General features: G+C 31.7%; 2 protein-coding genes and 2 pseudogenes across 2 annotated transcripts in view; 3 read left to right on the top strand and 1 right to left on the bottom strand.

Annotated features, from left to right (window-relative positions):
- LOC132933245 (uncharacterized) overlaps window positions 1-2,081 on the top strand; it is a 2,545-nt gene extending 464 nt beyond the window's left edge. Inside the window, exons 2-3 of the mRNA XM_060999558.1 lie at window positions 707-882; window positions 994-2,081. Of these exons, the coding sequence (XP_060855541.1) occupies window positions 707-882; window positions 994-2,081 (1,264 nt within the window). The remainder of the gene's footprint in view (window positions 1-706; window positions 883-993) is intronic.
- A 28,307-nt stretch (window positions 2,082-30,388) lies between these two features.
- LOC132938775 (uncharacterized) lies at window positions 30,389-37,774 on the bottom strand (annotated as a pseudogene).
- Window positions 37,775-61,899: 24,125 nt separating this feature from the next.
- LOC132933549 (uncharacterized) lies at window positions 61,900-62,635 on the top strand (annotated as a pseudogene).
- Window positions 62,636-62,899: 264 nt separating this feature from the next.
- Window positions 62,900-63,493, top strand: LOC132933244 (uncharacterized). The gene has a single exon (XM_060999556.1). The coding sequence runs from the start codon at window positions 62,900-62,902 to the stop codon at window positions 63,491-63,493; it is 594 nt and encodes a 197-aa protein (XP_060855539.1).
- Window positions 63,494-72,089: the final 8,596 nt, after the last annotated feature.

Below are 72,089 nucleotides of genomic sequence, written 5' to 3'. Positions count from 1 at the left end.
AGTTGATATTTTCAATTCATACTAACACTTTAACAAGGATATACAGAACGCTTATATTTAGTGTTAGTTGTATAATATGGTAACAGTAATGTGGTAATAGTAACAATATATGACAACTAATGTTGACAATAAACAAAACAAAAATGTAATTCGGACGTATAGCCGACTCACGTAACCAGGTATGGGAGATAACCTGGCAGAGTTGTTGTATGAATCGGCGGACGGGTGCATCAATCAAACATCCAAATGATGATTATGTGGAGATGACGGCACAAAACTGATCGCTCATAGGCGTATGATGGCGCAAGCGTATATTTGAGAACGGCTGATGCGTTCAATGGGTGATGGCAGTACACCAGAGCACTTTATCGCGTAAGGTGACGCAAGCAACTGGTCTACAGTTTATGAGTACGGCCGCCGACTTCGTACCATGATGACAACTGGGGACGTGTTATCACGGCTTTTACGATAAGTCGTGGATGCTATCAAGCGATGCACATATCATGCATCGACGGCCAAACATACGTAATAATAAATATTAAAAAAAGTCATGTTGGGGTACAATGTAACAAACTGTTTGGGGCTAGTTGTAACACATTTTTTATCATAGTATTTATTTTAAACAAATTCAACATGTAATTATGTCACACATGAATAGTATTTAATTAACATATTAATTTGTTATTATACATTTATACTTTTATAGAACATTCAATATGCCTAGACACTATATAAGGAAAACTAATAGAGGATTCACATCAGAGTTGATTAAAGCTGCTGCAGATGAAGTCATCATTGAGAATAAATCAGTTAGAAGTACTGCAAAAAAATTTAATTTGTGTCATGTCAGTCTGTCGCGGTATGTGGCAAAATTTAAAACAAGTAAGAATAATGGTGACGATAGTACACTAAATGTAGGATATAAGGGGCCTAAATAAGTATTCAGTGTAGACCAAGAACAAATACTATCTCAATGTATTAAAAATTCGGCAGATATGTATTTTGGACTCACCCCCCGTGACATTAAACAACTAGCATACCAATTTGCACACAAACTGGGCCTGAAGTATCCTGAGGTATGGGGAAAAAACCTTATGGCTGGGCCTGATTGGTTTACAAAATGTTTAAAAAGAAATTCTAGTCTTTCTCTCAGGCAACCAGAAACAACCAGTTTATCCAGGGCCATGAATAAAGCTAATGTAAATTTATTTATGGATAAGTTTCAACAAGTGTTATTAAAATATAAATTTGAAGCTCAACACATATACAATATTGATGAAACAGGTGTAACAACAGTTCAAACACCATCCAAAATTGTTGCTACTAAGGGGAAAAAGCAAATAAGTGCTATAACATCAGCTGAACGGGGTGTTTTAGTTACTATGTGTATAGCAGTTAATGGAACTGGTTGTGCTATACCACCAATGTTTGTTTTTCCAAGATTCAAATTTCATCAACATTTTTTAAGGGGAGGACCTGCTGGATGTGTTGGTACAGCCAACAAATCTGGGTGGATGAAAGGTCCAGAGTTCTTAACATTTATGGAGCATTTTGTAAATCATGTTCGACCAAGCCTTGAAAAAAAAGTGTTGGTGCTTTTAGATAATCATGAGTCGCACTTATATCTGCCTGTGATTGATTTTTGCAAATATAATGGCATTGTTTTATTATCATTTCCACCACACTGCTCACATAAGCTCCAACCACTAGACCGTAGTGTGTATGGTCCTTTTAAAAAAATTGTTAATAGGGAAATGGATCAGTGGATGACCATGCACCCAGGGTCTAGAATGACAATCGATGATATTCCTCAAATTGTGGCTGGTGCATTGCCTGATGCAGTATCACCTCGAAATATAATGAGTGGTTTTAAAGTTTCTGGTATTTGGCCATTTGATAGAAATATTTTTCGAGAAGACGAATTTGCACCATCCACAGTGACTGATATAGATGAATTGGAATCAAATCAAATAAATCAAGATACTCATCCTGAACAAGAATTATTCAACAGTCTTGAACAAGTCCTGAACATAGCAATCTTGAACCAGAATTACACATCAGTCCTGATCAAATTAATGTAAGTTCAAATGTTGCTATTCAAGTGTCAAATGGTAATCCAATACCTTCAACTTCAATATCAGCTTTAATGGCTGTGTTTACGCCCTAGAATTTGACCGTAACACCCGAAGGACCACTCGGTGATGCCCGAGAAACGATTTTGGTATGAGGTGGTTAATGAGTTTGGCCTATGTCACCCCTACCGCCTACTATTGTCATAGGTAGGCAACCATATGTGCTAATGTTTGGTGGGTAGGCAATTCTACGCACCACGACGACACCGACGACGACGGAAAGGAACTATCGAAGGAGTGAGGAAGGTGCAGGCTAGTTATGGGGAGGGGGTCTCTGTGGCCGATTCGGTTTGGTGCAATGACCACAGAGCTCACAATAATAGGGATGATTCTTAACAACTACCTTAACCCTATTGCAGTCTTGAGACGACCCACTGATTGACGCTGTTGGCATACATCGACCTGGACGACCTGGGGCGGCCTCTCACACAACGTATGTACCTACGTTGCTGGCGGACTTACGCGCGGAATCTGACGGCACCGACGTTGGCAACAACGACCTCCCAAGGATGACGACGAGAATAACAAGAAAAGTGAAGACTTACGATTTGTTGGAGAGCGTATCTTTATTCAGCAGCTCAGATATTTTATAGCACCATACAATATAATAATAAAAATAATACTAATTGGGCAACCGTGTGCACTATAAAATATACAATAAATAAATGAATATTTTGTGGTACTCGCTTTAATAGCGGACCACACATAAAAATCACGGATCGCTGTATTAGCGGATCACAAAGTATAAATTTTTATAATAGCAATATTATAGATCGCTATATGAGCGGATCATAAAAAAAATATAAGTAGTATAAGTGTGCCATTCTTGGAGCAGTGTGCCTTATATAACAATAAAAGTTCAGAAAAAATCTAATTGCAATAATAATTAAAATATTTTTTCACAAATTGAAATGTAATAATAATTAAAATATTTTTTCACAAATCTAATTGCAATAATAATTAAAATATTTTTTCACAAATCGAAATGTAATAATAATTAAAATATTTTTTGCAAAAATCCCCCCAAAATATTTTTTCACAAATCTAATTGTAATTATAATTGAAATATTTTTCTAATCTTTTTGGTTTTGATCTATAATTAGTTTATTGAGGTGGTTTACAAAGTCATTTCTACATATATTTGTTTTATAATGTCCCCAAGCTAATGTGTCAATACCATTTTCTAAAATAAACCTTTTATCATCATAAACACTCAAAGCTTTTTTGTTTTGTTTTACAGTAAAGACATCATGTTTCTTAGTTCTAAACATAATTTGTTTAACATATTTTGGTTCTTTTGTTTGTAAACAATTTTCAAAATCGTTAAAACATATTTTGTTTTCCACAACATTTTTTTTAACACCTTTGGCTTTTTTAATTTCTTTTTCACTATTGAAGGTTCTATGTGAATATAATTTGGATCTTAAACCTATAAATTCAGACATAATTTTTCCATTTAACTCATCTTTAAATTTACCTAAGACTTTTTTGTTAACTAAAGGTAAACCATATTTATTCTCTTGTGAATAATCTGACGTGTCAAAATGACCTAACATAGTTTTCATATCCAGGTAGAAATCGTCAGTTTTTATTTCTAATATTAGTGAGTCTGTATCTGTATACATCAATCTAACTCTATTTCTGTATTTTTCCTTTATTGTATTATAGTAAAAATCGTACATTAACAATTTAGACAAATCTAAAACACACATTCCTATATATATTGGTTGTTTGAATTTTATTGTACATCTTTTCATATGGACTGCAACTAAATTCTCTGTAAAAATGGTTCTTTTGTCAAAATTTGGTTTTGAAATTAAAAGTTCTAATTGATTTGCATTATTACATAATCTTATGTCAACATGAGATCGAACATTCATCATGGTACGTCCATAAACACTGTTGTTCATTAATTTGAAATACTCTTTTTCAAACTCATTCTTAGCTTGTGCTCTGAGATTAGTATTAAAATCTATATACACTTTTAACTAAGGGGATTGACTAAATTCTAAAACTCTGTGAATTTTCTCTATTTTTAAACCTAATTTAATGTATAATTTTAATGTTTCATAATGTATTATGTATTTTTTCTTGTCATACAAAGTTGTTAATAATTTTGGGAGTTGTTTACCATCAAAATGTCTTTCCGGTGCTAAAGGGAAATCTGAATGTAGATCATGAAGTTCTTTAGGGTAAGTTAAATCGACTTCTAAAATATAACCTTTAGGTGATTCATCAGAAATATTCATTACATTAAAATCCTCCAGATTGTCAATCCATTTGAAATCTCCAGTAGGTAAATATTTACTCATTGCCCACCCATAAAGATTATTTGCATCCAAGTATTGTAAAAATATTGACTCATCCTCTTTTTTAAATTCATTACCCATATGTTTATTGTTTGCTTTTGAATACCTTTGACTACATTGAGACAAACCACCTCTGATTGCATTTTCAAACATCAATATTTGGTCGACATCTGTTAATAAATGTAATTTCACTTTTGTCATTCTTAACATACAATCCCATGCAAATCCCGGTGTAGTGTAATAATACATTGGATCTAATTTATAATTTTCTAAAGAAATGTCTCTAAAATTTTCCAATATGTCTGTTAACAATAAAACGTCAATCTTATTATATAAACTTGTGAATTCACGAAGATTTTGTATATTAAACACTTCCCAAATTTGTTGTGAGTTTTCATATTCCTCCAATGTTATATTTTTGTCAGTGAGAGAACTATAAAATTTTTCTATAGGAGGTAAACATGTTTCATTAAACTTTTCTTCACAATCCATATACTCATAGGGGTAAGCCAACTTTCTAGTAACTAAATCTAAATGTTCTTCAGGAACGTGTTAACTAAGTTCTTTAAATTTATTTTTTAAATTTTCATTTGGATCATTTCTCAAATTATTTGTTAACTTCTCTAAAGAACTAGGTAAAAATTTAAATGAATCTATAAATCTTAATTCTGTTTTATATATTTTTTCTTCACCATTTACAGTTACTACACGGGGTATTGTTTTTGAAAAAGAAATGTATTTTTCCTCATTATTTGGGATTAAATTTATTTTTTCATCATCGTTTCCAAATTCTTTTATAAATAAATGGGCATCATAACCTGAAAGATTGTGAAAAACAATTGGTATAAAACGTGGATTTTTGTAATTAAGATTACATAAAGAATGTGCTGCTCCTCTATATTCCCCAGTTAAATGGTCATGATCCTGAACTTTCCTCATGTTTTTATTTAGATTTTCATAATTTAATTGAACTTCAAGACTTATTTTACAACCTTTAACAACAGCTTCATCACCCTCCTGTTCATAATATGTAATTTCATCTTTAATTAAATTAATTCTTTTCTCTAACATTGGAGGTAATTCAGTTAAAAATCTTTCACAAATATGACATTTGACAGATTTATTATAATTAATTTTTTGTTCTGCATTCAATTTTTTCATACGAATTTTTTCGTCATATATTTCAGAAATACATGCTTCTTCATTTAACATACATTTATAAAATTCATGAGCTACGTTTGGACCAGAATATTCTACAGGTGGTTTATAATCTCCATTACTATATTTAACATAATAACAAAAATTATTGGGTATATGTTTCTGGTAACAATTAGTAAATGACTCTACATCACTTGGTTCACATGTGTAGATTGGTTGTAGTGTAGTTTCAAAGTCAGCATAAATTGTAAAAGGGACTCTTAACGAATTATTATATTTTTTAAATTCTAAAGTTTTATTATAAGGTTTGGGCAGAACTATTTTCGCTGCTTTATTATTAGAACAATAATGTTTATGTTCATTTAATTTTTTTTCTTCATCGAAACTACTTAAACACATTTTACATAAAAATCTATGATGCCCATTTTTTGTCATTTGTCTTCCACAAAGTGTCCATAAATCCTTAATCCAACAATAATGACCTTTATTCTCTTTATTCTCTTTATCCTCACTTAAATACAACAAATCTATATGATTTGTTTTTTCGTTTGGACTTATTTCTAATGGTACAACTTCATGGTAATCTTCACTTTTTTGTTCTAGACAGTAAATATTAACAGATAAATTGTCAATTAATTTAACAAATTTTGAAACATCTTTGGTACTTACTGGGAATTGTATTTTAGATTTTTTAAATACTTCATCATAATCATGTTCCCATTTTCTATATTTACTTACTCTTTGTCCATCTTTTTCAGCAGGATGTAAGGCAGAGAGTATTGCCCAAAGAAAACATTTGTTGTCTTGATTTTGAACATTTATAACAGCATGTTTATCTCCAATGTCTTTAGGTAATTTAATATACGAAGAACCTCTTAAAGGATTGTATTTATTTATATGTATTTCCAAACTTAAAATTTCATGAAGTCTCCATTGTGAATGTTTCATTACAAAATCTTCTATTTCGTTTACAATTTTAATTTTTGCATTTGTATAAAATTCCCTTAAGTCAGAATTTTTTGTTAAAATTTTATTTTTGGATTTAAAATTACATTCTTTATATTCCATATTTTTTTCATCATTACCTCTTTTATATTTTGCATAAAACACAATATTAACTTTTAAATTTTTATTTTCTAATGCTTCTTTAACTCGTCCTTTAACTACTTTATCTAAGCGATTTAAAAACACTTGTACATCTTTTATACCCATCTTATTTTCAACAATATAAGTTCTTAATCTACTTTGAAATGCTGTTTCTTTAGTTTTTAAAACAGGTCTAATCGTGTTGTTATTTTCAAACATTTCTGCATTAAAATTGAAAACTCTATGTGATTTAGGTATTATTTCTCTTGATATTCTTGGTCTTATACCATTATTTTGATGACGAATAGACTGTAAATGTTTAGACCAACTGTTGTATTTAACTGTTAGCTTACAAATATCACAAGTTTTATCTGTTTTTGGTATTCTCTCTTGTTTTGTTCTTACATTTTTTGTTGTTGTACCCCTAAATCGAGGTATAATTGTTTGATCTGGATCATTGTTTTGATGACGAATAGATTTCAAATGTCAAGACCAATTTTTGTAACTAACTGTTAAGTTACATTTTTCACAAGTTTTGTTAACCATTTTATTATTGTTAACATTTCTTTTAACTAAAGGTTCAATTTTATTTATATATTCCATTTATTATATAGAATATTATTTTTTTTTACATTCAATATTTTAATAAAAATAATTTTTATTAAAAATAACATTTAAATAATATTAAGATCCCATACTAAATTCACATATTTTAATATTTCCTAAATCTTGAATAAACTTAATATCATCTAGAAAAAGGTGAGTATAATCACCTGTTGTAATAATTTGCTCATTAGCTATTTTACAAAGTTCTAACCAAGTTGGTGAATGTAATAGTTTAGAAACATAAGGCTTTCCATTTCCAAAATCAACATCTCCTTGACTTATAATGAAAATATTTCCATCAATTGGAATTTTATTTAGATTATATTTAACATTCACAGAATTTTCATAGTATTCAAAAGCACAAAATTTCACATTTTTTTAACTATTAGCACAACATTTATTTTTTGTTATACTTCTTTTTATATTATTTCGCATTAATTTCAAATAATTAAAATTTTTTAGTCTATATTGATTAATTGATATACCCTTGTATGTTTTATTAAATCTAAAAGGTAAAACTGTTTGATCTATATCATTTTTTTGATGATTATAAGATTTTAAATGAGTAGACCAACTGCTGTATTTAACTGTTAAATTACATTTATCACAAGTTTTAGCAGGATATATTTTTTTATTATTGTTATCATTTTCTTTAACTAAAGATTCAATTTTATTTAATACATCCATTTTATTATTGATATCAATTTCTTTAACTAAAGGTTCAATTTTATTTAATCCATCCATTCTTTATTATATAAAATATTTTTTTTTTTTTTACATTCAATTTTTTAATAGAATAATTTCTATTATAAAATATCATTTAAAATTTTGTTTTTTGTAACTCTTGGTTATAAAAACTCCCTATAATCTCTTCATTGTTTAAATCTATAATTTTATAAGTAATAGGATTTGTGTATAAAATTTCATTAACTATAAATATTTCTTTTGTCCAATTATTACTATATTTATTACCAAATGTTTTTTTAGAAGCTGTTATTCTTACTCTATCACCTACACTAAATTTAATTTTTGGTTTAGGTTTGTTTTTTGTAGAAAATAATTTATGAAAAACATCATCTTCGTTAGATTTATTTACTTCACAAGGTCTCATATCAATAGATCGATGTATGTCTTTGAAATTATATTCATATATTAAACTTTTTAAAATTTTAATCCATTTTTTAGAATTTGTAACTTCAAAATGTAATCTCATTTTACTGTTTAATGTTCTGTTAAATCTTTCAATAATTGACGATTTTTCTTCATTTTGGGTGTGATACATTTTAATTCCATATTCTTGCAAAACTTTTTTAAAATGTTTATTTTCAAATTCCAAACCTTTATCTGCGTGGAGTAATTTTGGTGCTTGATGATTTTGTGATATAGCTTGTTTTATTATTTTTTGAAATGTTTCTGAAACATTAATTCCATCTTTCTTTTTGAGTTCTAAAGCCCAAGAAAATTTTGAAAACGTATCTATAACAGTTATTATATAAGAATAACCCTCATTTTCATCAGAATAATTTCTCATTATAACTAAATCAGCAGCCCATAAATCATCAATACCTTTAGTAATTATTCTTCGTTTAGGAAATTTTTTTCTAACTGGTTTATGAAGTTCTTTAGCTAATATCATTTTATCTGGGTCATTTAATTTTTTATTGGAAATATTATGTCCAATTGTAGGATTTTTTATAAATTTACTTTTATTTGTGTTACATTTAAAACATATTGATGAAATTCTCCATCTACCATTAACTGTTTGAATTTTATTTGCATTAATATTTTTTGTTTGAATTTTACATTTAATACAATATATAGTTTCGTTCATTTTTTATATTTATATTGAAAAAAATTTTTTAAATAGAAAATTTTTAAAAAAATTATTGAAAATAAAAAAAATTTATATTTTCTAATATAAATAAGAAATGGAAATGGAAAACTTTAAAGATGCTTTAAATAAAATGAACAATGGATATACATTTATAAAATTTAATGATTTGGAACAAGGAAAACCATACAAAGTAAATAAGTTCATAATGATTGATATAAAGTTTGGAAAAAGAATAAGTGTTGTATTAAACGATGAATATATGTTAAATTTACCAGAAAGATATACAAAAGAATTTACAGAAAACAAAATAACATGGTATAATACATGTTCGGAAACAAAATTGAATCTTATTTATAATTGTGAAAAAATTTTAAAGAATGGGAAAACAAGACATGATTTTGATTTTAAATAAAAAAATAAATTTACTTTTATAAATGGTATTTATAAAAGTTAAAAAGGGTTGTATTCATTTAAACAAACCTATTCACAATAATGATAGTGATCATTTTTTAGGTCTCTATTCATTAGTTTTGAAAGGCAACAATTTTATTAATATTGAATCAGAGTGTTGTATAACAATTAAACAGAATATAATAGATATAAAAACAGGTAGATATAGTATTGAACAATTGAACAAAGAAATAGAACCACTTATTATATCATTCTCTGATGAAACTAATAGAATTACAATTAAATCTCCTTGTTATTATAATTTAGATGAAAAATTAAAAAAATATTTAGGTTTCGAAAACAGTGAATTTGATTTTTCAATGGTTAGTAGTAAACCAATAATTTATCATCCTAATTCTAATGAAAATTATATAAATATAGAACAAGATTGTAGATTTAGATTAGGTAGAAATGGTGAAATACCAATGGACACAATTTTTAAAGGAATATACACAATAAATGAAATTGAAAATTTAATGAATTGTTACGATTTTCCTAAAATAACTCTTGAATTAATTGATGGTTTTATAAATATTTCAGCCTCAATCGGTCTATGTTTTGATGATTATTTATCAAAATGTTTAGGTATTGATTATATTGGAGATTTTATAACAAATGCAATCCCTATAAATAAAAGATGGCCTGCTTCATTCGAAGTAGCACCAGATATTTTTTATAAAATAATAGGTACAAAGAAAGTAATGATTTATACACAAGGTTTTATAAAAAATATTAAAGGTATTATTTCTACTAAAAATAGTAAAACTGAATTAAAAGGAAATTATTCAATTGAGCATTTAAATATCTTATTCAATTTGATTATGAAGTTGGAAAATAATGGTGATTACATTAAAATAACAACAAAAGATTATTTTTCATTTGATAAAGATTTAAATTTAAGTTTAGGATTGAATGATACAATACATACACATTATGGAGAAAATTCATCATTAAATAATTACAACAAAATATTAGAAGTACATTGTAATATAATTGAAGAATCTATTACACATCATATTGATGAGCTATCTCATTATGATGAAGTTTTATTTTTATTTCAATATAATTTTAATAGTGCTTTGATTAAACCTCATAAAATGATATATAGACCAGTGAGTAAAAATCGATTTCAAAAGATAAAAATTCATGTTTTAGATTTGAAAGGTAATATTGTTAATTTTGATGAAGAATTTATTGGTGTTTTTGATCTAATCAAAAAATAAATATGAAAAGTTGCCCTTGGAATTCCGAGGGCAACTTTTTTTTCAAGATAAAATATCTTGAAAAATTAAAGTATGGAACGATTTTTTTTTAAAAACTTTCATCAACTATTCCTCTTTCAATATCAAACGAATACACTGACCTAGAAATTAAACAAATATAACAAATTGTTTTATCAGGTAAATTTTGACTGAAATCTACGTTTAAAATTACTGTACAGTTGGAGATCGCAATTTGACTTTGGTGTCTACTCATGTTAACAACAAAAAATGGTCTCTTTCTAAACATTTTTTTATCTAAATACATTTTGATTTTCTTCATGTGATTTATAATAGGTTTTTTTTATAACTCATATGATCTTCATATGCTTGACAAAATTTCATATCATTAAAATCAAGATTTTGCAATTCATTAGGATATTTTTTTCCATTAACTTTAAAAGAATAATTTACAACATTACAATCATCAAAAAAAGCAGCATTACTATCTTGATTGTCTAATCTGTTTTTTTTGAAAAAAAACAACACCAAACAATGGATGTTCATTATTTCGATAATTAGGTGATAAATCGCATCTTATATTTTTTCCAGTAAGATTTCTGATTTCAATACATTGCCATTTTTTAAAATCTAAAATAAACGGTTTCTTAATTAATTCATCAACTATTTGAATTTTTGTTATTTCATCATATTCTATATTTTGCATTTGAACTTTTAATTCTAAAATATTAACTTTACTACGTTTTGCTTTAACATTTTTTGACTCTGCTGTAGCTTCAGTGTTTGTTTCTAGAATCAATGCATCATCATCAGTATTTCTTGTAAAAATTATTTCAAATCTAGCATTGTAAATTTGTTTTATATCTTTCATTGACCCTAAACCTAAGTGTGATAAAGGAATGATGAGCTCAACACTTCCTCCTCCTTCAGATGTAGATTGAAATCCTGAATTTTGTGTAGGACCATTTCCATCAACAGCATAACTCATATAACCTTTTACTGTACTTAGTCTTCCAGTATTCTCACTTTCATCTATAATTTTACTATTTAATTTAATTGTAATTTTTTGAAACGAAAATGCTCCACCATTATCAGATAACATAACATTAGATTTTGCTGGATATTTAGTACCATCTTCTTGTACATATTCAAGTAATAAATAAAGTTTTGAATTTTTAACATTCAGAAATTTATCTTTACCATCCATTATAACTATTGTATTTCGGTTTGGTTTATTTAATTCTGTTGTGATTTGAGGTATATAACTTTCATATTGGCTATTTATTATATAATTATCATATTTATTTAAAATATTTTCCATTTTCTTATTTATATTACCAAATATATATATTTTTTTAAATAAATGGATAAAGTAAAAGTAAAATTTTTTATTGAAGATGAAAATAAAAAAAAATCTTTATTTGAATTACCTTCACGTGTTTTAATTATAGGACCATCTGGTTGTGGTAAAACAAACTTGTTGTATAATCTGATTATAAATTATTGGATTCCTTATTTAAATCTATATATTTTTACTAAAAATATTGATCAACCAGTCTATAAATATATTAAAAAAATATTTGATGATATACCTTCTATAAACACACATTTTTCTAATGATGAAATAATATCTGTAGATGATTGTGAAGAAAATAGTTGAGTGATTTTTGATGATTTTCTAAAAGAAAAACAAGACATGATAATTGAATATTTTATAAGATCAAGATCAAAGAATATTAGTGTTATTTACTTAACACAAAGTTATACTTCAGTAGATATAAAAACAATAAGAAATAATTTGAATGTTTTAATTGTTTTTAATCAATCAAATTATTATATTGAAAAAATATGGTCCGATTTGATTAGTGAAGATGTAGCTTTAGAAAAATTTAAAGAAATTAATAGAACTTATTGTAAAAAATATGATAAAAAAACTAAAATAAAATCATATGGTTTCATAACAATAGACTTGATAAAAAATTTAATCTATGACAATAAATGTAATAAGATTTTATATATCGATGAATGATTATGTTTTATTTTTATTTTGTTTAATAAATGGATATTAAACAAATTCAAAAAGAATTAAAAAAAAAAATTAAAAAAAATGTTACATTTGAAGATCAAACACAAAACAATTCCAAGGTAGGAAATAGTTTAAAAAACACATCAGATGTAAAGATTCAGACAATAATTAATACTAAAAAAAAATTACAAAATAGGTTTAAAGATAAATTTTTTAAACCTAATGAAAAAGAGACTGTTATTATAAAAAAAGATGATGAAGATGAAGATAATATTAAAAAAGAAAAAAAACAACATAAATCTACAGATGTAAATAAAATAATTAATATTCAAAAAAATGTACAGGATAGATTTAGAAATACAATTGTAAAACAAAAACATGTAATTGAAGAACAACAAAAAAAGTATGGACCAATAATAAACGCATTAACAAATGTTAATACAACAATGAATGCAGTTAAAGATGTTGCTATTAAAACTGAAGGAGACATTCAAAAATTAAATAAACCCAATTATTATCAACCTAGAAATCCAGAATTAAAAAGATTAACAAGTTTAGAAGAGACTTTTGGAACTCCAAAATATTCTAGTCAAAAATCAACAAGTAATTCTCCATTACCTAAAAATGTTATAAACTTAAGTGCTATTGCGACAAGATATTTACCAACTGTAAAAGATACTAATTCTTTTGGAATATATTATAATAAAGAAGATGATATTCATATGATTGGAAAAGATAAAATAAATTTTGAAAATGATAATATAATTTTAAATGGAAAAACATATACAGGAACTCTAGGTTTGTGGAGATTATTAACTCATGTAGATACTACCAATCCGAAATTTTATACAGATGATGATTTTAATATTTATAAAAATATATTAATTGAAACTAATTCTATATATCAAAACAATGATCCTTCAACGAAAAGAGCTAAATCAAGTCGTGGTGAAAAATATAATGATATGATTAAAAACATTTGGAGAGAAATGAATGGAATTAAAACGAATGAAAATGATGAAGAAACTATGGATAATAAAAAGAAAGAAACTACTGATAATAAAAAAAATAATAAAAAAATTAATAAAAAGAAAGAAAATAATGATGATAATGAAATTATGGAAAAGAAAGAAAATAATGAAATATTAGCTGAAGATAATCAAATAGGGGAGGGTTTAAAGAAATACACAGAAAATCGTATTGAATATCGTTATATTAGTAATGTAAACCAAGTTATAGATAATTTACAGTTTATTTCTGCAGAGGAAAGAGCTGGAAATAATAATTTTAAAAACGAAAAACTTGGTATTCTTCATTTGTTTAAAATAATTATGGAAAACCATATTGATACTCCTGAAGGTATTGAATATTTACTAAAATATGTAACTTGTTTACCAAAGGAAGTTAAAATATCAAAAGAAAAAATAATTAAACGTATACATTATATATCAATTGAAGAAAGTACAGGAAATAATATTTACCGTGATGAAAAACTTGATATTCTTAATATTTGTATTAGAGAAATGGAAAAATTAATTGATATACCTATTATTGGTGCAGATTATTTATCATCATATGTTTCATGTTTACCAAAGAAAATTATTACAGGTTCAGGAATTGTTAATTTTCTTTTGAATTGTTCAAGTTTACCTCAAATACATTGGCCTGGTTATAATTATTTAGGACCGGGAACAAAGTTAGAAAAAAATAAAAAACCTATAAACAAATTAGATGAAGCTGCGAGAGAACATGATTATTTTTATAAAGATAATAAAGATACTAAAACAAGACATATTGCTGATAAAATTTTAGAACAAAAAGCAATGGAAAGATTTTATGATCCTCATAGTTCTATAGGTGAAAAAACTGCAGCCTATTTTACAGCAAATGTAATGAATGTTAAAAGACAATTTGGAATGAATGTTAAAAGACAATTTGGAATGAATTTAATTTAATTTATTTTTTTTGTATTATAAAATGAATCTAAATTTAAATAAAAAACAATTTAATAAAATATTGGAAGCTCATAAAAATAATAAAGATGTATCAATTCTAATTGAAAATAATCAAATTGATAGTGGAAAACATAAATTTATTCTTGAGCCAGAACAAATAAGAAAATTAAAAAACGCTAAAAAAAATAATACCAGATCAAGATTAGAACTTAAACATGTTCAAATTAAAAAAGGTGGATTTTTACCAATAGCTATTGCTGTGATTGAAGGCGTAAGTGCTTTGGCTGCAGGTGCAAGTGCAGTTTATACAGCAATAACTGATGCTAAACATAAAAAAAAATTGGAAGAAGAAACAATTCGACATAATAAAGAGATGGAAAAAATTAGATCACAAGGTTCTGGTTTGAAAAAAAAAAAAAAAATATTGAAAAAAAAATTAAAAAAATGAATAAATTTGAAATAAAAACATTTAGAAATAATATTGAAAAATTTGAAGGTATTTATACACGGTTTTGGATTAAAGAAAATAATATAAAAATTGACCCATTGAGTAATATAGATATAAATTACTTTAGAAATAAAATAAAAAATTATAGAGGGTGTTTTATGTTAAATGAATTACCTATAACACCATGGGAAAATGAATGTGGAGTATTTAATTTAAATGATTCCACTCAAAATGGTTAACATTGGGTTGCATGGAAAAAAATAAACAATACATTTAAAATATATTTTGACCCATTTGGTCATATAGTTGGTGAGCCACCAAAAGAAATTTTAAAATATTTGGGTAAAGATAATCTTTTTTATACTGTTTCCCAATTTCAATACTATAATGATCCACCTATATGTGGTCATTTATGTTTAGAATTTATTGAAAATTATAAAAAATTTATTTAAATATCATAATTTTTTTTAATAGAAATATTTCTATTAAAAAATAACGAGTTAACGAGTCGTTTTTTTTATGTTAACGAGTCGTTTTTTTTATGTTAACGAGTCGTTTTTTTTACGTTAACGAGTCGTTTTTTATGTTAACGAGTCGTTTTTTATGTTAACGAGTCGGTTTTTTACGTTAACGAGTCGTTTTTTTTACGTTAACGAGTCGTTTTTTTTACGTTAACGAGTCGTTGATGTACACATATGTATGTTTTAATAATTCGATGTTAAAAAAAATATATTTATATTATAATGAAATTAAACTTTCACAAACAAACTACGTAAATTAATACAAGAGGAATTACATGATTCGAATAATAATAATTAAAGTGTAATGACCTAGTTTTAATAATAATATGTAGGTAACTCGACTGATTATTTTTTAACATCCTGTTGTGGAATGTTATCTGCTGACTACTATACAATGTGAAGTATACAGTGTGATGTATACAGTGTGAAGTATACAGCGTGGTATAATTATACTAGTTTAATTTTATTTAAATAGTGTTACATAGTATACATTACATGCCTAAGCATTGTGGCGCGGTGGGTTAAGGCGTGTGTTTTGAGACTGAACATATTAGGTTCGAATCTGACTGCAGCAGATTTGTTCCTACTGTGTTTGTTCTCGTAGTGGGATTTGAAATTAGGTGGGGGGCATTATAAAGCCGGCAATTGTAGCGCTTCGGGCGATTGGTGATTTACATGCGAATGTAGGTTGTCACGTGGTGCGGCCTACGTTGTCACCTTGATTTGTGTCTACCTCAGTCTTGTTCCAAGGCTGACGTATATAATGTCCACCTCTGACTTTAAATTCTACAAATAAATACATGTCTAACCCACCATTTCACAGTGCTTAGGTAAAAAAAAAATATCTCTGTTGTACAGACAACCAGTTAAAAAAAATAAAAAATAAAAAAAAAAAAAAGTGAGAGGTGGCCACCATTCTGGATGTCTGTACAACACAGATATTTTGCAAATTTTTTGCATTTTTTTATTAATAATGAGTTCGTATAATTATACAGAGTTAAATATTACAAGTCCTATATTTCATTTAATATTTTATAAAATCAAGGCGGATCAACACAGATATGTTTTATATGCTTATCTACACTACATATTAAAAGTTTACCCCCCGCTTCATATTTTTCATTTAAGTATAACTCCGTTGCTATTTATGTTAGAATGTTTATTTTTACATCAAACATTTTTGTTTTTAATTCTTTATAAGTCCCCCTCAAAGTATCATAGTGTAAAATCGTTTTTAAAGATTTTTGATTTTAATTAATTAATTTCATAAGTTTTACGAAAAATATTCTTGAAGGATTAATATAAGTGAATAAACTCCTGATCCACTTATATGAATATCCACTTATATTGGAATTTAATAACACGCGCCCCATTTGGGTGAGTGTTAAATATTGAACATTTTTTTAATAGAACAATTCTATTAAAAATTTAATAGAACAATTCTATTAAAAATTTAATTAATTATATTATTATATTCTAAGCATTTTGTGATCGGAATCTGTACCTCCCATGCTAAGACAACATATTTTAATATTTCCGAAATTTTGAACAACACAAATATCATGGAGATATTTGAAAAAATAAGTACCGGTTGTATTTATTAAATCATTAGCTATTTTACAAATTTCAAGCCATGTTGGCGATTCTAGTATTTTAGAAGCATAAGGTTTTCCATTTCCAGAAATATTGTGTCCATGATCGACAATTAAAATATTTCCTTTAGTTGGAATTTTATTTAGATTATATTTCATAATTTTAATATTTTTATTATTATTAGTATTATAGTATTCGTATTTACAAAACTTAACAAAGATTTCATTATTTAATATTGAGTTCTCTATTTTGTTTTGCATTTCTTTTTCTTGTAATTTATTAAAATCTTTGATAGTTGTTTCCATTATTTTATTATACATTTCATTTCCTTTAACTCAGGTATTCAATTTCTTTTTAATACATTTTTGCATTTAGATTTTTATTTTTAATAGAACAATTCTATTAAAAAATATTTTAATTATTATTGCATTTCATATGTTTTGAGAAAAAATATTTTTTTAATTATTAATATCATACATTTTGCGAAAAATATTTTAATTATTATTGTATTTAATAAGTTTTGCGGAAAATATTTTAATTATTATTGCATTTCAATTTTCTGATCTTTTTGCATATTGTTTTCTTTGTGATCTTTTATTGATATATAAGGCACACTGCGCCAGGAATGGCACACTTATACTACTAATATATATTTAAAAGTATGGACGCTGTAACAACGGAACAAAAGAACACGAATAATAATAATAAATAAAAACAATAATGATAATAAGGGCGTTGGCCGCTGAATGTAAACAAAAAAGGTACTAATCTACTATTGATAATATTATAATACTATCTGAGGCAAAAGGCCGACAGATAATTTATAAGACAAAACACAAAGAGAATAGATATATCAAAAATTATAACAATAATCCAATTATCATAATCGTTTTTACATTTCAATAACGGCATGAAGGAGTGAGGATGAGTGGTCGGAAGAGGAGGGACGATGTCGCCGCAGCGCAGATTTGCGTCCCGCGATAAGCGTTAATTGCTTGGCGCGAACAGGCTGATAATCCAATACCTTCAACAAGTTCCAATGTGATTTCACCAGAAAGTATTCGCCCATATCCCAAGGCAGTAAGAGAACAAAAATTAAATAAAAAAGGTAGACAAAAAGGAAAAAGTGCTGTGTTGACTGATACACCAAAAAAGAACGAAATAGAAAAAAAAAATAAAGCAAAAGCTTGTTACGAACACGGAATACCTACATAAAAGACTAACGACGCGCTACCTAACCATTGACCGCAGTACACATATATAGCTAGCCGCTCACCGTTGCCCGTAGAGCGCGCCCTTTTCAACGAAACAATTGCGTACCAATAACGAACGCATTGGCGAGCATAAGAAATCTCGTTAATTCAACACGCACGGTCGGCTGTCTAAATACATATAAGAGAGCCCGGCCAACACCGAAACGGACTATCGTTAGCTCCAGTAGCCACTGGCTAATGCTAAAGCGGTTCTCGGCCACCCTTGGGAAGGCTAGAACCACTGATGCGTTCGGCCTAGACTACTCGGAGCTAACCTTCACACAGTGACACCTCCGCGTCATACGGGACAGAGCGAGCAGAGCACCTGCCGCCGCCGTCGACACTCATTTTTCTCACCTCGCCGCGCACCACGTTCTCGGCTACAAGGCAACTACTGTTTTAGATGAGCTATAGTCTATTCAAAATGAGATGATGACTCGGCGGCCAAGTTGTGCGCATGGGCGTGGCTTTTGTTTCGTAGTAGCGCTTAAGGCACCGCCGCGGACGGGAGCTTTAATTAGTCTAGTATCGACTGCCGATGTGTGTGGATAATTTAAAATACATTGCGCGTATTTTTTGTATGTCTGTCGGTCGCGGACGCACACACGCACATCCACGTCTCGCGTGACACTTCCCCGTTGCTTTGGTCACGTTATCGATGCTTGTGGAGGGAGTATGACCGGCGGCTGACCAAAACTGGTCGCCGCCGAGTCATCATCTCATTTTGAATAGACTATAGTTAAAGCTAAAGAAAGTATTAAACGTAAATATATCGAATTAAAAACAGGTTCAGATAATGTTCAACAATTAATGACACAGACAAAACCAATTATCGATCCTTTAACTAAAATATCGAATAAACCTCGATTGAACAAAGAAAATACTGACAATAAATCAAAAAACTCGATATCGGACTACAATCAGCAAGAAATTAAAAATTGGTTTCAGTCTACAGGCTTGGATAAAATCTATGGCCCGAAAAATCTTCCAAACGGACATATTATCTTGGGTAAAAAAGAAGTAAAATTCTTAGAAAATACTATACTTACTGACGGTACTGTTTACCCATCTACGCCGGGTCTTAATCAGTTATTATTTTTAAAAATTCCACTTATTTTTACTGATAGCGATTTAGAGGTATATAAACCTATATTAACTCAAACATCGGTACATTTATCTACAGTTGGAAATAAAATAAAAAATGGTGGCACTAAATATTCAACAATTATTAGTAAATTATTCCCCTCGGGTGGCGAGCTGTCTATGAAATTACAGAAAAATAACATAGTGTATTAGGACATTCCAAACGAGTTGGTTGATCGATTACGTCTGTTTCTCGCGTCAAAAACAGCCGGCAATACAAGCGTTTCAAACGAAATAATATCGACTTTTGACGAATTACACGAGGCCGGACTAATAAAGCGAGTTCTAGATGTCTAAACGGGAAATAGCTAACGAACTTCACAAACCAGCAAAGAAAAATTTCACTAGGCGTCGAGTTAACGTCTATGGGAAAAATGATTTAATGCAAGCTGACTTGGTTGAAATGATAACATATTCAAAAGTAAATGGTGGTTACAAATACATCTTGGTTGTGATTGACTGTTTTACAAAATTTTCTTGGGCGATACCATTAAAGTCTAAATCGGGTAAAGAAGTCACTAGCACTATGTCAAAAATATTACTCGATCGTTCACCAAAACTTTTACAAGTCGATAACGGAAAAGAATTTTACAACACCACTTTCGACACTTTGATGATCAAGTATGGCATACATAAATATTCAACTTTCAGTATTCTAAAAGCGAGTATAGCGGAAAGGATGAATCGTACTTTGAAAGGGAAAATGTATAAGGAGTTCACTGCACGTGGGTCACACGAATGGGTTTCAATTTTATCAAAGTTGCTCCATGAATACAATAATTCACGACATAGGACTATAGGAATGACATCGATACAAGCAGATTCCAACCCCGCTTCGGTGGTAATAAAACATCGTGAAATTAATACTGTAAAAATCAAATTCAAAGTTGGCGATAACGTTCGTATCAGTACACAAAAGGGCGTGTTCACAAAAGGTTATCTACCAAACTGGTCTACAGAAATATTCGAGATTATCAAAATAAATAAAACATTACCCGTTACTTATCAACTACAAGATTATATGGGCAAACCTATTGCAGGTTGTTTTTGCTCTGAAGAAATATACAAAACTAATTTCCCAAACGAATATTTAATTGAAGAAATTATACGTAAAAAACAGAATCAAATGTACGTCAAGTGGTTGGGATTTGATAATACGCATAATAGTTGGATAAATACAAGCGATGTTAAAAAATAGTGTCAGTCGTTTTATTTCTATGAACGTGTTCGGTAGTTCTCAGGCGAGTGATACTAAAAGAATTATATCAGATATTCAGTCAAGTAACAAAACGATTCTAAATGATGTAAAACTTCAACAGAAAGAAATTGAAACTTTAAAAAGTAATATTGATAATGTTCATGTAAAAATACAATTGCTTGAAAATAATATTCAATCAAGTAATAAGTCTTTATTAAATTGTGAAAATCGTATGTCAGAGCTATTTAATGAATGTGCTGAAACTAGTACAGCAATCGCTATCCAGGGACTCGACGTGGCCCGATTATAAGCTGAAATAAATCGAATAACCGGATTATTTGATGAAAATTCATTACCGAATCATGTAACATATATTTCAGATTTAAATTCCCATTTGGTAATCATGGAAGGCAAAAATATTACGAAAACTTAATTTTTCACATTTTGGATAGATTCATACAGTATTGAAAAATAATTTCAGTCGACCTGTAAACACCATAGTGTTTGGTAGTCCTACGTCAGTGTTATAATTAATATTTACGTGTTATAAAATATTATAATAATTTTTATGTACATTTAATAAACCTGAAATTCTGCCATCGGCCATCGCAGACATGCAATGCGTTCTTGGAGCAAACAATAATTATTTTATTAAAGAATTGTCTATAGTCGACACAGAAACATGGGCAAATCAGCACTGGATTTTTAAAAATTCTAAATCTAAGCAGGACAATAAATCTCGTAAAACTAATAAGTGGTTAGAACATAACTATCATAAACTAACTATAGAATATGGTGATATTGAGTATGAAGAACTAAGTAGAATATTGAACTCTTTAAAGTTCACATGTATTTACGTCAAAGGTGAACAGAAAAAACAGCTGCTTGCAGAATTTATACCTCAGGTCGCTCTCATCAACATCGAAGACCTTGGATGTCCACGTTTGGATCAAATATGTGACGATGAAACTCTACCTTGTTGTATTTTTCATATGGAATTTAATCCTAAGCAATGTACATTCCATAAAGTATTTGCTATAAAGAAATGGTTTATAAATAATTCTTAAAAAAAATTGTGATTGTATGCATTTTATTTAATAAACATAATTATATTCTAACATTGTTTTTTGATTTATATGTCAACATATTTATGTTATCATTTACAAGGTTTTTTAATTAAATATATTGGCTTCCATCTACCTGAAACAGAAAAACATGATTATAAACATCTAACAATTATACATTATAAACATGAAAAAACTATAAGTTTATACCCTAATCTAACTTAAAAACATACTGTTATACAGTATTTATAATAATTTCAATTTTATGTGTTGCGTTTACAAAAATATATACAATGGCATGAATATTTACAAGAAATATACTAATCTAACTTAAAACTATTAAAACATACATATTATTTACAATAATTTCAATTTTATGTGTTGTGTTTACAAAAATATATACAATGGCATGAATATTTACAAGACATATACTAATCTAACTTAAAACTATTAAAACATACATATTATTTACAATAATTTCAATTTTATGTGCTGCATTTACAAAAATATATACATTAATCTATCTCAAGTATAATTATATAACATGATAATATTTACAATATATAAAAAACTATATAACGTATAATATTTAGAATCTGCTAGAATCTGAGTTGTTCAATGGTTACCCAGACGTGACCATCAGCAAAATGGTTACAAGGCATCCATCATACTCTTCGTTCCATATTCGTCTGCCTGCGGATAAGCTGGATATTGTCCTCGATCCTGTATTCTGGCCCGATGGTGTAATGGTCAAACGTTTTTGGGGTCGTCTTGCTCCTAAGATGATTCAAGACGCCACTCCAAAAAACTGATATCTTCAAGTTCGTCTACCTGTCCTCCTCTTAGTGTGGCATACGCTCCACCCACTTCCAGATCTGGTGTTGTGAAACACCCCGAAAAACTTATCAGCCAAGGAGTGAAGCTACCCATGGGCTACTATCAAAACTGTAGAGGTCTAAGAACCAAACTTTGTCTTTTTAAATGTAATGTTGCTGTGTTTAATTATATTTTCATTTGTTTAACTGAAACGTGGCTTACTAATAGCTTCCAAGACACGGAATTAGGTTTACACAACTATGTTGTATTTAGGTGTGATAGAAGTAGTCAATCCAGTAGTTTTAGTAGAGGAGGAGGAGTTCTCGTTGCCATTCGTAACGATGTGGTCCATAACTTGTTACCTGCACTCATAAACAATGTTGAATATTTATTCGTTAAATTTTATGTAAATAATACTGCTTATATTGTTTGTTCCGTATACATTCCTCCTAGTAGCCCTATCCCGGTATATGAATCCTTTATGTCTGCTGCTCAATATATTATCGACGTCAATCCTGGCTCCGTATTTATTTTCTCTGGTGATTTTAACCTTCCTGACCTATCCTGGTCTAATGACGATTTCGGCTTAATTTATTCTTCCTCTGGCCCTGCAATCCACTGCGTTCCTGACGTTTTCGCATATAATAATTTTTTCCAGCTAAATCACATACCCAACTCCAATGGCAATTTCCTTGATCTAGTTTTTTCAAATGATTCTCGGATCAATATAGAGAAATCCGTTACTGGGGTGGTTCCTTGTGATCCTTACCACCCAGCCTTAGTTTTTATGCTTACTTTTGTAGATGACTTACCATCTATTGATAGATGTCATAAATATTATAATTTTCGTAAAGCCTGTTATCCTCGTATTAGTGTCTTCTTATCATCGTTTAACTGGTTAGAAACCTTAGCAACAACCGATATTGATTCTGCTACGTGTGCATTGTACGATGCATTGCATTACTGTGTCACAAGTTTTGTACCTTTAGTTGTTTTCAAACCTTCTAAATTTCCATCCTGGTTCTCTAAAAATCTAAAAAACATTGTTTTTGCCAAGAAAGAAATGCACGCTAAATACAAAGCATCACGTAACCCTGCTGACTATAACAAGTTCTCTAACCTGCGCGCTCAGTATAAGTATTATTATAAAAAGTGCTATAAAACATTTCTGGATAACACCGAAAACAAGCTTAAAGTTCATCCTCGTTTATTCTGGGACTTTGTACGTAAGCGTAGATCTAGCAATGGTATTCCCAACTCTGTTCACCTCAATGATCTAACTACCACTGGTCCTGAATCCATCTCCAGTCTTTTCTCATCCTACTTTAACACAGTCTATGTGCCTTCCCCAGCAAGTAGCTTACCTGTTATTCCATTTGCGCAGCATACTTTACCTTCTGACTGCATCTTCAGTGTCGATGATGTCGAGAACGGGTTAGCTGCTCTAAAAAAATGTACACTCCGTTGGCCCTGATGGTCTATCTGGGACCTTTTTGTATAACATCAGATCTGTCCTCTGTTTTCCTTTATGGTTACTCTTCAGGCGTTCAATGGATGATGGAATTTTTCCATCAATGCTTAAAATCAGCTCAGTCACCCCTGTGTTCAAATATGGCGACAAATCTAACGTCACGAATTATCGACCCATCTCGATTCTAAGTCATATTGCCAAGCTTTTCGAACACTTAGTACTGCAATCCATTCAGCCCTCGGTTAACTCTGTACTAGTCGACGAACAATATGGTTTCCGACCCGGACGTTCTTCCACTTCGAACCTAATTGTGTTTAATAATTTTGTCCTTGAGGCATTTGAAAATCGCTCCCAGGTAGACGTGGTTTACACTGATTTTGTGAAAGCATTTGACCGTGCCGACCACGCTATCCTCATTGACATCCTATATAAGTCCGGTTTTGGCGAACCTATTTTGTCCTGGTTTAAATCATACCTGTCCGATCGTGTCCAGTGGGTCAAAGTGCTTGGATCAAAATCTGCTGTCGTCCCTGTTCCATCTGGTGTTCCCCAAGGTGGTCACTTGTCTCCCCTGCTTTTTTCGTTATTTATAAATGGAATTACGAAGGCTGTTCCTAAGTGTAGATTCCTTATGTTCGCTGACGACCTGAAACTTTTCCGAAAAATCGAATCTGAAGCTGACTGTCTCGCCCTTCAGAACGAGTTAGATTCCATTAGCTTATGGTTTAGCACTCTTGGCCTCCAATTTAATACTAATAAATGCAAAGCTATGTCCTTCACCAGGCGCCGGTTGGTATTCGATTATTCTTACACTATCAATGGTTCAGTGATTGATAGAGTTGCAAGCAATAGCGACTTGGGCGTTATTTTCACTGCTGATCTGAACTTCCGCCTTCACATTGACTCCATCTGCTGCCGAGCCCTCAAATCGCTTGGCTTCGTAATGCGCACCATGAATGAGTTCAAGCTGTCTGGATCTCTCAAGACTGTCTACTGCACTTTAGTCCGAAGCATGCTAGAGTATGCGTCTGTGCTCTGGGACCCGTTTGTGGTAACTGATTCTTGCCACTTAGAGCGAGTACAAAGGCGCTTTCTGTCGTCTGCAGCTTACATGCTAAAAATTGTCCATCCTCCTCATGACTATACTCCAGTATTGCGCGCACTTGGCCTTACATCTTTAGCAGATAGGCACGTTAAAGCTAATCTGGCCTTTTTAAAAAAATTAATCGATGGTTCCTTAAACGCCCCTTCACTGCTCGTCCAAGTAAACTTTAAAGTTCCTCATCGGGCCACAAGGTCTCGAGTTCCTTTTGCTGTACTTCTCCACTGTACCAATTACGGTAAAAACAAACCAATTGACCGCATGATGCGGTTGGCTAACGAGGACCCCTCCTTTCTCAGTTTACCTTAATATTCTGTTATTTTTGTACATTTGTTGTATGTAATTTTACTTGTGTCCTAATTGTTTTAGTTTATATTTACTGTGCCTGTAATTCTGCTGTATTTTTTAGGTCATCATCCCTTGTATATGTTAGCTATCTTATTTTACTGAATTATTGTTATGTACTGTACTAAATAAGGAATTTTTTATTCCGTGAATTAATTAATAAATAAATAAATAAATAAATAAATATTTACAATAAAACTAATTAACAGAAAAAAAAAATATATACAATATATAAAATCAGATTATGTAATGTAGAAGGCCTCTCATTAATCCTTTCTCTTCCTCGTTCCAGTTCCCTCCATCTTCCTCAAGTTCTGATCATATGTCATCTTCTCTGTAAAATTAAGAGAAAATGTTAGTAAAATAATTTAAATATATATTTTGTAATAACTTACTCTATACTATAATGGCCATGGGCCAGTGTATTTATACGCCTTACCTACCTACCTAAAATGTATTAATCAATAGTGTATTTATCAATTGGTGTATTTGAAGTTAGCCTAAAATATAATGTAGGTATGTAACCAAATAGTATGTAAATATCGTTCAGTGCATTTATCTCTATATTGTTAGAAATAATTGTATAATCTAAAATAAAAATGTGTATTATTAATGTGTTTGTGTGTTTGTAAAATATAAAAACATCCGATGTTCTATCATTCAGTCCATTTAACTCTCTATTGGAAGCGGTGAGAGTATAATGAATTTACCACAATCTATGCTAAATATATATTATAAATAGTTGTGTTCCTGTGTGTAGGTGTAATACGCGTAGAGAATCACATTCAATAGGTAAAAATAATTGTGTGTATAAAATGTATTAATGTACAATTAAATGTACCCCAAGATAGTTTTACTCAAAGTTACATAAATATGTTAAGTCATCAACATCCGAACCCAGTAATGACTCACAAGGTTGAGTTATTCATACTCCAAGTATTAACAACAAGAATTATTTTAAAGAATTAAGTACCTTAAGTATTTAAAATAACTAATAAGTATTAGCTAATAGTAAATAGGTTTTTGTAAATGTATTATCTAACCTAAGTTTTAATGTAGGTAATATAATAGTATGTAAATATCATTCAGTGTATTTAACTTTGTAGGAATAAGCTATAGGCTATAAGAAATAATTTATATTTATTGATAACATTTTCTATTGTATTTAACCCGTTTTTGAAGTTTATTATTTTGTTTAACTATCTTTAATTATTCTTATTAACAAAATAAATACAAATGTATATTATAAATGTGTGTGTGTGTGTGTGTGTGTGTAGTAAGTTTAGAGAATCACATAGAATAGGTAACAATAATAGGTATTTCAAGAGTTAAGAAAACTGTTGATGTATACTATTTTAAATCATTATTAAGTCTATATTGGTAGCTTATATTGGTGGGACGCCATTTATACGGTTGAATGTCAAATAGTTGAACGTCAAAATCTTGAACGTTAATATATTGAACGGTAAAATCTTGAACATAAATTTATGGCAATATCTTGAACATTCAAAACCTTGAACGTTAAAACCTTGAATTGCAAAATCTTGAACACAGAAATTATTTCCGTCAAAACCTTGAATTTCAAAATTTTGAACACAAAAATTATTTCCGTCAAAACCTTGAACGTCAAAATATTGAACACAAATATTGTTTCCGTCAAAACCTTGAATGTCAAAATCTTGAACACAAAAATTATTTCCGTCAAAACCTTGAACATTAAAAATTTACCACCCAAATTTTTTTTTTATTAAATTTAGCATTTTTTCACAATTTAATAAGAACTATAGACCTCAATATACTTATACTAGGGTATACTTTGACTTTAATACCTTATAAAATGCCAAGAACTTAATAAGTGGTAAGTATGATACCTATAAATAGTTAAAGATACATATATAGTGATATATCCTAATAGAATTTGTAATGGTAGGGTTTTTACACGTGTGTGTTGTGTTTGACAGAATTTTATGTAAAACCACTTTGGAAGGGCCTTGAACACCTCATCGGATTTCAAATAACTAAATTTTCAGAACTAAGTCCGACGGCCAAATTTTGACTTCACCATCATTTCCAACATACTTATCTAAATACGTTAAATCAAACAAATTGAAAAAAGTGTGTCAGGTAAAAATAATTATACCACTGATTTTACCAACGTTCTTAACTCGTTGAAATACGTACCCATATGTATGTTTAAAAAAAAAAATGCGGGGTATAGCTAATGTGAATATATGCTATATGAAATAGTGTTGTTTTTTATGTTGAAATATTAAGAACATTAATTTTGAGGACTAAAAAAAGTCTTGCCATCAGTATGGACTACTATGGAGTATACAGAATACAAGTCTTAAAATTAGCACCCCCCATAAAAAAATCCTAGATCTGCTACTATGTATGAATATAGCCAATATAGGTAAATGGTACCTACCTATGGGCTCTTATTTATACCAATGTATAGGTTACCTACTATAAAAAATATATAGCCAGTCAGCGTCTGCACTCTGCTGTACTACAGTGTGAATAGTTCACTTACAAACATGATAATAAAGAGTGTTTTGTTTATAATTCCATGAATAATGTTATTACCAATTGTATTTTTATTACCTTATTAAAATAATGTACAGGTAAATATTGCCACAAAATAGTTGTTACCAATTTCGCACTTTAAAATGTTTGTACGTTATAGTACATTATTGATACTTATTTACAAATTTCTAAGCACGATTTAATACGTTATCATAGGCGTGTTTACGGGAGTGGCCGGGTGGGCACTGCCCCCCCCCCCCCGGCAGACTGTGCCACCAACAAAATAGCTAGGACAAAAAAAAAAGTCGCACGGTGTATACCCTGCAGTACCTATAGATTTTAATTAATTGTAATTTTTTTAGTTACGCATATTTTATTACTTAGTGATTATATTATCATAATATAGGTACTATTTTTTTTTTTTATTGAAATTATTAATCTACAATCTATACATTAATTTTAGTACAATAAGTAGGTTTGATAAGTTAATAATAAAAAGTTATCATGAATCGTATGATTAGGGAGGATACCCAGTGGTAACACCCTATAATATTATACCTAATAATAAGTAATAATCATATAATATAAGCACTTTATTTTTATCAACAATTTACTTCATTATGTATCTGTTTTTAATTTAGCTTTAAATGTATTTTGATTGTTTTGACAAAGGTTATACTTTTTGAACATAATTAAAAAATATTCCTACCATTGTGAATTTTGTAACATAAAAAATGAATGTTTCTAAATGTCTAAAAAAAAAATAGGTGTCACATTTTAAAAATTTGTTGTGCCCTCTCGGCCACCAAAGTCTGAACACGCCTATGTACGTTATATTATTGCATTACTTCGTATTTACTTGTACCTAAATGACGAATTGAAATGGGTAGTTATTAAACATCAACCATTTGATCTTCCTTATCTACATTTCTTATTAATGTAGTATAATTTGTTATATTTTAATATTGAAATCCACCATAATAAATTAAAACCATTCAATTTGTCTGAACTAACTTTGATGCATTCATGTATAAATAAATTACCTACAGAATATTATATACAGAATTTGTTTTGGAAATGGATATATAAATTAACTTTATTAACCATTTCAAATTCTTAACAAGTAATATTTTAACATTTTATAATTTAAAAGATTTTAATCATACTCATAGTCTGTTCAGAATGAGATCGGTACGGGCAGCCAAATAGTGCTCATGGGCGTGTTTTTGTTACGTGGCAGTACCCGACGCGTCGCCGTAGTGGGGACAACGTCTGACCGCCGCCCGACGAAAACTGGTCGCCGCCGTGTACCGATCTCATTCTGAACAGACTATAGGTAGGTAATGTTTTTTTTCAATTCTACACAATAATTACATAGCCGTAATAAAATAAAAAATTTCAATCTCATTAATTGTATTACTTTCTTATGTAAGTACAAGTACCTACACTCAATTATTTTTTTATTTAAAAGCCTCAATCTGTTTTTTTTTTGAGGGTCCATACTAATTTAATGAAATAATGAATATATTTTATATTTTATAGTATACCTATCAATTAAAGTTGTATTACAATATTCTAATAATTTAATATTGTTGTATAAATGATGAAATAATTTGATATAAATTGTATTTTATATCAAATATTATAATATCATTATATTTTATTTATATGTGTGCACAGACTGTACAGTAATGGCTGACTGTATTGGAGTAATGTGTGACAGCATATTCTTAAAGAATCCAATATTAGTGATATCTAAAAACAAATTTAAATTGATAAAACACTTAGTAGATCCTTAAATAGTTAAATACCTGGTATATTTTATATTTGATAAAAAAGTTCAAATATAACAAATAAAAAAATGATTTATATATTTATTGAAAATAAAACCCACTGGGTTCAGTCTGGACATCCCCCCCCCCCCAAGTTTTTAAGGGTCGATATTAATGTTATTTGAAGTATCTATGTACCTAGGTATAATGTATATAGAATTGGCTATTGGCATTATAAATGTGGGATTGGTAGTACTACTTAATACCAATTAAATAACAATTTTATTGTTTTAATAAGGCATACTCTTTTTATTTAAATAATTAATAAATTATTATTATTATCTATATAATATATAATTATTATGACCAAATTCTTAAAAATCCTGTAAATTCCTGGTTACATAATGGACAGCGTTGTGGGTCTAATAATATTAGGCAATCACCACACACAGCTATGTGTCCACATGGTATGAACGCATGAGTTTTCTCTGAAACAGAGCAAACTACACACATTTGATCAGAGTTGGTAATTTGAGGAAGAACAGGCGGAACCTGAACAAATGGTAAGTTTTCTATTTCCAACATTCTTATTCTATGGTCAGTTTCCATCATCCGTATCATATCAGGATCTAATTCCTCTTCAATAATAAAATCTTCTTCATTCCCTGTAATGTAAAATAATTATTTGGGTTTTGTAATGTGTAAGAATTTTATATAAATATAAAATATTAGTTATTATTTATCTGAACACATGGTAGTGCGCCGGGCAAGTCCTATCAATACCAGTCTCCAGTGTATCTTTTCACAAATGGATTCAGCCGGTTATTCTAACTCAGATATCAGCTTTCTCTTAGGACGGACTTTTGAAATTTGAAACTTAGATTAAGCTTAAGAACTTAAGACATTGTACATATTTGAGACCATAATACTAAGCCTTTTGGGGAGCACTTCAAAGTGTGAATTTTTGTTACTGACTGACTGGATAATCATATGTTTCAAAGAAAAATAACCTGTAGTTGATTGAAATATTTCAGTTGTTGACAACACCAAAGAGACAAAATAAACTGGCCAAGTGATAAGCAATCAAGTTAAAAGAAATCTGTTGCATATAAATGTATATATGTATTAAGGATATTGATTAAAGAAAGATTAAACTTGGCCACAATGTAGATATCAATACTTGGATTTGGATAGGCAGAATGTTTTTGAAGTGGACTATGCCCTTTTTTCACAGTTAGGTTTTTGTTGAATTACTATTAACAAATTAACTTACAATCATTGTCCTGTTGGTTACCACTTTCATTTTGTTGAATGTTCACCATTTGATCATCTAGAATTGATTCAAGGTTATTTCCAACAAGCAAGCGATTTTTTTTTTAGGTAAGTAAACAATGTATCAAAATGATGGATCTTCTTTATTAAAATTGTTATAATACTTCAATAGCTTAATATAAAACAATATATTATGTAAATACCTATATTTTCCAACAGAGGGCCATCATCTATATTTTCTGCCTGAATATTGTCTTCAATTCTAAGATCATTTGGTTCATTAACGTTCAGGATATTGTCAAATTCGTGGTCACCATCATCTATTGTCTCTAATTCATCGGTTTCATCGTCACTTACAGGTCTATTGTAGCTTTCATTATCGCTTTCAATTAATCCATCTTCTGGTTCTTGATTATTATCTATAATGTATTGGTGATTTTGAATTTGTATACACAGTTGTAACGGGAGTACCTGACAAATGAAATAACTTTTGTTCTAATCAATATTTTTATATAATTTACTGACGCCTGCTCTACATGAATAGTGTACAATTTTTAAATCTGATAAATTTTTTTTGAACAATTTAAAATAGAAAATTTTTGTGTCAAGTTTGTCATATTGTTTATTTTTAAAAAATAATGTTATATCTTATTACGTTTATTGTAAAGTTTATCTAGTCATCAAGAACTTTTAAATTCAAAAAGTACAAACTTTTAAAAAATATTACCTGATTTATAAATTGGCTATTTATAATTTTTCAAAAATATGCATACAAGATTTAAAATTTTTTATTTTTTTTTTAAATGAAAAAAAATATGTTATACTATATATTATTATATAGGCTGTAATGAGTCTGTAAAAATTATCAATTGGAACAAAAGTTATTTTATTTGTCAGGTCTTCCTATTACACAGTGCACATTATCTTTTGTATAAGGTGGATTACCTTCTTGTTCTTGAATTTCATAGTATTCTTCATTTTCATTGTCATATGTTACGTTAAGTGAAAAATTTCTTAATCGTTCTTCATATGATGCCACGGAATACGAACAACGTTTCAAAAATTCTTCAATGTTAATGAGACCAAGATGTAGTTGTTGAGTAGCATATTTTATTTTTACACTATTGGCAATAAATTTTCCTCTAGTATTCCTTGTGGGATTCAGCCCATTTGATAGTTTGTTTACTACGATCAGTGTACCTTGCATTAAATTACACAACTTATCTATAACAAAATAAATCAAACAAGGTCATGTTAGTAACAATTAAAAGCAAATATCCTGCTTATATATTATTATGTTTATGTATAACTAAAACAATATATATATATTTTTTTTTATATTAATTTCTTTTATTCTTCAAGAAGATAATAGGCTTCACCGAGTACAGTACCTATGAGGATTGAGGGTGTCTATTATAATATCATTGTATGTATAAGTTTAGTCTGTGAAAATTAATAAAAGTGCATTATAGTTATAACTTATAAATGTGTGTGACATATATTACAAACGTAAAAAACATATTATATACTTAAAAGAAAGTTAAATGAACTAATGTAAGTATATTATTTTTTATTCACACATAAATTATCATGTCGTTTTTACTTTATATTTTCATATGTACATTTATTTGCTTGAATATTTTTATTTTTTATTTTTTATTTAAATTTTCTATTGTAACCTCTTTTGCCTCACAACAAGCAATGCTTATCAAGAAGTAGTTATTCAAAATTAATCAAAAAGTAGTTATTTTATTCAACTGTATAATTGTAAATATTTATTTGATTAAAAAAAAAGTAAAATTAAAATAGATACTGACTAAGAAATGTCCACAGATTTGGGTGAACCACTCCAAAGGAATATCTTAATTTATTGTGAAATGATTCTAGATGGTTGTTTGTTCTCCTGGGTTGATTATTAACAGATAATACATCACATCCAACTTTGGCAATCCAAAACCTATTAAAATGTATGTATCAGCATCATAATTTAAACAAATAATTTTTCCTAATCTAACCTTTCATAATAATCAAATAGTAGGTTCATATTTATATCATTTCTTCGTGCATATCTCTTTATAGATCTTAGGCCTTGATTGATTTTATCCCTAGGTAACAAGGGTAGCACCATAATGCGTCTTAATGTATTAAGAGCATGTCGATTTTCGTTCACCAAATTTAAATACCCAAGACTTTTCATCTTCTTCCACACTGCCTAGAAAGAAGAAATATATAAGTAGTAAATATATTTAAGTAGGTACTAAAGAACTATTAAGAGAACACTACACCCGCATGCATTGTCTCTGTCTTACAAACGCATAACATAATATGAAATTGAATTCTGAATAATCTATTTAACTCTGTTATGTGAATTAACCTATTATCAAATTTAAAAGTAAGAATATTATCTTGTGAATATCGTAGGTTTCATTTTATATTTTAATTTAAAAGTGAGTTATGAGTACCTTAAATTTAAAATTATTTGTACGTCTTGCAATACTTACTAATAAATTGCTTCAAAATTAAAATATACAAAAACCTAAAAGATTCACTAGATAATATTCTTACTTCTAAATTTAATAATAGGTTAATTTTCTCCAATATGAAAACTAACAGAGTTAAATGAATTATTCAGAATGTACAATTTGCCATGTCATGCATTTGTAAGTAGGAGACAACAAATGCTGGTGTAATGTCCTCAATAATTGTAAATAGTAAATATAATGTAAGATAATTTTATTTACTTGGTTGTGATGAAACCAGCAACCAATCCGTCTCGCAGAAGGAAAGTTGTCTTGCAATGTTTTACTCAAGCCAGTTTCAAAATCAGTTAGTATTTTACGGGGGCTAAAGTTTGGTAGAAGTTGAGTTTTAATGTAACTTAACACAGCTTGGTAACTACATTTTTTCTTGGACTCCATCAAAGCATAAACTAGTGGTATACTCTATAAAAAACAAATAATGTTAATAATAAATATAACAATATAGTGTAAGTAGGTATTTAATTACATATTGATAGTTTATACTTATACAATAAATTAAGTAGGTAATAACTTACATGATTTTCTATTTTACCGTGTAATGTCAAAAGTTGGTAACATTTAGGCTTCGAAGGAACTATTCTAAAAGTGGCATCAGCATGTAACTCTCGCTTACACATAGTAAGAGCATTAGTTATCAGAGACTGTGATGCAAATACTATAGAATGTTTGCCATTTGTATCCTGTACACAACCTACAAATTTAAAATAATTTATATTCTTCAGATATGTAACAAATATGTATAATATGAGTTTACCTTTATAAACTACTTCCCCATCAACACTATATCTGTTTAAATTTCCGGCTGTAAACTGATTGGCCAGATCACGTATGGTCTCGGGAATCATTGGAAGTGACAATGTCCTCGCCCTTCTCATAAAACTCTCAGCTGAATGTTTAGTGTAATTTGAGGCTGATTCTGGAAAACTGAATTATTTTTTTTTTTAATAATATTTAAATATATTTTAATATAAACAAAATAGATAATACTATACGTGGTTTTCTATTAATCATTTAAAACACGTCTCCTTATTTGAAAACAATTAACTATTTTGAAAATATTTCTTTTATATAATTTTAAGTTCTTAAAAAAATATTTTTGGAATATAATCATATTTCTTATGGTTTTTTTTTTAGTTTTCTTTTCATTGACAACATATATTTCTAATTTCACATTCCTAAGCATAATATAACTCAGAATATTTTGATCTCTACAAATAAAATTTTCGACAAGTAGTTAATTGGTGGACCACATTTTATGGGGTGTACCCCTAACCACTCAACTCCTCAAATCTAAACTATAACTCATAAAAGCTACTCATCCAAAATTCAAAAAATTCAATTTTTATAGATCAAAATACTGCATAAATATTTTGTTTTGGAATAAGGAATTTTAAAGAATAAAAAAATGTAAACGTGTTAGTATTTACATGAAAAAAATAATAAGACGATAAGACCTGAATTTGACCGATAATATCCCCAAATAAAAATATAATTCGGGCACAATCTATTGAACATTTGTGCCGACAAGTAAGATCAATGCATTTATCGCTCCCCTCAGAATCTATATTGCTTGGTGAATCAATATGTAGATTGTAGGTATATAATTTTTGAATAGGGTTCAACTTAAAAAAGGTGGGCAAGTGGATGTCGGTCTGCTGTACTGTAGGTTACAAGTGGGTCACTGTATAATGGATGGTATTAAATTTGAATTCAATGATATAATATCATTGTATAAGAAAAACGATTCTGAGTGGAGACGGTATGTCAGTCTAGGTATAAGACATTATATACTTATCTATGGTATTAAAAAAAATATACCCATAATAGGGACCTACCTATATGTCCTATAATAAATTCCAAATTAATCATATCACAATATCCATACTTATCACCCGTTATACATCAACAACAAACCCTGATACCATCATAGATATATAATAGTGTACTTTAGAAGTTTCAAGTACCCACGAATAATATTATTTCTAATCACAACAAAATAACTAAAATAGTTATTCTAGGTTTTTAATATGTAACTAAACTACTAACATGGAATCTTGTTTTAAATTTTCAATCCTTAGCTATAAAAACTGAACATTTTATAATTTATTAATTACAATGATTGATAATTTTCGAGATTTTGATAAATTCTGTCCAAATTTGATCTTTAAATGCTTATAAAAAAAAACTGTGCACATGTATTTTTAATATTTTTCAACTGCTATTGTAAAAATATATCAGGAGTTTTGTATTCAATTTTTACATTGTTTGGCCCAACAGATAAAACTTTATTGATATTTATAGAAAAAAAAAACTAAAAATATTGAAAACTGTAAATGCCCGTAAACAGCTCAAAAAGAGTCAAAATATTAAATTGTATGGTGTATAGGAAATACTAATATAAACATTCAGTGAAATTTTCATGTATCTACGGTTATTCGTTTTTGAATTACAACAAAATAAGAAAATCGCTACATGAGAAATCGAGTGAATATCCAATATTGTAAAATTATTAACTTTAAACGCTCATAAAAATTTAATTTGACTTTCCGTTAGAGATTTTTTTATTGATAAAGGTAGACAAACTTATGAGTAATCTTGTATTACATTTTCAAATCTTCGATTTAAAAAAAAAATTTTTACGAATTCTTAACTCAAAATAATTTGCTAATTTTCGTGATTTTTCCATATTTTGTCAATTTTTGAAATTTAAATGCTTATAAAAAAAACTGTGACTAAGGATTTTTAATATTTTTCATCTGCCTTTGAAACAATATACTAGGAGCCTTCTATTAAATTTTCAAGCTTTTTTACCCTACAAATAAAATTTTATTGATATTTTTAGAAAAAAAACTAAAAACAAATGGAAAATGAAAATGTCCCTAAACAGTTCAAAATAAATCAAAATATTTTGAACATGTTATCGTGTATAGAAAAGGCAAATATAAACAACCAGTCAAAATTTCATGTTCCTACAGTCATTTGTTTTAAAGTTACACCAAAAACCAAATTCGATTTTATCAAAAACCGATTTTGCGTAAAAATTCCCGTTTTTCCTTAATTTTTATGTTGTTTTTCCCGGCGCTTGTGAAAACTATAGGGAATTTTAAATTTTGACCTCCCCAATGCACCAACGATATTCACTTTCCAATCGAACAAGATACTGAAGTTGAAAATCGGAGCATTGTTTCGACTACTTATCGTGTACATAGACACAAAAATAAATAAATAAATAAATAAATATAAATACACACATCATTGTAAAATCAATACATTCATCGCTCAGCTCAGAATCTAAAAAATGTATAATAAATAAATTAAATATAAATTAAATTTTAATTTATGATAAATAAGAAATTAACCTACAGCTAAGGTTGACCCTCAGTGTTAGGCAGAATAATGATATAGAAACGAATACCTGCATTGTGCATAAGATATAGGCACGTAGGTCGACGGTCGTACTGTCGTATTGACACGACATTCGTCCTCAAAATAATTTTTAATCTAGGCTACTAAGTGATAGAACGGACATACCTACATATAGTTTTTCAGATAATCTAACGATTTTATAATAAACAAATTAGATCAGAGTTCTTACTTGCGTGCTTCCTCGTCATAAATTTGAGTCAGTGGAATTAAATCCGTAGCAGATCTCATTTCCAAACGCTTTTTAAATTGTGCCATATGAATCACATTTAAATCCACGTCGTGGTTATGAGTTCGATTTGGAATCTTTTGTCCATTAGGAAGTTCCTTCAAAGTTGCATTACAAAAAAACTTTTTTGCAAATTTACATTTGTAGTACCTATAAGGTCATTAAAAAAATATTATTACTTTTTTGTAATAACTAATAATAAGTAATAATGATATGTTTTTGATTAATGGGGTCAGGTAAATTTCTAAAACTCTACACAGTTTCGTTACATTCTAAATACATCACTGCAGTTGATAAAATATTAAATTAATTAATAATTTATGAATAAAAAAGTATCTATACAGTATACTTACGTTACACCGTTATGCCTTCCTTGGCCATTCTTCACGTAATAATATTCTTCAAATTCCATTTTAACACTTAAAACACAGAACACTAACAGAATCAACAATTAAAAAAATATTCTTTTAATGACGGCTATGGTGTGTTTCTAACTGGCGTAGACGCAGAGTACAAAATGTATAATCATAATGCGTGCTTGGATTTCATGTTATCCAAAAGTAAACAAGCGTGATCGACTCGGACGCCAACGGTTATAATTTACGCAGATTGTCCAGTGTATAATAATATAATATAATAATACACTGTTTAATTCTGGCTGTTTTATTTTTATCGATATTAAATTTATAAATTACGTCCAGTAATGTTAAAAATAGATATCTTCACTTATATTCCAATTCTGCGTATCTCTCCGCGGCACCATGCTATCGAACCCGGTTCACCAATGGCAGAGTGTACGTGGGGGAACCAGTTTTCGTCGGTGCGCGGCGGTCTGTCGCTGAGCAGAGAATAGTTAATTTCCTGTTTTTTTTTTTCATCAATACTTATTCAATAATCAATAATATAATAGGAAAATATTATTGTATATATTGATAAGTATGTCCATTGTATGTACATATTTTGTCCATGGTTTATACAAAATTCAAAGTATTAAAACCAATTCGTGGTGAATAGGTGAACGAAAATTTGAAAAAAGTGAATCTAGTTGGTACTTTGGAAGTCTAAAGTAAAAAATTCCCAGTAGTTTTCAAAAGCATCTAGAAAAACAAACCTAGAAATTGAGATTTTTACCCAAACCCAGCTTTTGAAAAAAATTGATTTTGTTTTTTAATGTAACTCTTAAAAATATAACTGAATATAGATGACATTTTCACTGAATGTACATATTAGCAATGACTATACACCATAAGATTTTCGAAGTATTGTGATTTGTTTGAGATATTTATAGACATAAGAAAATTTCTAGTTTTATTAGCGTTTTTTAACTATTGTCACCGACAATTTTTCGGTCAGTCAAAAACTTGAAAATGTAATAAAACATTCCTCATTAGACCTAGTATTGTTTATAATTTGGTGGTATGATTCTTTATTCCAAGAAATAAAGTAACATACACAACGTTTTTAATTTTATCATATCATTGTTTTTAAAATATACTAACAATAATAAAACTAATAATTGACTATAATATATACATAAGTTATTAGACTACATGTTTGTACACTGATTATTAAGTTGGCTACAAAATCCCATAGTTAAGTTACTTTTTTTAATTTGACCATTTTTTTTTTAGGTAATTATAATAATATATTATAGAAAAAAATTAGGAAGGCTTAAATAAAACTAGGAGTCTAAACCCTCCCTAGTCTCCCCAAATTGAGTCAATGGTTACCATGATCCAAGTTTAGATCTAAGTGGATAAAAATGTATAAGTGCACATATCGGCACTTAGCACATAATTGCAAAACACAATTTTTAAAAGTTGATGTTAAAAGTATATGATCAGAGTTATACTACTGTATCTATTTGTTTAAATATGTAATATATAATATATATATTAATATTTATAATAATACAATATTATTGTCTATACACACTACACAGACAATATCCACTAGTCTAAACTCATTTTCTTCAAAAATATACTTACAACATTTTCAAATTAAGTCTAGCAAATAAATAACTGTTAAAAAATGTTTGTTTACTGTTGTTTATTGAATATTTAATTTGTGGCTCTGTAAGTGTGTAAAAAATGTAAATGAAAATATTTCATCAAAAATTGTAAGTTGTGTGGTGGAGGTGTCACATGGACTGCTATATAACTTGCCTTTAAGTGGAGTTGCTCATGAACATTTTAAAGTTAATAAAAAAAATTACAAACTTAACTCAGTTAAAAACAAGTTCATCCATTTTTTTTAATTATCAGCCACATAACTTATTAGTGAGTTGAGTAGTAGTTAGCAAATTTAAAATTATTTAAATAACTTACCATTCTGTACTAATTATTATTATTATTCATTTTTTTTAACACTATTATATCTTATGTAGCTATGTCCATTTGCACAGTAAATAGTAAATACTAAATGTATGTGTCACATAAGGCATATACATGTGTAAATGTCTTATGTGTCACATACTTGATTATACATACGGGCATAATTCAATATTTAAGTAGGTACCTATGTTTTTGCTAATTGAATTAAGAAATAATTATTTGTTTAGTTTATTTTTAAATCATTATAATATTTTACATTGTGATTAAACAAAAATATATTAAATTAACTAATAATTTTAACCATACCAAATTTCAACATGTAATTAGTAGTGTTCAAAAAAATAAAAAACAATATGATTTTAAATTATATCTTATAAATTGTGCCTTTAAGTTTAGGATATTTATACCTGTATAGTATATTATAATGGTTAACATTTTATCAATAAATAATATCCATAATAAGTTTTTGGTAAAGAGCACTTTATTATATAAAACATGATAACATTTAAACATTCAAAAATTAACAGTAAGAATAAGAGTGAAAAGAAAAACTAGTGATGGTCCATAGAAGATTATTTGATCTAAATGAGCTGAATCAAAGTTGAGTAGTCAATGTTTGTTAATGTAAGATATTCTTATTATTCTTTACCTAGTTTATCCAAAACTAAGCTCTTATTTATTGGCTAAAACAAACAAAAAAAAAAAAAAACAAATTAATATTAGTATTGTTTACACATATATTATGAGTGTAACATAAGTATATAACTTTATCCACTGAAGTATTATGTAAGGAACTTAAATAATGAATATAATAAATAAAAAGCATTATCAAAAATGTATTTAGGCTCGAGTAAGAAAAAAACTTGATATCAAATGTCATTCTTATAATCTTTGTACATAATAAATTATATTTCGTGCACAATATTATATTCTTTGAAGTTATGCTTACAATATTTACCAAACAGCATACGCAATGGCAAAGTATTTATCTAAAATAGCAACTTACACTAAATATTGTTCACACTGAATTTTTCCAATTAGATTATCTCCTTGAGGCTCGGGAACATTCCTACATCACCTACAACTATTGTTCCTTGTTGACTAGAACTAAAACACTATGATTGAAATTTAAACTTCATCAATTACCTATATAAGCAATTGATCATGTATTCATATTTAACACTCTTAAATAGATTTATTATCGATGTGATTATATGAATATTGAATAGGTAACTACTTCTAGAAAAACTACTGGCATAGAATGTTGTACGATGCTGATAGCGTAATTACCAAATTCGAATAAACGTATGTAAATATCAGTGGCGTATATAGGGGGGAGGCCCCCTAGGCCAGGGCCCATAGTGAAATTGCAGTTTCAATTAAAGCATTTCATGTATACTTACACAGCCGGTTGATTAAAATCATTTTTGAGGAATCAACAAGGAAATGATTGTCAGGACTTGCTTTGATGGCTTTGATGTTAAATTCATAGTTAGATAGCATTAAAATATACATAATATATGAAATTGTCAATATTTTTTGAAGAAGAATTAAAAAATTAATTTTACATAATTATAAAATTAAATGCACAATTTTTATTTTTATTTTATGTCATAATTATAACCACCCAGCTCCCTAAAATATATTTATAGTATTATGGCTATGTTAGTCGTGCTACGCTTGAATATTGATAAATTGACAAAATTGGCTCGTAGTGAAAATAATTTGTATATACGCCACTGGTAAATATGTAATAGTTTTTTAAGTTCAATAAATCATTTATTAGTATTTGTAGATGACGTTCACATAAGATAATATTGTACTCTTAAGTTCCCAAACGTTTCGGTTTAGGCCCTTTTAAAACGTACTCCCGGAGTCGGGGGTCCTCAACAGCTCAACCCCACCCCTCCTAGGTGTATTTTGAAAAAGGTTTTGTTTCGACGTTTCTGAAACTCGAGATTTGTATTGTTTAGAGGTTGGTGATCAAATTTGGCGTTTTGTGCCGAGACCATAGGAGCTGTTTTCCTACGTCTTTGGTACTTTAAAAGTTCAAAATTTGCGTTTTTCAGGGTTTTCAGCACGGGCACTTAGATTTTTGGCGCGCAGAGCCGTTATTGTTTTTGGATGTTATAGAGGACTTTGAGCCGTATCGATGGATACCAGGATCGAGATTATCCAACTTTTGGTTCGAGAGTTATGATTTTTCGTGTGTTTTTTGTACTTAAAAAATTACGTTGTAACTTGTATTTTGGATTTTCATTCGATCACTACAAAACTCGAGATTCTAGTCTTTGGTATACAAGGATTCAAAAATGGTTTATGTTCGAAGTACGTACGACCATTATTTCGTCTGTAATCGGAGTAGCAAAAAGTTTAAAAACGCATTACGTGATTATTCGTATAACCAGACGTTTCATTATGGTATACGTCTGTTAAACGTTTTAAGTAATAATTATTTTGAACTTTTTTTTACATTTATTTTAGTAGGCGTGTATCTCATTATTTATTAATGTAAATCGATAGGTATATAAGAATAAAATAGGGGGATGGAGTGGCCGAGCGGACTAAGGCGTCGGCTGCGACGCAGTCGACCCGAGTTCGATTCCTAGGCCATGGGCGGCATTTTTCTTCGGACAAGTCACGGTGTCCGGAGAACAAGTGTCGCCATCCCCCACCCGGGCATGGCAGATACCTACGGGTGCCCAATCAAAAATTCTGCCAAACTAAACACATACGTGTTCCTCCCCCTACCGACTTTAATAACCTACAGTAAAAACTAAAAATAGCTAATGGCCTCAGCTGCCGGGCTCAAGATCAATAAAAAAAAAAAAAAAAAAAAAAAGAATAAAATATTAAAACCTATAAAATAATAGGCCAATTCACTCTAATATATATATATATATATATTTGAGCCGACAACACAAAATTGGAACGGCTGGATGTACATTTTGAAGTACTAGCTCCTTCAATATTGGTCGTATCGTCTTGAAATCTTCAAGGTTCAACGCAGTGACACCTCTAGATCAAATTTCTGCTCTCAAAAAAGCCGCGTATCGATCTAAAGATTGACAAATTGACAAAACAAAATTACCCGCCAATTTTTTTTTTGAATAATTTAAATTTTAAACACGTAATTTACCTCCTTAGTAATGTGTTAAACAACTTTTACCATCTGGGAAATTATGTAGGTACGATTCTGCTTTGATCCTTGTAGGTTTTATAGGAGTAGGACTTACATTGTACTATTATAGGATTTAGGTTTTCGTTAGATTTTTCAAAACCAAAATTAAAATTCAAGTTTTAGGATAAAAAGTTATTACACGTGTTGGGAATTCTAAATGTGTCTATTCAAAACCATTTTAAAACTAACTGTTTAGGCGATATACGGAGTGTTGTGACTATTTTAGTCCAATACATAATAAAAACAGCTTATAAATTATGCCGTATTAACTAGAAATAACAATTCATTTTATTCCATAAACTAATTATAAAATAAATAATAAATATTACAATTTGTATTGGATATTCTAAGATATTTTAACATTAAGCTCTTGTTTGATATAGTACAAATTACTAATTGGGTTGATTATATTGTATTACAATATTATAATATTTATTAGTAATTATTGAGAAAAAAAGAAAATACATTGGAATATTGTAATTTATTATATTTTGTCCCCGGGCACAGGGCAGTGAGCGATGTAGGTACAGAACTACAGACCTGCATTTGTCATTCAAAATTTATTGTAGACACAGTTATAAACTTATAATACATAAACAGTCAAATAGATGTATTATAGATATGTCATGTGATATACCGATACAGGTACATTATACATATTAGTTACCGACAGTGATGGGAAAATGGTCCAACAATGGGCAAACATTCTGTCTTAAACATTACAGTAAATTACACAATTAACGAATGACAACAATAGTTGATTGATAAATTGGTAATTTTAAGGACATCAAGGGGTCAGTTCTTCTTTTTAGGAAATTGAATTAGGCTCTTATGAGTAATTCAATTTTAAAAATATAATTAAAATAAATAATAACTTACCTAAATAATTAATTAGTACAGTGCAAAATATTTTTTATCAGCCTTTACTAGTGAATATAGTGGTACGTAAAATATCTAATAGTTACAGTACCTAATCGTATACCTACCTAGACAAAATAAAATATACATTTATTTAATTTATTTGAAATTTCTGTGGTTTAACGTTTTGATACATTTTCTTACTTACTTTAATAACCATTTTCTAATTAAAATAATATGCTTTACTAATATAGCAACTATATGTCTGATGAAACAATAATTCAATAATGTTATCAATTCATGCATAATTATTTTATATCTATCTAAGAATTTAGTTTGTTTTCGGGTCTCTAGTACCCCACTAACTATTTTACTTTATTACTTTCAACTTTAATTTGATTTTCTGATAACTTAATTGCACTTATACTAAAATATTTTTAAATTGTAATAAGCATATCATTACAGGCAACTGAGTAAAATTAACTTACAAATAACATGGTATCCATTACATTAAATAATTTTTTTATTTAAAATAATAAAATATATACCTACCTACTGTAGGACAATTCATTAGGGATAATGGATAAAACAAATTTAAAACAAGTGATATGCTTTTTTAAGTTTATTAAAATATATTTTAAATTATATTAACAACTCAAGGTAGGTATGTAATCAATATTGCTCATTATGGTACCGCAAGACAAAAATAACAAGGACCTAAATTTAACTTTTCAATTTGGAATTGTTATTGATTTATTTCGGAAGATTTACCTAGGACTAATAAGGTATATAGGGATGGCATAATTTATTGTTTTACTTCAAATAGTAGTAAAACTTAAACAATATAGGTACAGCTGGCGAATATCCACCTGCGAAAAAAAATAGTTAGACAAAATGCAGCGTTTGAAAAATATTGGATTTGATTATAAAAATAGAACAACCAATGAATATTTACAAGGAATAGCAGTTAATTTCCAATATTGCAAATATAATATTTTACAATTAAAACTAATGTGATATCTAGAACAGCACGAAAGGTTTTGACCGAAACAATTTTTGTGTTCAAGGTTTTGACGGTAACAATTTTTTTGTTCAAGATTTTGATGTTCAAAGCTTTGACGGAAACTATTTTTTTGTTCAAGATTTTGACGTTCAAAGGTTTGACGAAAACTATTTTTTTGTTCAAGATTTTGACGTTCAAAGTTTTGACGGAAACTATTTTTTTGTTCAAGATTTTGACGTTCAAAGGTTTGACGAAAACTATTTTTTTGTTCAAAATTTCGACGGTCAAGGTTTTGATATTCAAGTTTTTGAATGTTCAAGATGTTGACATAAATTTATGTTCAAGATTTTATCGTTCAATATTTTGACGTTCAAGATTTTGACGTTCAATTGTTTGACATTCAATGTTTTGAAGGCCTCCCTATTGGTGAATGTTTTTTTTTTATTTACTTTATTAAGAAAGGTATGAGTAAAAAGTATTTACTCTAAGGGGCAATTCACATTCCTAGTGTTAATAAATACAATAGTTTAAGTTTTCTTACATAAAAGCCATTGCGTACGGATTGATGCCCCGCAGCAAACCGTCCAATAATCCTATCACAATTTCGGACATTTCACGATTCCCATGTCGTGCAATATCGAGGCGTCGGTGGTTGGCCTCTCCGGACTCCAAGAAATACAACTGACAGTTGTTCGCGACTCCCGGGGCAACGGCCACCTCATTATTGGTCTTCCGATAGGTCTGACAGTGGACAATCCACACCGGCGGTCCCCGCCCTGGCACACGCCTGTCGTTTACGTCGCAGGTAAACGCAGCGAATGCAAGAACGTTGTTGTACCGCCGAATGTCCGCTCGGAATCTACGACCATCCTGTGAATCATCTATAAACAAATTCATTAGTAGGTAGGGGACGGGCAACAACGCGCGTTGTCCTGCGGCAGTCACTTGGCCGTTGTTACAACACGTGGAGAAGTGTACATTGACACCTAGGCCCACTTCCTCGTATCGGAAGTGGTGGGCGTTACAATGTCTGCACACTCTGTCCAACGCGCCCGCGTTGTGACGCTCTGGAAGCGGGTGTGTCACTCCCGCCCGCCGGTCAATCATTAGCACACGCACTCTGGGTTGTTCGACTACTTCCTCAATCTCCTCTACCTGGAAGTCGGTCATTTCCACGTCCTCAAGCTCCTCTACCTGGAAGTCGACCACATCCACGTCCTCAATCTCCTCTACCTGGAAGTCCACCACTTACACGTCCACCACCCCGACGCCGACCACTTCCATGTCCTTAATCTCCTCCACCTGGAAGTCGACCACTCCCATGTCCTCCATCCCCTCCACCTGAACGTTGACCACTTCCATGGCCTCCATTCCATCCACATCCTCTTTCTGGACCTCCACGTCCTCCTCTCCATTCTCTTCATCCCCCTGGACGTCCCCAAGTACCTAAAAGTTAGGTAGAGTTTAGAGTAGGTACAATATTAAGGTATTGAGGTATTCTAAATAATTAAATATATAATCCATACTCAAAGAGAACTGCTGCACTAAAGTATTAGTAACAATGTAAATAACAACCGATAGTAGTATGTATATTATTACTGTCACTCAACTGTATAAACACAATATTAAGTATACAATATCAGATATGTGAACATATTGCATGGTTACTGTAATCATTGTTCAATTACGAATGTATACAATATATAGTTTGTGGGTAATGTAGCAAAGTAAGTACGCACATATGTATGTGTTAATATAAATCGCAGTGGACCCGATGAACAGTGAAATATTGTTTTTTTTGACAATTTTGAACTGTGTAAGTAAACATTACAATAACAATATAATAACTAACTGTAACCATAGAACATGTATAATACTACTAAATGTCATTGAAGGTGTGTGAGCACTGAAAAAAGTCTACCCAAATAACATCAGTACAACGATATAGATAGTATAAGATAAATGTTGTTTAGAGATTTCCAAGAGAAAAAGGTCTACCTAAATAATATCAGTACAATGCTCTAGGTTAAGATAACTGTTGTATTAACAAGTACCAATCATAGAACAAAGAAATCCACAGAAGAATGTTTAAGTTGTTTTATACATACTAATAATCTTTCTAACAACAATAACTTTGAAGCGTTATAAAACTGTATTGCACTGTACAACAGTAGGTGTTATAGTGAAATCATATGATAATTTAAGGTTTATGATATACCAATAAAAGTATACATGTTGTAGTCCAAATCATTTTTCAAAGATTTGTACAAAATAATGTTCAATTTTGTGTGACTACACCTAAATTTAAGCTCTGTCCAACCCAACATCAATACAATCTATTGTATTAAGTATTAAAATAATATAAACATTTCTAAGAGTACTACATGTGAAATAGTAGTAGTAGTAGTAGTAGTAGTAGTAGTAGTAGTAGTAGTAGTAGTAGTAGTAGTAGTAGTAGTAGTAGTAGTAGTAGTAGTAGTAGTAGTAGTAGTAGTAGTAGTAGTAGTAGTACAGAATTTTAACTTACAACAATAAAAAGAAAAAAATTTAATGATTGTGTGTTGTTCATACATATTTAATATAATCTTGTGTTGGTTAGGTATTACCGTAACAATAACAATAATGACTCACATTTAAAAAATGTATTGCACTCTATATCAGTAAGTACTCATATGCAATAAGTGCGTTTATATGAAAAGTTGAATGTAAGGGTTATGTTCCACTAATAAAACCATACATGGTGTGATTAAAATTATTTTTTGAAGTCTTCAATGTGATAAAATCAAGTACACCTATATTCATCACCACTATGTATTGATATAACGCACATCAGTAGTAAATATGTTACACTGTAGTACAAACAAAGTTAGTTGTGCAAACTAAAGGAAAGAAATTATTAAAATAATCTTAACATTGCTAACAGTACGGCAATATGTGAAATGATAAAATACTCATCCAGTTAACAATGCACAAAAAAAGGAGAGGTTAGTAAATAGTCTAGGTATACCTACTTTGAGTAGTAGTAATAAGAAAATGTAAATTTATGTAAGAAAATGTTAAGTGTTCTGTTTAGGTCAAAATAACCATAGTAAAAGTTGATATATAAGTATTGTTATAAGTTAATCTAGGTATCAAATTTTAATCAATGTATGAAAATAAGCTTGACCCAGTGTTTGAAATCTGAAACAGCAGTAGCACAATTGAATGTCGTTCAAGTTATTCTACAATTTAATTTACAATTTAATTATAATATAATAAGTTGAATGAAAGTTTTATGATAAAATAGACATTTAGTTTTCAAGAATGTTGTACCGAGCCAGTATAGTCTAGTAGTATAGTAAAGTACAGAAACAATAATATGTATCTAAGAGCACAGTGAATAATTAAGCATGTAAGGAATTTTAACCGTAGGTTGGGCACCACTCATTGTCATTAGCTTAACTTTAAAAATTACATACTATGGAATAAACGTAAACAAATGAAATGAAATTAGCACTGCAGAAATTGTAAATGTGAAAATTGATCAAACTTGAAATAATAAAGATATGTGATCCAAATGAGTGTAATATCATGAATTTTGTTATATGTCATTCACTTGATATCGTGTATTAAACCGTAGCACGTGCCTATTTATAAGGTTTAGAAGTATACTTTTGTGAGGTCATATGTATTATGTTGCAACAAAAACCTTGAATGTCATTGAGTTAAGTTATTAAATTAAGTTAGGTTTGAAATACACAGTAGGTACATCAAACTCACGAGAGTATACAACAGTATTAGTATTAGAAGTCCAGTCAGACGGGCATACAGTCATGGTGTACTGCAATGAAATTTATTGAGCACACTCACCAAAGACAGCACTGCCGTGGGCCACAGACGGCGGCGCCGCGCGTTTCCCACAGCGTAATCGACACCGGGGACGAAATGCCTCGAACATAGCTGAGATGTTTGGTTCACGGGAAGACCTTGGTCCACCACAAATGCCACCCACTCAATACGACGATGTACGGCAGTTGAAAATCTAAGAGGCGACACATTATTTATTATAATATATATCGATATGTATTAACGTGTTGTGTGAAATACCTGTGTACGGAAACGTCATCGATGTTGTCCACAACTCCGCATAGCGCATAGCGTTTGACCATTTTGAATAGCCTAAAAACATCACGAGCGAATATATAATAATAGGAATAATAATAAGTGAAAAGTAAATACTGAATATGAAAAACTCGTCCTAAAAAAAAAATGACTGATACAGTTTGTCATCAGTGGTGATGTATGAGACTTGGGCGACTCGTGTGTTATTTTTAGAATTAATAGGTACACACCGACTTACATGATGCACATAAAAAATAGAAAAATATGAAAAATGACATAGCCAGCTCGTAGTAGCACAATTATGAATTAACTGAAAAACACGTGTCCGCAATGGCAGCAACGCGCCGAAACGGCTAACGGACTTACACGTCTAATACGTATTCAGCTAATACGAATGCGGATTATTAAAGTTACTTGATCAACATTAAAATGTAATGTCCGAGAACAAAGTTTAGTATAATTTCGTTGAATATTATCCCGACGAGTATGAGCATGATCTAGTATTCTAAGAATCAAATAGTCTTCCCACACATAACAAATGAATTCAACAAGAGCCACTACACTACATTATATGCCTTAGTTCTGTTTAAAATAATTTCTTATTCGTATTTAATATTCGTATGCTTCAGCATAGTTGTTTGTATTGTTTCCTCTTGTTATAATATCACGTATAAACATTAAAACCCACTCATTTTTTCTCTTGAAATAATTTTCAAAGCGTTTAACAAAATTAGGAAATTCATCCTTTAAGTTCAGAATATCTGAAGTAGCTTCATTTAAATTTACTTCATCTGCAGCATACAATACCTAAAATAAATACCTATATAATATAAATTATACAAGCCCATATTTCCTGGACAATATCTATTAATGAATGTATTTATCTATTGGTTATTAGAAAATTTAAAATTTTATGCATGGGACTATGGATGATGAGTTTTATAATATTTACATTTTAAAATAGTAGGTATTACAAAACATTTTTATTATTTTTGTGTCAATTGTTTAAATGGCAATAAATAAATAATAAATAAATGACACTTAAAAGATATGCGATATGCGAATTAATAAGTAACTACTTACTTTTTGGAACATCCGCATTAAAGGCAAACGTTTCTCCTTCAAACCATATTTTTAGTTTCATGTAGCCAACCCCATTCTTTTTGCAGTACATGAAACGAATACAGGAGCAATCTAGAATCTAGATGATGGCCAAAGTGTTTTTAATGCTGATCGTTTTGCAGCACAGTCATCAGTCATAAAACCAATAGGTGTCTATAATATGAATAACTAAACATTTTAACAATATTTTTAGACACTTTTTAAACGAATATAATTCAATATAAAATGTAATAAAAACTAATATTTGTTTATTTGCAGTACCTACCTCATTACCACCAAAACATAATGGGTAATGCTTTTTTGTAGCTATCACTTGATTGGCCCTCATGCATAAGCATTGCTATGGGAACTGCTCCAGCGTTTGACACTGCAAGCACTGTTGTAAGAGTAGTCTCCAAATTTCACCAGAGTATTAGTTAATACTTGAAGTTAATATTAATATTTTAAAATAATTAAATTTATCTATATACCATGAAAAAATATTTTACCTTTTTCAGCATATGATTGAGTATTTTCTTTTAATTTTTCCAATGGGTTATTTACACAACCAAAGTTCTTTTTTTGCGCCATTTTTTGTGTAAATATGCCACAGTTTCTTTATTTGGGTTTTTTGAGCCATTTGCTAAAATCTCCCAGCAATTTTCACTCAATAATATTTTGCTTTCATGTAAGCGGATCGCTTCAGCAGCACCCATTCCATCCTCAAAATACATATCAAACACTTGCTCCACCTTTTGACGCGGTCCCGCGTAATAGCTGTTTGAATTCAAATAGCCTTTTACGCGGAAAACCGCGCAACGCTTCTCAAACAAACCGCCAATCGACGACGGACGACGCCGGCGCGCGACACCCGCGCTGTGAACCGTCGGCCGGCCGTTGGGTGAACCGGACTGTAATGTCACTAGTTTACCATCGACGACCCGCACAAGACGGACACACACACGTCCCCGGCCAATCGTCTTTTTCTTTTTTTTGATTTCTCTCGTTTTTCTGGACTCGTTCTCGTACTCGCATAACCAGAATAACCCGAGGCCATAATCACGCTGTTTTTTTTTTTGTTCACCCATGCATTAAAGTCAACCCTCATAGTGCAAAAGTTGTTTTTATTCTTTTTTTTTTGTCGTGTAAACCTTTTCACTTCAACATCACCTCACCCACGCGGCACCCAATAGGTCCGCATCACTTTAAATAATAATCAAAATTATTTCATTTAACATTTATTTTGAATTATTAATAAAATATGCCATATTATGAGATGAAAATGTCTTATTAAAAATAATATTTAAAAAAAATATAATAATTTAACCTTTAAAATAATAATATGTGCCAATATAATTTTATATTTAAAATTCTAAAATAATAGTTAATAGGTTATTGCTATAATGCTATATATTGGCTTTGTTATACATAATATATTAGTATAACCATCTAATATATACCTCGATAGCTTCTACAATCTATTACACGTATTGATGTACAAACACATTATTAAATATATTAATTTATTATAACAAACTAGTTGATTACCTCAGGTGATATCCGTAAAAATTTCATTGAACCACTAGTATTGACAGAATGATTATGGTTTTCATTCATGGATATTTTTAGCACAAAGTGGGGGGTCTCTTAACAAAAACGCATAATTTTTTCTGGTGTTACGGTTGTTTTTTTTTATTAGTATATCTATTTTTGCTTCACATAATGTGTTTCTAATTGTTTCTTTACATTTTACTTTGTTAACTTTACTGTACTGACATACCCAATATTTATGAAACATAACTCTGAAAAAATAAATAAATATATTTCTAATATATTAATATTAACCAAATAATGAGAACTATTTTTACTTACCTTGATGGATTGTCAAGCTGACCAATTTTCGAAAACTCTTGGTAAAGCATTATGAAATTCTCAACTTCATTTACATCATTAATATTTGCTCTAAGAATCGAGGTCTTTTCATGTATATTAGATATTTTATTTGATAGAACCGCAATGATGTTATTATTTTTTAAAAACTTGATGAATTCGTCCATTATGAATACTCAATACAATAGAATTGATTATTCAGAAAAGTAGAAAAGCAGAAACAGACAAAAACTACCAAGTTAAATACCTGCCTAACAAGAATGCAAACAACCACAACTTAAAAATACCTACCTAATGAAAATATTAAGATGCTATAAACACTAACAAGTATCAACTTAAAGTTTAAGTTACAGAGAGAACAGAAACATAACATTTTAGTTTAATATGACAACAATTCAATACAACATTCTTGTTGAAGTGTTGACAAATAATTAATTGATTGTCAATTAATACACTATGTGACTTTTTTGTTATCAGTTTGATATATTTAGATTATAATTTATAATTAACTTAGTAGGAACCTATCTATATTTTGTGGTGAAATCAATCTAATAAACCAAGTATGTGTAGCGAGCTGTGACATTTTAACTATTTATCTAAAAATAAAACCTAAAAGGGCGGTAGATCTAAGTAATCGTATATAGTAAGAACCGCGTAATAATTACGTTAATAATAAAACTAGCATATGCGCTGCCAGCGAGAAAGTCAACAATCATACCAGCTGCGTTGTTGTAAGTATCTAATTAAGTTCCGTCATTGTTCGTCTCCTATGGTATAGTGTATGACCATAGTATATTATTTAAAAAAAAAAATATAGTTGTGTTAATTAAGATTGTGGAACATGAATTTTCGATTTAATTAAAAAAAAAAAACATATTATAAAATTGTTCAACCTTTTACTTAAATTAAATAATAATTTAGAATCAAACTGAATTAAATTAAATTGTAGTTCGAATATTTTAAAACGAATAATAGTTCATTAATTTAATAATTTAATAAATAATTAAATAAAATAAAATTTTCCAAACATTTGAATAAATTAAATAAATTAATATTAAAATAAAACTTAGAGCAATTTAATAAAATTAAAATAATACTTTAAATTTTTTTTATTTTTTTTTTAATTAAAAACATTTTACAGTCATTTAAATAAAATAAAATAAAGTATTATTATTATATTATTATCAATATAATTAAATAATTTTGAATTAAACTAAAATAAATTTTAAAACATTTAAATAAAATAAAATATTATTATTGAAACATTATTGCTATAATTAAATAAATTTTTAAAATAAACTAAAATAAATTTTCAGTCATTTAACTAAAATAAAATAATAAATTATTTGTAATTCAATCATTTTAAATAAATAAATTAATAATAATTTTAAATAAAATAAATAAATAATTATTCAGAATTTAAACTAATGTAACTTAAATAAATAATAATTTTCTTTAATAAAAAAAATACATTGCGTAAATAAATAAATTAATAATTATTTTTAAATAAAAATAAGTTATTGAAATAAATATAAAATTGAATTAATTATTTTAGAAATTTAAATAAAACTTTTACGATTGATTAATAAATAAATTAAATTATTTAGGTTGAACAAAAATCCAGATTTTACGTAACAATTAATTGAATTAAACCGTGCTTATTATTTATAATAATTTTGAGAATTATTATTTGATATTTTAATTATTGAAAGGCAGTTAAGTCCTTATTGTTGAATATAGCCACAATCTATATATAAAAAAAAAAATAAAAAAAATTAGGAATTTATTTTGAAACAACATTTTATGAAGGCCGGGAAGTAAGTCTTTACGTTTTGTGAATTATTTTGGAACATTGTTGTCCATATTGGGGGAATTTATTAAGGCTGTGTAGTAAGTCCTTACGTTTTGTGAATTTATTTGAGAATTTTATTAAGGCCGTGTAGTAAGTCCTTATGTTTTGTGAATTATTTTGGAACATTGTTGTCCATATTGGGGGAATTTATTAAGGCTGTGTAGTAAGTCCTTACGTTTTGTGAATTTATTTGAGAATTTTATTAAGGCCGTGTAGTAAGTCCTTACGTTTTGTGAATTATTTTGGAACATAGTTGTCCATATTGGGGGAATTTATTTGAAGGCCGTGAAGTAAGTCCTTATGTTTTTGTGAATTTATTTGAGAATTTTATTAAGGCCATGTAGTAGTCCTTACGTTTTGTGAATTATTTTGGAACATTGTTGTCCATATTGGGAGAATTTATTTGAAGGCCGTGAAGTAAGTCCTTATGTTTTTGTGAATTATTACGACAATTATTGAAGTCGTGTTTTATTGAATTTTATAGGCCGTGTAGTAAGTCCTTTCGTTTATGTGTATTTTACGACAATTGAAGTCGAGTTATATTGGATTTTGAATTTTACGACAGTTGAGGTCGAGTTATATTAAATTTTTACGACAGTTGAGGTCGAGTTTTATTGAATTTTGAATTTTTACGACAGTTGAAGTCGAGTTTTATTGAATTTTGAATTTTTACGACAATTGGGGTCGAGTTTTATTGAATTTTATAGGCCAAGTTGTAAGTCCTGATATTTGTGAATTTATTTGAAGACAGTGAGTCTATATTTTGAGATTAATTTTATTAAGGCCGGGATAAGTACTTAAGTGTTGAGTTGATTATAAAATTGAATTAATTTAATTAATACAATTGGTAGGAGTCACTATTTAAGTATAGATGTCCTAGGATTGATTAATTAAGTTAGAAAAAAAAAATTGAAAAAAAAAAAAGGTTTTTAATAGGGAATATAATAACGGTGTTATTATTTAATTGTCCATTCGTTAGTATTACGAATTTAATATTTTGTTTAGTATTTATTCATAGCTGCTATTAATTGTATATTTAATTATTATAAACGATTTAATTTATTTTACGCTAGTGTGTCACTTATATTTTGATTAAGTTTAAAAATTAATATAAATTATTACTATTATTTTAAATAGAATCCTATATTTAATTAATTAAGATTATTATGACTATTAATTAATGAGTCAAAAAGAAATTAATGTTAACCTAACTGAAAGCGAAACCGAAAGTGTTCAATTAGTAGATCAGGTTAAAGTTTCCGCAAGCACTGAAGTAACAAGTGATAGTGAATTAAATAAGGGAACTGACAAAGAAAACTTAGATACAACAAATAGCGATATTAAGGATTTATTAATCGACTTAAGTACAGACGAAGGGTATCAATATTCTGTAGATTTCGATAGGGAAAAATATTTAACCGCTATCAGGGAAAAGAATTTGTTGAATACAAGTATAAGACCGATATTAGTTAGTGAAACGGAATTACGAAAAATAGGTACCCGGACTCAGAAAGGGATAGTACATACTCAGTTGGAAGAAACTAAACGAGTTAGGAAACCCAAAATGACTAGCAAAATTCCATTAGACAAAGCCACCCTAATGATCCCCACCTGTACTGGTGAGAGAGATGTATACCAGTTCATTAAGGCATGCGACTTAGCATGTTCCGCCGTAGAAAAAGAAGATCTGCCCATATTAACAAAATACATTATCATTATCACCGCTGGTCGAGTTTGACCGGCCGGCACTATGTCATTATTTGTACTATTCCAATGTAATACAAATACCGGCCAATTACAACTCATTACCAAATGATTACCTAATATTGTTTTTTTTCCCGTGTGATGTGCGACGCGTCCGACGCTCGTATCTATGCTTTTACTTTAATTTTGCCTCTCTGCCGGACAACATGACGAGCGAGTAGATACACCGCTTCACCGAGGACGTCCTGGTGATGATGCTCGGACACACACACACGCCCAGAATTCGGTAACATTATTATTATAATGATTTTTTGATGATTTATACTACACCTTGGCCGGTATTTTGTGTTTTGTTACGTGTATAGTACCTACGGTAGTGTACTACGTGTATTATTATTATTATTGGTATTATTATTTATGTACGCCGGTAACCGCATAGGTACCGTGCAAGTACCCTGCGAAAATGCAGTTGTTATGATTATTATGTATGTGTTTTTTTTTAAGGGGACATTTTTATTTGCGGCAAAGTTTTTATGCCGGTATTGCTTTTCTTGGCCATAATTTAATTATTGTTTTTGTTTTTACCATAAATATTAAAATAAATATACCTGTAGATCCCCATCAAATACCTTTATTATTGTTTTTCCCAATTTCATTTTATTTTACAAATCCCACACGCTCCGATTTCCGAATCTCGGCTGTGGGTTGGCGACCTTATTACCACTGAAGTTTCTCGTCAACGTACGCTCCACGCCGAATCTGGGCAAGCCACCGTGTGAGACGTTACAGTTGGCGACCTTGCCAGGATTATAATTAAGTGTACATGACATACGCTAGGGACCTGCTGATCTATACGTCGTGTGTTTATTAAACAAAAAAAAAAAAAAGTTACGTGCAACAAGCACCAAGTTAGTGTAAAATACCGGCCATAGGTTATATATGTAAGGTTACGTAGAACCAGTACTGCCTGCGTGATTTTCAGAAATGATCCGGTGATCAAGTGTACTTTTGATATGACGGTGTCGTGAAATCCGGATCTCCCCCATGCTGGGATCGGAGGTAGATAGTGCAGGTGTGTGTACCGCGGCCGTCCAGACGATTAGTTTGACTTGGACATTTTCCACCACTATCCGTTGCCGTTGTCACCGGTACCACAGAACCATGTCTTGGAGGTAACATCGACATCATGAGGAGGTGTATGTCATCATCGCGGTGTGGGCAGAATCGACGGCTAGCTATAGGGTTTAAATTTAAGTATGTTGTTTGTACACGTCTTTGTGTGCACCTGTATATATGTCTCATCCTTTTTATTTGGTTCGATTACGTAACCACCAGTAATTAACTTTATCGGTCTACCGGCGTTGTATGATAGTGATTATTTATAATTGGGTGCGTACCGTTCCAGTACGTCTGTGCGATCGTTTCCCGATGTCTAATTTAAATTATCACAACGTTTTGCTTATCGTTGTTAACGTTCCAAATTGTTTTTGTTATTATTGCTGATTTATGTAATCACTGATCAGCTGGTACGTCTATTTTACTCGCGTAATATATTATGTGCTATAACGACGATTTTTCCGTCGGCCGTATTTATTTCCGCTTCTCGTTTAATAACACTGGTAATCTCTGATATTATTTGATCACGAATGGTAGACCGAGGCTTAAAATTGTTTTACCCACGTTAGGTCCGTGCACACATTGACGATTAGTTTTAAGTTGCCCATAAGCTGTATATCCCGCGGTGACCGGAGCGCACGTATATCGCTCACGTTATAGGGTGTCGCACGTCTGTGCAATTCCGTGAGTACGTTTCGCATACGTACTGTTAGGTCCTCGTCGTGATACGAGTGTGGTATACCAGGGTGATAGTGTTGATGTTTGGTGGGGTGAACAATTTATATATATATTTTTTTCTTCCGTCATATACATAATTTTTCGGAAATGTTTGAGCATTCGCCACCATGTCTATGTGTATGGAATCATTTTATACATTTTGTTTTGTTTTCTTTTTTACTTATTATATTTCAATGAAAGTCGTTCAGAGACTTTCTGCTTGTTGCTCCATAATTATTTCTTGATAAGATAGTCTCTGTCTATTTGCATCAGAATATTATACCCACCGGCCAAGGTGATTTTCGAATTTGTTACCAATTCGCTGTGTGTTTTGAGTGTCGTCCCGACGTACCGGTGATGATATTCATTCATAATATTTCATTAATTTTTATTATTATCGAAAACGATATCCGTTTTTTATATTGTTTTTTATTTCCTCGTTATTCGTATTCGAGTTACGTTTGTCCGAGGTCGTCTCACGTTTGACAACCTGTAATCTATATTTGTCTGAAATTGTGATCCTATTCATAGTCATTTGTGATTTCTTTCATTAAAAAATAACCAATCGTTTTCCGTGTCGGCTGCCTGGTTTTTGTTGTTCGTCGTTGATGTATGCGGCTGGCAAGCGAGAGACTCGCCCCCCCCCCCCCCCCCCGACCGTTTGATCGATAGTTTATTCCAGCAAGATAAAACCAACATACGAAACTACGAATGCTACTACGTCAAATTCGACACCCACTACCCCGACAACGAGTACAACCATGGTTTCTTCGATGACTGAGGCAACGACTTCTGTTACTCAGTCAAAACCATCAGTCACCACACAACCCAAAACAGAACCGAGTATCCAATCAATGCTCCAACAAATGATGGCCAAAATGAATGCCAATCATACCAGAACTGAAGAACAGTTTGAAGCCCTACATCGAAAGACGGAAGAAGGACTTAGTCAATGTGTCCAGCGATACCAACTGACGGACACTCGGCTAACAAGAGTGGAAGATGAAAATGTGGTCATAAAAACTCAGTTAGACCAACAAACCACGAACGGTCAGATCATTGAGAATCACCTCAGCACACTGGAGAGTGACGTGGTGCAGATGAGGAAGGAGATATCCCAGATATCAGATAAACACCCAGTATCTGCGAACCATGATCTATCACAAATTCTAAAACCCAGTGTCTTGTCTTCAACTGCTGTTCCAACCAATCTGCCCAACCGCAGCAATGTGTCTCCGATGCCCTCGACAGTTCCAACCAATAACCTCGTGAATACTTTTGACTCACAAAGATCATCTTTTTTGGGAGCTCAAGAACGTTTCCAGGATTCTGTATCTGAATTTTCCAGGCAAATTAAAGTTATCCATCCACAGAAATTTATTGGACAAGTTGACGCTTATTTTAACAGCGTCCATGTGTCACCTGCCCAACAACTTATATCCACACATCGACGTTTAGTTGGAGATGCTCAAGTTTGGTACGAGTCATTAATACCATCACCTCGGTCATACTCTGAATTTCATCAGATATTCCTTCAGCATTTTTGGTCTCCGGCGACTCAACGTAAAGCCCGAAATGAGATTTTTCGGCATTATCAATACACTAGATCCGATGGTTTGGCTACACATGCCATGAAATGGATTGCTGGGGCTAAGTATCTCAACCCACCGATTGAACAATCTGATCTCGTGTCCACTATTATTCAACACTATCCCACATCACTTGGAATGGCAATTCGAGGTCGAGGACCCCGCGATACCAACGAACTATTATCCGTGTTGATAGAATTTGAAGAATCAGCATCATTTTGTGAACGACGTCGTGAAGACAATCAGGTTCGACCACCATTCCAACACCAAAATAATGGAAACCAACAACCTCGTTGTAATACTCCCCGTCGAGATAATTACCGTTTCCAGCCCCGAGTCCCAACACCGGATAACGCGGGTCCTCGTCCCGTAGCGCAAATTGATATGTCGGGAAACGACGACGAGGCTCGTACGTGAGTATGTCATGTCACGAAGTCTCTAATTTAAACGAACATACACCCAGGCTTTATTGTAAGGTGCAGTAGGACACTAATTGTGCATTAGAAAATATAAAATGTGCAGTTGGCTTAGCGAATATGTGCACTTGAGAAATACAACAAAAATTACTTTGCCAAAATTATTTAAATTATGCATGACGTATTATTGTGTTGTTTTGTAACGTAGTACGTGAAATCAGTCACGCCAGACAACGAATGACGACTACGGGCTCGCTATCGGCGTCGAACGTGTTAAAAATAGATATTGACAGCAGGCGCTTCCATTTTTCCCATAATATCGCATTATCGCCATTATCACCGATCGTTGCCGATTATCTACGACCTAACATGTTATTTCTTGAAACTGTACGTGACACTTGTGTATACCATACATGCTTTAATTTTTTTCATTTACTTTGCATTATTCATAGGCTTATCATCGTCGGATCGTCATCAAGGTAAAATTATTAATTAATATTAATAAGTAGATAGGTACTCGATGGCTTAATGCACACTTGTTGTAACTCCATTGTTTCTGAAAAACACTTTTTGATACTAATCGATAGAAAATTGAATAATTTTGTTCTAATATATTAAGTCCTCGACTCTAAGTTCATTTAGGATAAGTCCTTAAATGTTGTGCTTGTACTGTTATTTAAATGCACACGTAAATATAGATAATAAATACACAGATAATATTATAAACAAATTAATTAAATAAAAAATAAAAAATATTTTAATACAGAAATTGGTATCGAATTTACCAAGGTCTAAAAAGGGATTTACAAGATATTGAAAATAATAAAGCGGAAAAGCATTCCAAAAACAGACAATTTTAAAAAATAATTTCAGCCATAAATGTTTAAAAATATTATTATTATTATGTTTAATAACCAATTGTTTACTCAATAATTCATAATAAAATTAGTTTGACAATTTTTCGTGTAAAGTTTTTTATATAATTTAAATACCTAGTGTATTTAGTGTGGAGTCCCCCACTTATTACTGTAATATATATTTTATTTGTGCAGTTGGAAAAAATCCTTACAATAAAGCCTGCATACACTATCCACACAGACTGTCGCAGAGGGGGTCTCACCAAAATGTAAACACCCAGAGTTGTCAATTGTAATTTATAATAAACCTTTCAACGCATTACTTGATTCAGGTGCTTCTGTCTAGGCTATTTCAGAAAAGATATTTGCATCTATCAAGCGAAACATTCCGGAGGGACAGCAACTATCAATTTTACCCGTTACGGGGGTCACCATATCAACCGCTGTAAAAGGTCGTAGCCGGAAAGTCACTACTCAAGTACTCATACCATTCTCTATTTTTGGACAGACTACCTACATCTGGCAACCTCTATTATCCTAGGAGATGACTGGTTGACTCAGAACAAAGTGTGTTTAGACTAATCTGAACGGTTTGTACGTCTCACCCGTTGGAACATTAATATACCATTTTCCAAATCACCTGATGATGCAATCAATCGTATGAGTGCTCTCTTTACCTTGTATATCTCACCTCAAGACTGTTCGAGGTCAATAACTGAACATTGCATCGCCAGTGTCGAAATGATTTCTCAGCAGTTACAAACGTCAACAAACAACAATATGATCACCAGCTTGTAACGAGACAAAATTGGTATTGCATGCGCCATCTGGTGGACGATGCTAGTATCAATTGAGTAGGCACCGTTATTGCACAAGGTACGTCTTTTTTAACACTTTACGCATAAATACTTAAACTACCGGCCGCGTAAAGTATTGTAGGCAGTGTTATTGACATATACCATGCTACTCGTGACACGACAATAACAATCACATTGCAAAAACACGCAAAACGACAAACTTATGCTAATCGTACATGCGCCGCACAGAGTGCGCGACAGTGTGCGCGCTCTGCGACGGGAACATTTACGGCAACTTTACTCATCAGAGAAGCTTTCAATCACCTTGCCATCACCAGGAATGAATAAAGGATACGAAACAACATCTTTTCCACCTAGCCACCCATGACAAAATCATGTGCATCATACGAGAAGATCACCAAACATGGTCGATGCAAATCAACGTATTAATCAACACGTGATTGCACCAGACTACAAATATATAGGCCTGATTCAGGGCCACAAACGAATTCACGCACCCAGTCCGATCAATTGCACCGTTGCTATCGTCTCGTCTCTTTCATGCGATACCGTTCTCGTTTAGTGTAATTTCGACTACCGCCGCCTGTACCCCTCTCCCTACCTGGACGGTGTGAGTAGTAATACGTATACTCCATTCAGAATAACCTTGCCCACTCGATCGACGAAAACTCGTCCGGTTTGCGCATGTCTGTTGCCACGGTGAGCGCTGATGTTTGGTGTGCTGCCGCCGCCGACACGCCGCAGGTGTATACGTAGTGAACAATAATATCACACATGTTCACGATTCTACGGTGCCACTGCCACAAGTGTTTCACGCGTTCAATTCGTAGCACGTCAAAAAACCGCGCACCCTCCATTATTGTTTATTTGCTATTATATTATTTTATTTGCTTTATCTTTATTGTGAATTCAACATGGCAAGCAGTTCTAGCGAAGAAGATGCTCAATATGTCCCATCACCAATTAAAAAACATAAAATGGGAAAAGTGAGTATCAATATAATATAAGAAAGTCATCATAACTTTTTTTAAATGTTAAAAGTATTTAAATAAAACAGTATTTGATTCTCAATTTTAAATACTTCCTCCAATACGGCATTTTTATTAAGACTTATATTTTTTAAATATTTATATTTCAGGCTATAAGTGAGGAAGTAAGAAAACGAATTGTAAATATGTATAAAACCATCATCATGAACGAACCTAGCATCTCCGTGAGACAAATTCGTAAGCAGATATCGGAAACATTGGGTGTTGGTGAACGTTCAATCCAAACAATAATTACAACGTACAAGGAGACAAACACTGTGGCTGCTCCAAAACAGACACGTAAGAAAAAATCTTTTCGGGATGTTTTTGATGAATTTTCAAAAAACGCAGTACGCAGACATGTGCATACTATTTGGTTTCGTCGTGAAATTCCGACAGTCGATAAAATCCATCAAGCCGTATCCGCCGACGACAGTTTGCCTTAAATATCGCGTACCAATTTATTTCATCTTTTGAAAGATTTAGATTTCCGGTACAGTAAACGCAGTAGGAACAGTGCTATGACGGAAAAAAATGAAATTGTTGTGTGGCGTAGAATGTATTTAGAGAACATTCAAAAATATCGGGAAGAAGGTCGACATATTTATTTCCTCGACGAAACGTGGGTGAATGTTGGAGATTGTACATCGAAAACGTGGGTTGACACAACAGTACGATCTCACCGGGACGCATTCCTAAAAGGACTATCCACAGGTGCTGTCAACCCCTCGGGCAAGGGAAAACGGCTCATTGTACTCCATATAGGTTCAGAAGATGGCTTTCTACCTGGTGGTTTATTGTGTTTTGAGTCAAAAAAAAAACACAAGTGATTACCATGACGAAATGAATGGGAACACATTTCGTGAGTGGATGGAGGGCATTCTACCTCTACTACAACCGAACTCCGTAATTGTTATGGACAATGCGTCCTACCATTCCGTTAAACTTGACCGAGCCCCATCATCCAATGCCAAAAAGGCGGATATTATCAAGTGGTTGGAAGATAAAGGAGAAGTAATAAAGCATTCGATGGTCATCCCTGAACTCCTACATATTGTCAAACGTTTGAAGCCAATACACAATAAGTATGTTATTGACGAACTTGTAAAAGCAAAAAATCATACAGTTTTACGACTCCCGCCATACCACTGTGAGTTGAACCCCATCGAACTGGCTTGGTCATCAGTAAAAAACCACGTTCGGATGAATAACACCACTTATAAGCTTCCAGACGTAAAAAATTTATTGATAGAGGGCATAAAACGAGTCGACGCAGAAATGTGGAAAAATTTTATAAGCCATACCAAAAAGGAAGAAAAAAAATTTTATGAAGTTGACAAAGTTATTGACGAGGTCTTGTCCGCCGAGATATCAGATGATTTGACGATGACTATCACGGGAGACACTTCATCTGAAACGGATTCAGATAGTGAATAATTCTTTTGTAAATATGACTAATTTTTGTATATAACTGTTTAAATTTGTGTGTAATTTTTGTAAATATGACTAATTTTTGTATATAACTGTTTAAATTTGTGTGTAATTTTTGTAAATATGACTAATTTTTGTATATAACTGTTTAAATTTGTGTGTAATTTTTGTAAATATGACTTTAATTTTTGAAAATAACTGTTGAAACATAATAATTTTTTTTTTAGAAATATGAGGAATTTTCGTAAATATGAAATTGTACTTATTTTTTAGTTTTAATTTCTTACTAAATTACATATATTGATTCCTTTTTGGTTTTAATAATGAGTGTATACAACCGTAGGTATTGTGTTTGGTGCAGAACAATAAGGTAAAAGTACAAAAAAAACAGTAAAAAATGGTAAAGAATAAAGAATTGATTATATCATTATTGGTAATAATTATTTCGATCGTGTTATTATGATTCCCTGTATGCACGGCGGCGGCTGTCGGTGACGACGGGTCACGGCAGCAGTCGACAACTAACGACCAATCACAGCGCTCCTGACTTTCGCCGAGGGGTCTGACGGCTGCCGGCGGCTCAGTCGCGTGCGCAAAAGTGGGCAAGGTTATTCTGAATGGAGTATAGTAATACGTCTTCGTGCGTATTGGCAAGCTACTCACGCCTACAGTGCCGGAGATGGTTTACCGCCACACCCTCTACGCCGGATCGGTAGTAATACGCTATCAAACGTATTGACCAGCTACCGGTCCGTCTTAGCAGCGGTTGTTGAAACGTGATAACACGCCGAATCGTATTATCATTGACGCGCACTGCGCCGATCATTGCTACCATTTATTTTGTACCGCCGCCGTTAAAAGTTGTTGCTGCCGATTATACGCGCCGCTGTTGTATTCACCGTGCGACGTTTGTTTGTCGCTGCCGATTCTATCGCCGACATTTTATACCGCCGCTACTTATAATATTATACGCGCCGGTATTTTGTTCACCGTACGACGTTGGTTTGTTGCAGCCGATCATACCATTATTGTTCATTGGGTCGGAGCGTGCAGGGTGCCTGCCGCCGCCAACATTTTCGATCGCAGCCGCTTGTTGAATTCTACGTAATAGTACGCCGAATTACAATCAAGGATTACACCCACTATCAAAGAGACGAGGATCATTGTTATCAATCGCGGAGACAGTCAATTCCAGTCGGTCGCGTGAGTCAATCCGATTATAATAAAGATATCTGTAGCTCGAAGAGCCAATATCATATAAAAGAAAATATTGTATTGAATACCATTATATAACTCATACCTAATATTGCTGTGGCTTGAATAAGCATAATAATATTAATAAATAAAAGAAAATATTGTATGCGAACACTACAAACATTATAAATACATGTAATAATAAAAACACCTTATATATTTAAAAAAAGCAAATCTTGGTGTTTTTTGTCGTTACAAGCTTACGGGTGAACCCTGCAGACGATTTAGAACCCTTTGACCACATCACTGAACACCTGTCATCGGTCCAGAACCTCTCGCCAAACCAATTTGAACAAGTCGTTGGCCTGTTTCATGAGTATCACCACATTTTTCGCACTCGTCCTGGTTTAAACTTGTTGTTTACATGTCGTTTCAATGTCAGTGAGGATATTCCATTCAAGATCCGTCCATATCCAGTACCGTTTGCCCGACGCCCTGCAGTTGAAAAGGAATTGGCCCGCATGTTAGAGTGGGGGGTGATCGAAAGATGTACTTCACCCTATAGCAATCCAATTATATGTATCGGTAAAGCCCATGGTTCGGTCAGGATATGTTTAGACGCCAGACGAGTAAATAAAATGATTCTTCCGATGCGTGATTCATCACCACCACTCGACGAACTACTCGCCCGTTTTGGTGGAAAATCGATTTTCTCGAGTATAGATTTTACGGCCGGATATTGGCAAGTTGCTCTACATCGTGACGTCAGAAAGTATACAGCGTTCGTGTACGACGGCCGAACATATCAATTTCGTGTAGTACCATTTGGGCTAAATATATCAAACACGGCATTCCAACAGGCGCTCGAATCAGTTCTCTCCAATCCAGTTGAACACTACAACGAAGACGGATTAGGGGATCTCCACATTTATGTTGACGACGTGTTGGTATCATCAACGACGTTTGGAGACCACATACGTCGCCTCCGACTTCTCTTTAAGAAAATTGCCGTTTCAGGGATGTCATTAAAGTTAAGCAAATTCAAATTTTTCCGTGATAAAATTAAGTTTTTAGGTCATATTATTACGCCTTCAGGCATATCTATAGATCCTTCAAAGTTGTCGGCTATTCATGATTTTCCGGTTCCCCGACACAAAAAAGATCTTCAGTCGTTTATAGGTTTTTGTAACTTCTATAGGAAATTTACCGACCATCACGCTTCTCTGATCGGTTAGGTTAGGTGATTGCATTACTGAAAAAGGGTGTTCCATGGCGGTTCAACGATGTAGACGTGACCCACTTTAATTCTGTTAAATCTGCATTTACCGAGCGTTTCCTCGCCCATCCTGATTTCACATCAGAGTTCCATTTACAAACCGATGCAAGTCATCTTGGTCTTGGAGCCGAATTGTTTCAGGTTGATACATCCAACGAACGACAAACGATCGGATTTGCTAGTCGAACGTTAAATTCTGCTGGGAAAAATTACAGTGCCACCGAGTTAGAATTACTGTCTATTGTATTTGCCTGTGAAAAATTTCGAGTGTTCATTCTTGGTTACCCTGTCAATGTATTAACTGACCACAAGGCACTTACGTTTTTGTTTCGATGTAGGCTGAGAAATGCACGTCTCACCCGTTGGACCCTTGCTCTTCAGGAGTTCGATATGCGAATCCAGTATATCACCGGACCTAGTAACGTAATCGACGCTTTATCTCGCAACCCGGTAGATCGAGATCTAATGAACAATCAATCCGATTCACTCGGTATTTTCATAGTTACTCCTCGTAGGTTACTCACCGAGTACCAATCTCGTATAGAATCTTTTCAACATATACTCCGAGAACAGCAGATGGATCCAGCGCTTCGGAAGGTAGTTGATCTGCTGTCCAATCAGTCTCTCGTGTTAAGTGCCATTGCTGAACGGTACTGTATGTATCGGGATATTCTTTTCTACCGTCGACATCCCGACTCAGATAGGTGGTTAGTCTGTGTGCCTATACATCGAGTCGATCAATTGATCTCGAAATTCCACTTGCATTTTGGACATGTAGGTCCGAAAAAATGTATTGCAGCTATTCGAGAGGTGTGTTATTTTCGTGGCCTAAGTGGAAATGTCCATAGGGTGGTTAAAAGTTGCGACACCTGTCAACGTGCAAAATTTAGTACCGTAAGGACAGAAGGTGAAATGCAACACGTACTAGCTAATGCACCCCTCCAGCGAGTCTGTGTTGATTTGTACGGTCCTTTGCCATCTGGGTGGAACCACGTTAAGTATATTTTCGTTGTACTCGACCGTTTTTCTAGATTTGTCCGTTTATTTACGATCAAACGGTCTACTGCAGTTGTAGTGACAAACCGTATGATCTCCGATTATATCGAAGTCCACGGATCTCCACAAACCGTTGTATCGGATCACGGAGTCCAATTTGTTAGCAATGTGTGGCGAGCTCGTCTTACTGGGCTTGGTGTATGTGTAACAACTACTAGTGTATATCATCCTCAGAGCAATCCGGCTGAACGGGTTATGCGCGAGTTGGGTCGACTTTTCCGTACTTATTGTTATCAATCCCATACCGAGTGGCCCCGATACGTTCAGTATATTGAGTGGGTGTTAAATAATACTGTTCACGAATCGACGGGTTTCACTCCAGGCGAGATTTTCTTGATAACAGAAAGGTACAGTCCCATATACGAAGCTGTCGAATGTCCGCCGAAAGGGAGTGATGACTATACGGTCAAATTAACAATGGCTGCCGAGGTTCAACAAACTAAGGCCGAGGAACGACGAATTCACCATGACCGTCGTGGAAAAGCCATAACATTTCTGATCGGGGATGAAGTCCTCGTTCGTGCACATCGCTCCTCTTCCGCCGTTGACCATCGGTGACCATCAGTGTTACGTGCTGCCCCTTCAGGGATTCACTATGTAGATGATTTGGAAATAATGGTAGCCAAATTAGATTTATAATACAATGTTTTATTAGAACAAATATAAAATGTATAGTATCGTCGTGGTAATGGTAGTAGTAGTCGTCGTCGTCCTGTATATGGCTAGTGGCGTGAAGTCGCTTCTGCGTTGCTGGTCCAGGTACATCTGTCTTTACTGTGTTCCCAGCCCTCCTATATATGATGTCGGTTCCTTTGATGGATCCTGCGCATGGACGGGGCGGTGTATGTAGCTGGTTCAATAAGTTGTTATTCTCGCAACCACCGCTCGTGACTTGTTGTTGGCCGCTCCCCTTGATTAGTTTGCCAAAATAGGATATAGTTTCTAACTATGAGGTTACGTCTAGGAGACCATAACAACTCAAGGAGAACGGCCTCTCCGAGTATAATAATACTTATATACTAATACATGAATCGAGTACGTAAAGCTATTCTTTTACACCTCCCTGCCAAAAAAAAGATAATTAGCCTGTAAGGTTAAGAATCTTTAACAATACTATTAAGTTCAATAGTCAACAGTAGTTGATTTTACAATTTGGTATACATTTACATTTACAATTTGTTATAATTTTTACATTTCATTACAATCTTGTTTATAACAAGTTACAATAATTGATAGATATATATGTTTTACATTTACAATTTTGTTATAATAGGTTACAATTTGTTATACATATTTTATGACATTTTACATTTATAATGTAATTTACAATATTATTTAATTACATTTGTGTTCTTTTTTTTTTTTTACAGTAAGATAAAATTTGAATACATAATAATATAAAATTTTGATTACCTGAAATTATAATATTAGAAGTGTTAAAATGTTAGTTTATTATATAATATAAGTTTATATTTCCCCTTTTGAATACAATATTTGTTAGTTATAATAAATCTTCCACCAATTGATAAGTTATGTGAATAATATAATAAACTGTTACACATATATGTCAACATAATTTTATTTACTTAGGATATTCGAGTATATAGCTTGGATCTCTTGTTTTCTCTATTAATTTAAGTAATTCCTTACATTCTCCGTTACAATGGTCATTCATAAAGAGTTCAATATTTCTGGTTATCTTATTTAATTTTTTGAAATCATAACGTTCGTTTAATCTTTTGTTTGCTTTTAATATGTGCCAGTTAAAGCATACCGATTCCATCTTATTTTCCTTAAGTTTATAAATATGTACTTCGGTGCTTAATATTTTTTTTAATTCTTCGATAAATCTAAAATAATATAACTGTGTTAAGTCTACGTAATTACCTTCACCGTTGAAACGGCTTAAGAGTCATAGATTCGACACCAGTTATCAACTCGGTAGGTAGGTAGGTAGGTAGGTAGGTAGGTAAGGCGTCGGTGCGGATGACCCGGGGATCGTGGTTTCGATGCCGGCCGCCGGGATTGAAATTAATTTGCGGCGGCCGTGTTAATTCGGAATTCTTTTTTTCGCGTTTTTTTTTTCGTATTTAACTTTCGCTATCGCTTCCGCCTTATCATATTATTATTCGTATTGAACGAAAATTTTACCTTTTTTTTCAAAATTCGAGTTTTACCCCTTTCGAACACGTCGGACCTCCCCGTTGATGACTTATTCGCGTTCTCCGTTAGATTTTGAGTACTTTTTTGCCCTCCGCGGCCGAGACGACGCGCTTTACGTCCGCCGCCGTTGCGCGCGTTTTTTGCCTTTTTTTTCAAATATTCGAGTTTTAGCCCTTTTCGAGGGGTCTGCCCTCCCCGTTTGCCCCTTATTCGCGTTCCCCGCTAAATTTATAGGCCGCGCGCCACCGTACTTTCTCCTGTACGAGTCCCGGGGCACCAGTTTCCAACTCAGTAGGTAGGTAGGTAGGTAAGGCGTTAGTACGGATGACCCGGTGTCGTGGTTTCGATGCCGGCCGCCGGGATTGAAGTTATTTTGTGGCGCTCGTGTAATAACGGACCTCTTTTTTCGCCATGGCATTAAAAGGTATTCTCAAATTCACAACTAACTGTGGTCTCTCCAATACCACATGTGTGCATTCATATCTTACAATTTTGTATTTATTTAGCACTATTAAGATTAAAAATATTACTTACGGTTGATACCATCGGGGTTGATGTTCCGATAGGTTGGGGACCGGGAGTCTGAGTGCGTGTCGACTCCGCGGGGGCCTTATCCTAACGGAACTCAACCCCCCACCACGTTGTGTGGCTGGTGCTCTCCTAGGTGTTTGGGGGGCTATAAATATAACAAACATTATTCATTTTATTTTTATTTTATTATGAAAATGCGATATACACTCACCGAGACATTGCCGGACAGTGTGGCCGATTTTGTTACATCTAAAACATCCTGAAACACGATGTAGGCGTTAATTAATAGTAAACTTTTAAATGTTCCTATCACCTATGTACTTACGGCGTTTGGGGGGTGCCTTTCGCGGCGGTTGATGGCGATGGCGTGCGGCGACGGCGGTCACGGCCGGCGGGTGGCGTGCGGTGAAGGCGGTCTCGGCCGGCGGGTGGCGCGCGGCGACGGCGGTCTCGGCCGGCGGTGCAGGGGCGGTGCTCAGGTATATGGTTTGCACCACCGCATTAAAATTTATCTTGATATTATTCATTCTAAAAAGAAAAAAGATGCAACATTTACAGTATGTCAGCGCAATATATTTGTTTTTTCTCCCCGACCTGTGCAACGTAGACACAGTATAGATATTTAACAACTTTGCCGGAAAGCGTGGACAGGTGCTTACAAAAAATCTAAGTTTAAACATTAAATGTTTTAATTTTCTGACGGAAAACATGTGTTACATTGTACTGATTGATAAATACCTGCGATCTGCGGTGAACGTTTAAAAAAAAAAAAATTAAATTAATAATACAAAATATGCTCACGTGTTGTCCGACGGATGGCAGTCGGATGTTTAAGAACGGTTTGTGGGACGTCGGCGCAGTTAATTGTCAACGCAGGTAACCCATGCAGGTAACAAATTGATTACTTGACATTATATCGACATTGATTGATACACACGCAAACATGATTTTCAAAACTTCCCGCCTTTGATAAAATACCGCCAAAATACCGACTATTACTTATAACGACAACAATTACTTATTACTATGGCGAACGTCATTAGAAGTGACTGACCTGCTAGACACCCAAAAAAATACGGCAACTAAATGATTTGCACGGACGCCCGAAATATTTTGAATTTTTTTCATGTAAATTATTACTTAATTTTGCGTTTTCGGTGACAGTAATGAACGCTGTCCGCGATTCGACGCAGTCGGATTGCATACCTAACAACTTGACCCGGCCGTTGCACATTGTCCGCTATCCGACGAAGTCGGATTGCCTACCTGCACCACTGAGGTGACTGACCTGCTAGACACCCTAAAAAGACGGTGGCTATATGATTTGCATAAAAGCCCGAAATGTTTTACTTTTTTTTTTCACAGTAAAGAAAGCTGTCCGATATCCGACGCAGTCGGATTGCATACCTGACGACGTGACCCGGCCGTCGCATATTGTCCGCTATCCGACGAAGTCGGAATGCCTACTCGGAGCACCGAGTTGACTCAGCAAGTCGCTAGACACCCTAAAAAGACGGTGTCTATATGATTTGCATAGAAGCCGAAATGTTTTGAATTTTTTTTACGTAATTTATTACTTAATTTTGCATTTTCGGCGACAGTAATGAACGCTGTCCGCGATTCGACGCAGTCGGATTGCATACCTGACGACGTGACCCGGCCGTCGCATATTATCTGCTATCCGATGAAGTCGGAATGCCTACTCGGAGCACCGAGTTGACTCAGCAAGTCGCTAGACACCCTAAAAAGACGGTTACTATATGATTTGCATAGAAGCCCGAAATGTTTTGAATTTTATTACTTAATTTTCCGTTTTCGGTGAAAGTAATGAACGTTGTCCGCGATTCGACGCAGTCGGATTGCATACCTGACGACGTGACCCGGCCGTCGCATATTGTCTGCTATCCGACGAAGTCGGATTGCCTACTCGGACCACTGAGGTGACTGACCTGCTAGACACCCTTAAAAGACGGTGGCTATATGATTTGCATAAAAGCCCGAAATGTTTTACTTTTTTTTTTCACAGTAAAGAAAGCTGTCCGATATCCGACGCAGTCGGATTGCATACCTGACGACGTGACCCGGCCGTCGCATATTGTCCGCTATCCGACGAAGTCGGAATGCCTACTCGGAGCACCGAGTTGACTCAGCAAGTCGCTAGACACCCTAAAAAGACGGTTACTATATGATTTGCATAGAAGCCCGAAATGTTTTGAATTTTATTACTTAATTTTCCGTTTTCGGTGAAAGTAATGAACGTTGTCCGCGATTCGACGCAGTCGGATTGCATACCTGACGACGTGACCCGGCCGTCGCATATTGTCTGCTATCCGACGAAGTCGGATTGCCTACTCGGAGCACCGAGTTGACTCAGCAAGTCGC

This window comes from Metopolophium dirhodum, chromosome 1 (assembly GCF_019925205.1).
Source record: "Metopolophium dirhodum isolate CAU chromosome 1, ASM1992520v1, whole genome shotgun sequence".
Classification (NCBI taxonomy): domain Eukaryota; kingdom Metazoa; phylum Arthropoda; class Insecta; order Hemiptera; family Aphididae; genus Metopolophium; species Metopolophium dirhodum.
This window is presented reverse-complemented; position numbering and strand designations above follow the sequence as displayed.

Excerpts from the sequence above, each read along its gene's own strand:
- LOC132933244 (XM_060999556.1), top strand. The coding sequence starts at position 62,900 with ATGAATGGGAACACATTTCGTGAGTGGATGGAGGGCATTCTACCTCTA.